Source organism: Procambarus clarkii, chromosome 43 (assembly GCF_040958095.1).
Source record: "Procambarus clarkii isolate CNS0578487 chromosome 43, FALCON_Pclarkii_2.0, whole genome shotgun sequence".
Classification (NCBI taxonomy): Eukaryota; Metazoa; Arthropoda; class Malacostraca; order Decapoda; family Cambaridae; genus Procambarus; species Procambarus clarkii.
The window spans coordinates 37465296-37537384 of NC_091192.1; the positions used below are offsets into that span (position 1 = coordinate 37465296).

General features: G+C 42.3%; 3 protein-coding genes across 5 annotated transcripts in view; 2 read left to right on the forward strand and 1 right to left on the reverse strand.

Moving 5' to 3' along the window:
* LOC138350034 (serine-rich adhesin for platelets-like) overlaps positions 1-9716 on the forward strand; it is an 81520-nt gene extending 71804 nt beyond the window's left edge. For all 3 annotated transcript variants that reach the window (XM_069300298.1, XM_069300299.1, XM_069300300.1), the window contains 4 exons: positions 421-621; positions 1204-2707; positions 3506-3748; positions 5071-9716. In XM_069300298.1, the coding sequence (XP_069156399.1) occupies positions 421-621; positions 1204-2707; positions 3506-3748; positions 5071-5997 (2875 nt within the window). In that variant the 3' untranslated portion in view covers positions 5998-9716. The remainder of the gene's footprint in view (positions 1-420; positions 622-1203; positions 2708-3505; positions 3749-5070) is intronic.
* A 17187-nt stretch (positions 9717-26903) lies between these two features.
* On the reverse strand, positions 26904-50277 carry LOC138349744 (mannose-1-phosphate guanylyltransferase catalytic subunit beta-like). Its single transcript, XM_069300301.1, has 6 exons — positions 50051-50277; positions 48878-49069; positions 35847-36002; positions 34772-34955; positions 31118-31323; positions 26904-27099 (listed from the first exon to the last, which is right to left on the reverse strand). Exons 1-6 carry the CDS (start codon positions 50258-50260, stop codon positions 26968-26970), a joined length of 1080 nt encoding a protein of 359 aa, XP_069156402.1. The 5' UTR covers positions 50261-50277; the 3' UTR covers positions 26904-26967.
* A 5667-nt stretch (positions 50278-55944) lies between these two features.
* LOC138349960 (uncharacterized) lies at positions 55945-57456 on the forward strand. The gene has a single exon (XM_069299964.1). The coding sequence runs from the start codon at positions 55945-55947 to the stop codon at positions 57454-57456; it is 1512 nt and encodes a 503-aa protein (XP_069156065.1).
* The last annotated feature ends 14633 nt before the right edge of the window (positions 57457-72089 follow it).

Here is a 72089-nt window from a genome sequence, read left to right on the forward strand (position 1 = left end):
CCAAAACAAACCCCTATTCTGGATAAAATTGCTACCAAAAGCCGAACTAGTGGATAGAACTCCCCAACAGAAAACAAGCAAATTATAATGACGTCACACGTCACCGCGGTCTGCACAGCTCCCCCCCCCCCCAGATTAGGGGTTTGTTTTGGGATGCTTACCTTTCTGGATGCTTGACCCGGTCGATGGCAAACATAGAATGCTTCCAAGCACCCGGGGGTTTCTATAGGCCATTGCTCCCCTTGCCTCTCTGAGGGGGCCAGGTTCTGGCCGTGGTCCCCGGTAGGCCCTAAGAACTCCATACACATGACTGATGCCAAAGTCGGACATTAGCATATCAGCCTGGTATAGCTCCGGGAAGCCTCCGGGTCTCACCCAGAAAATGGCATTTCATTACATTCAACGCTGGTTTTTTTGTAGGACGTCACCAAGCAAGGAGGCCGCTGGGGGAGTGTGGCGAGGAGGTTCGGCCAGTCCATCCCGAGGCAGCCAGGGTCGTGGGACGTCCCTCAGCTCCTTGGCTGGCCTTGGTTCTAGTAAGAGTCAAGGACTACGGTTCCTGCAGCCTTCGAGGGATCCAATGAACCAACCTGTACCCACAGCATCTTTCCGCAGTTATAGGTAAGAGACATGTCACTTTTGGTATTCGGTGATACCAAATTATTATGGTATCTGCATTATGATTGTTTTGCCTCGGTTCTTGATGATCTCCAACTCAAAAGATTTAACATTGCCTTTAGAATCTGTTGATTCCTGTAGCTTTGATTCAGATAACTGCACAATTAGTCATTTTTAATAGTAGGAATATTCCTCATACTTTGAATTTTGTTTATATTTGTCATTGTCTGCCTTTTATTCATATAGATGATATTAATTTTCAATATATTTAATGTTTATTGTGGAATGACCTTGCAAATGCAATTTAAACTTAACAAATTCATCACTATTATTGCTGTTGGTGACAAAGAAATTTCAAGTTTTTCTTATGTAACACATTAATCTTCATTAATGCCCGAAAGCGTTCCTGCCCGAAACGCTTTGCGTAATAGTGGCTTTAGGCATTGTATGTACTAGCTCTATCTATAAAGCCAACAAACTTTGTAAAATCTCTTTATGTATGTACCTTACCTAAATAAAAATTATTATTATTATTATTATTATTAATTATTATTATTATTAAAACTGTACTTAATACATTTTCAGGCGTGTGAGTGAGAGCAGCAGTCGTAGCACATCCACGGGTGATTTGCGAGGGGTCAATAAAACTGAAGACAGTGGTGGCCAGGCAGATATAACTAGTACTGAAGGGAGTTCTGGCCGACGAGTTACGAGGAAGAACAGCCTTCGTGATCGCTTGCGGCAGCTGCCAGCTCCTTTCACCTTGGAGCGGCGACGACAGGCAACGAGCAGAGGCACACCAAATGGCCAGGATCAGCAAAAGCAATATAAGAAGCAGCAGCATGAAGAGCAACTTGAACTGCAGCAGGATGCTGAACTGAAGAGAGTAGATGTGAAAGTATCACAGGAAGGTAGCACAGGGCCTCTTCCAGAGAGCACTGATTACTGCATACCCAACTTAGAGCAACGTTCTGCAGATGATGGGCGTAGTAGTTTACAGGAATTTTCTACTGTGGGTAATCGCCAGCGTCCACATTACATGCTTCCGACCCGTGCTAGTAGTCAACACTCTCCAGTGAGACCTTCTTCTGTTGACCTGGACACCCGAAGTAGCCCAAGTAAAGTTGGTAATGGTAGGTGGAATGGTACTCCCCCACCCAGCGGTCGTTGTAGTCCTTCAAAATTTGAAGTTAGTGGGAGGCGTGGGAGTATTGGCGGAGAGTCTCCAGTGAGGTCAAGATCGCCAAGAAGAGGTTCGCTTGACTGCTTGGCTTGGTCGCATCCAAGAGCTCTTTCTCCTCCTATATCGCCTCTTCACACACCAACTCGTAGTTCACATGGCTCAACCAGTAGTTTGCTTGCTTCAGAGGAATACCGTGAGGGTTCTCCAGAAAAGCTGTGGATCAACTCCCTTCGCAACGATAATTCCAGACCACGTGCAAATTTACGTTCGTCTCCGGAGAAAAGGGATGGAAGATCACGAACTGGTTCTGGAGAGGTTCTCATACCAGATCGTTTGAAACGTGCTGCTCTCTATCACCCTCCTCAGCTTCGTAATAGAAATGATTCTATGAGAGCTGCATTTGAATTAGCTTTGGATCCCAGCAGTGGACAAGTAATTCTAGACAACAGCAGAGAAGATAGCAAGCCAGCAGCAGCAGCAGGTCCAGAGATATCGTCGGTCTCTTCACGCTACTTCACGGAGCAGTGGGTGCAGGGAGCAGCAACTCCCACCAAAAAGCCACAACAAATAAGTAACAGTGGGATGCTCGGTACACCTCGACCAGAAGTGCCTCCAAGAACAAAATTCCTGTCGCCAAGTGAACGTACTCTTCCCACCTCTTCTCCCTCTGCTAGCAGTTCCACACTCGTGGCAAGTTCCTCATCTCCCTCCTCTTGTTGTACCCGGTCTACCTCCAGTCTCTCTCAGTACTCGTCCTCTTCCCAGTCACGTGTGTCCATCTCCTCTCTGCCTTACACATCGCCTAACTCCCCGGCACAAGCCCATAACACGAGTACAAAGCTTGTTCCAAGTTTAACCATCAGGACACATGCTGAAGAGTCGGAAACTATTCGGACACCTTTGAAGGTAAGGTTATTACTGTGGCCAAATCATATAAAAGGCCTAGTGTTAAAAATGCCCATGTTTATGTTTACATACATGTATATATTCATGCAATTTGACTGATGAATCACAAATCCTGTTGCCATTCCTATCATATAATGGACAACTACTAGAAGAACTTGAATAAAATGATTTCACTTATTGCCAGTACTTTTCAGGATCCAGTCCCTTTAGTCTCTTTCAAGATATGACCAAGACCACATAAATAGTGTAAATGAACCCGGCCCATCGACTTTCTCATGTCACAAATGCTTTAACTCAAGATTTTCTACTAAATATCTTGGGAACTCATTCCAATAAATAATTTGGTCTGAGCCTACCCTACCTCCCTATATCTGTGGGAGATATGGTTTCATAACCAATTTCATAACTTTTTGAAAAATGAGCTGCAAGAGATTACTTAAACCTAATAATGCAAATTTCACAGGGGCCCCTCTCCAGTATCTGCACATTTTTCTGACGTTCGAAATTCAGAGGAAGGTCAAATGGCTGATTTTGGTTCATTGTTTAGGGAGATCCGTTATAGGGAGGTTTGGATTTCAGGTTCTACTATACTCTAAGTACATCTTACACACCTAACTGATTCACTGATTACTTCCTTTCATTTTGAATTCCATTCACCCAGCTTAGGCTAGAAGTGTTATTCACCATGCAATGATGCTAATCCATACTCTATTCAAAATTGTATTCAGAAGAATTATTCTTTCATAACCTATTGTAAAGTGTTGCTTTACTGGCATTACGTGTGTTGTTTCTTTGCAGCCTGCTATGGGAGTGTCCATGATTGGAAAACAGAGAAGAACACCGAGTGTCTTGTCTCCTCGCGACATATTTTTTTCAACGCCTCCTTCGTCGCCTACGCCCACGAACCAACCTGCTGCTGTGTTGTCTCCCGGGTCAAGCAGCGTGTCTAGCATATCAACTACAGTTACTTACCCAATAGCAAATTTCCCACATAGCTTGGTGGGGAAGACTTCAACTCCCACCAAGCTGCGCAACCAAAAAGTAGGTGTTGCATTGTAAATTGGGTATTTTGGGTGTACATCTAAAACAACTCCAATGATGATTTACATATGTTTGTGCATTTGTCTGTGTAATGGTAATTACTGTACCTAAGTGTAGTTACAGGATGAGAGCTACGGTCGTGGTGTCCCGTCTTCCCAGTATTCTTCATCATATGATGCTTTGAAACTACTGACAGTTTTGGTCTCCACCACCACCTCACTTAACTTGTTACTACCGTCTGCCACTCTTTTTGCAAAAGAAAACTTTCCATTATTTTTTGCACCTTTATTTCCTTAGCTTGAATCTATGACTTCCTCTACACAAGGAAGAGAGTAAAGCATTGGCAAAGAATTATAGAACGGTTGCACTAACATCCCACATAATAAAAGTATTTAAGAGAGTGATCAGGAGTTGGGTCACCAGTTTCATGGAAACCAATGACCTTCACAACCCAGGCCAACATGGATTTAGAGCGGAAAGATCATGCCACTCGCAACGTTTATGTAGACAATGAACATTACTGGTGCAAGAGGTGAATTCTGTGGTACTCCGCTAGTAACACTCCTCCAGTCAGATACATTGTTTCTGATTACTGCCTTCATCTGTCTGTTAGTTAAACAAATTCTCATCCATGTCAGAAATCTCCATCACCTCTCCAGCATGTTCCAGTTTCCAGAACAGCCTCTTGTGTGAGACTGTCTAAAGCTTTTTAGGTCCAGATAAACACGGTCCACTCGACCATCTCTGTGGCTCTATCATAAAAGCTAAGTAAATTTGTTACTCAGGATCTTCGATTTTATCCTTTTGTCTCTTGAAAGCATCCACTTTTGTTCCGGCTATATTTCTCATATTTGGCACGAGATACTTGAACAGGCATGACTTCTGATGTTCATGCAGTGTTCTCCAATTGTGCCAACACATACTGGTCTGTTCTACATTTCTTTCCCTATCTTTGGACCTGATCTTTGACTATATTTTATGTCTATATTAGGGGCTCTGTAGCACAGTGGTTTACGTCCTCAGTTAACAACCGATGGACTCGGTTTCACTCCCCAGGCCAGACAGAAACGATTGGACACGTTTCCTTTCACATGATTACTTCTATTTACCCAGCAATAAAATAGGTACCCTGGAGTTAGGTAAATGTTGTAGGTTGCAACCTGGGAAAAGTCAGTAGTTGTCCTAGGAGTACCTGAATAAGCATAAGTTTAGGCTTCCTGTTCCTGGCAAGTGTAGAGGCCTGTGATACCAAAGTTAATGTACCAAGGAACTACTGAGGCTGCCTAGAAAAGCATGCTTTATTTTGTTGTTTTTATTTTCAGATCCTTCCTCATTACCCTGGCATGGAGTACCCACCGGTGTTTGAGCCTGGTTCATACTCTCTGTGTGGCAGTCCTCCAGAACAGTCGGTGTATCAAATGCCAAATCTTCCCTCTCCCCACCAGACTGATCAGCAGACAGCCCCACACCACAACTTTAGTGACATGGCCACCTCCTGTGCTAGCATTGAAACCCATGTCATGTTTACGGTTGGTCAGGCTGCTGCCTCGCCTGGAGTTACACAAGCAAATAACAAGTCCACTTCTCCAGCTGTTTCATTGCAGGAATTACCGGGAAAGAGCAGTGAAGGTGGAAGCCAGCAAAATCAGTGTGTGTCCAGTCACGAATATAAGACCCAAAGAAATATTCATGTTGGCAGCTCCATTGGGACTGCTGCACACCACAGTGTGCATGTAATAATGCCAGTTCAGCCCAACTCTCACCAAAACCTGTATGTAACCTCTCCATCTGGATCCACTTCTTTCCAGAATTTATATGTGAGTGGCCCAGGCTCTGGCACTCACCAAAATATATACGTAACATCTCCAGTGTCTACATCTCATCAAAATTTGTATGTCAGTACTCATCAGAATGTGTATGTCACCACTCCAGTACGACCTAACACTCAACACAACATATACGTGTCTTCACCATCTAGGTCTGGCCCCAGACAAAATATAAATATGAGTAGCACTCCCGGCCGACCTGTATCTGAGCCTGCGGATGAAAGCAGCGAACGAGTAAAGTCTGTGTGCAACTTCAGCCCAAGTGCTGAAGGTCAAAACAATGGCTCAAGTGGTTCCTGTAGGCCTCTGTCAAAGTCATTAGTCCCACCAAGACTACGGCTTCCAGGGCCTCCTGATTCTCCACCAAGTGACGATGATTCTGAAGTGAAAAGTTCTTCGACCCAGACAGAGTCTTCGGCATAAACGTGCAACAGCAGCTCGGGAACTACAGAGCCAGGTTGGCAATAATTAACCTGTGTGTTGGAGCTGCCAGGGCAGTAGGGCACCAGGTATGTGTATGTGGCATTGGAATGAATGGTGCTCTGTCTAAAATGTGATCGCTCAACATTATCACTTCAGGTAAATCTTTCACAATCAAAAGTGAGAGTGCTGAGTTTTATTGCTTTAAGAGTGCTTTCATAGACTTATGTTTATATAAAATTTCTTGTTGTTGGAGTATAAGAGAGAGGAAAGTTTGCAGCTGTACCTCGTATTATATTAGCTGCACCACATTAATGAGTCGTGTAAGGAGGGAGTACTGGTTACCTTGAAGGTGATATATTGAATGAATCTTTCTAGTTAACCTTAAAGGTAATGTGTGATGATTGACCCCTTGTTACTTTGAAGGTGATACAATGAATGCTCATACTGTATTGTGTGTAAAAGTTGTATATATTTCTACATTAGATGATCATGTGATAATAGTTGGCATTATGCATTGTTGAATTTAAAAGTTATCTTGTCACAAATTACTGTATAGGTATGAAGTGTGAAGTATAAGTTTTTAATAGTAAATTCCTATTTGTAAAAGTAATTATTTAAGAGCTTAACATTTTTATTTTGTTGTGTTTCTTTCTTAGTTGTTGAAATGTTTTATATCAATTCTGGGATATTCCCCAGGAAGCAGTCCACAGGTGAACAGCCTCAGTGTCTTAAGAAGGTGTCTGTGTTGAGAATCTCCCTAGTTAAAGGTTATCTGTGCTGATGAGCCACTGATATGGGCTTGAAAGATAAAATGTATCCTGACAAGTGTGTTACTGCAGTCAGTATCATGAAAGATGACATTGCTTTAAATCAGAATATAAAATGATTTATTATGCGCTGCCCTCATGCAAGTCGAGTTATTCTCCACTACATATATGTATATATTCCACAATATTATCGCATCATTTTGCACTGCTACAAGACTTGCATGTGCTGCTCAACAGTACCTGGTCAGTACATGAAGCCTATTTAGCTGTAGGAATGAATGTCACAAGACACACGAAAATGTATGGTTTACCAAATTACCTAAATTAGATTTGGCACAAAATATTTCCCAGTGGGGAAAAAGTCGAGTAGTTTAATCAATGTTTTTCAACTTCAGTTCATTGTTACGTCATCATTTGGCCAGATAGTCCCGAGGGGGACTAAGAACTTGGTGCTGAACTAGGCTCTACTCCCTCGAGGTTCAACCCTGGGTCACGTATCTCTATGATAGAGTTGACTAGCACTGTGTACTCACCTAGTTGTGCTTGCAGAGATTGAGCTCTGCTCTTTGGTCCCGCCTCTCAACTGTCAATCAACTGGTGTGCAGATTCCTGAGCCTACTGGGCTTTATCATATCTACATTTGAAACTGTGTATGGAGTCAGCCTCCACCACATCACTGTCTAATGCATTCCATCTGTTAACTACTGACACTGAAAAAGTTCTTTCTAATGTCCCTGTGGCTCATTTGGGTACTCAGTTTCAACCTGTACCCCTTGTTTGTATACCATCTGTGTTAAACAGTTTATCCTTATCTACCTTGTCTATTCCTCTGAGAATTTTGTAGGTAGTGATCATGTCTCCCCTTACTCTTCTGTCTTATAAAGTCGTGAGGTGCATTTCTCACAGCCTTTCCTCGTAACTTGTGCCTCTTAGTTCTGGGACCAGCCTAGTGGCATACCTCTGAACTTTTTCCAGCTTCGTCTTGGGCTTGACAAGGTACAGTCTCCATACGGGGGGCCGCATACTCCAGAATTCGTCTTACATATGTGGTATACAAGGTTCTGAATGATTCCTTACACAGGTTTTTGAAGGCAGTTCTCATGTTAGCCAGCCTCGCATATGCTGCAGATGTTATTCTTCTTATGTGGGCTTCAGAAGACAGGTTTGGTGTGATATCAACTCCTAGATCTTTCTGTTTCATAAAATACTTCATCTCCCATTCTGTATCCTGTGTCTGGCTTCCTGTTTCTACCGCCTAGCTTCATTACCTTACATTTACTCGGGTTGAACTTTAGTAGCCATTTGTTGGACCATTGATTCAGTTTGTCTAGGTCCTCTTGTAGCCTCATACTATCTTCCTGTTTTAATCCTCCTCATAATTTTTGCATCATTAGCAAACAATGAGAGGAATGATTCTATACCCTCAGGGAGATCATTTACATATATTAGAAACAGAATAGGTCCTAGGACTGAACCCTGTGGGACTCCACTGGTGACGCCTCACCGATCCGAGACCTCACGTGACTGTCTTCTGTTGCTTAGGTACTCCCTTATCCAATGGGCTATCTTCCCTTTCACTCCTGCCTGCATCTCCAGCTTTTGCAGTAGCCTCTTGTGTGGTACTGTGTCAAAGGCTTTCTGGCAATCCAAAAATATGCAGTCTTGCCTATCCGTTTGTGTGCACGACTGCACACGTCCACAAACCTCTCACATGAATAAGGGTCTTAGGAAAACCTCAACATTTTTGTGGGCATCCTTCTAAGTGTGTTAATGAACTGCTACTTAAGTCATCCCCAGAGTTAAAATAAAGTATGTCTATACATGCAACTGCTGTGAATGCAATAATTATTTTTTGCATGGTTTCAGTGTGGAACTACGTAATTATTTATGTACCCATAAATTGCAGGGTCATCTTTCAGTTGTTAAAATCTTATATTACCTTTAATAATTTTGTAATACTTAGTAGTTATAGTTGGGCAGTTCTTTTTTGTCCAACAATTTAAAAAAAAAATCTAGGACTGCTGTTTTAGCTTTGCTCTCAAAGTTAAGCTTAGCTTGTAAAATATATAAAAATATAAAAATGTGGCCTGTAATGAAACATGAATAACATCCAGTGATGTAGGCATGTTATTTCTTACTCGCTTTTATTAATTTTACTTTTTAAGTTGTTTCTGTGCAATATCTTGAACACACCTTTATATTGACAAAATATTTGCAACACTTACATATAATGGTAAAAAGAAACTTCTTGTTGAAATTTGTCTGTATTTCCCTAGTGGCTATTTTCCAATCTAATGTAATCTTGTTGAAGAGGATGAAACTGAACAATGCCAGGAAATGTTCCTAATAGGTTGTAAATAGCAGCCAAGAAAACTATTTTTAAATATTGGTTGAAAGAACCAACTTCAAGTATGGCATGTGGATACCTTAAAGTGCACAATGTTTCATCATTGTTAATTGTTAAAGCACTTTATATTTTCAGAAGTGGCATTCAAATATTGTAAATTATATGTTATAGGGGTTGTAATTCTGCTTGTGGTGTGTTACAGCAGGTCTAGGGTAGTCTTGGCTTGTAATGTGACTGGGATCCGGCGTGCGAGGTGGCGATATTGTTCAGTATATGTAGGTGTAGATATATGAAGTTGGAATTTACTGTATTTTTCAGTGTGTGCTGCAATCTCCTTAAACCCGTGTGTGTGCCTGCCTTAGTTATTTTACTGCTTGACGATGGTTTATGAATAAATCATTATAGTGATCGACCAATAATTGGGTATCAACTAGACACCCAACCCATGCACATTACTTTCTTTCTTGGACCATTATCAAGCCATATAAAGAAAGACTGATAGAGAAACTCGATATAATATGTAGAAAGTGAGGTGAAAGATGACAAGGTTGAAGTATACTATAGGAGTTAATAGGAACAAAGAAAATTAAAGGCTTAATGGCAAAGAGAGATGAAAGACAAAATAGATAGTAATGTAAGAGAAAGACCCTAAAGGGGCTAAAGGTGTTAGTTGACATTAGTTAAGAAGGCTAGAACATTTAACTACTGTATCTACTGAGAAAGGCAAGCATCAACAGCAACAAAGCCAGGACAGGTTCATGCTGGACATGCTGTCTATCGAGAGTTGATTTGACAAGACAGCATCTGTGAGGAGTACTGTATTAGACAGGAAAGATTATTTTAGGAAAGCATTCTGCAAGATGATTAATCCTTAACATGAAACAAGAGAGCATTGTTTGTGTCTGCAGACTTTATATTTCTTTTGTTATTTTAATCTGGTGAAATTGGCCATACTCTTAATGATAAAGTATTGTTGAGGACAAGAGGAACAGGAAATTAAGTTAACACCAGCAGCATTGGAAGCCGAGTCTGTGTTGGCCTGTCGCAAGGCAACTTTGATATAAAAAGGACAAAAGGTATTGGTGAGATTTTTTTCTTCAGATATGAAGGTCGTCATATCTTAGTGTCATAGTGTCATATCATTGTCACTTACTGTTGGAAGCAGATTTTGGATAAAAGTTTTTAGCTTGAGAAATAGCACAGTTAATAAAATTTAATGGCTAACCAGGGTTAGAGAGAGAGAAACTTTTAGTGAAGAGAAATGTCAGAATCCAGAAAGCGAGGGTGTCTGATGCATGGGGCTCAACGGGGGGGGGGGAGGGATAAGAATTTTGTCTTGACAGGTGGGTGGTGAGAGAAAAAGTAATATACATACTATTGCAGATAGGCTTGCAGTAGACAGCGAGAGCTGTGCACATGTACATCTAGGAAAAGGAAAAAGTAAATTAATGCACATTCAACATTGACCTCACATTCTTACCTTGTATATTGATTTATCTACCAGTCTTTCCTTACACAGCTGAATAATGGCCTAGCATGGACTGAAACAGTTACACGTTATCTTCAGATGTGTGGGTTGGGAGTCATATTCAGCCCCGTTATTACTGTCTGCAGATAGCAACTAATCTACACTGCGGGATAATTCAGACCAAATCAATGCAATACTTGCTTAGATTATTGTGCAGCACATGAAAAGCCTGTGGCTCACAAAAATATTTTTTTAATAATTAAAATATTACAAGTTTAATACAAAAAAATACACTATGAAGTCGAATATTAAAATGTGACTTTTAATGTATTTATATATGGGATATGGAGGCATGTTAAGGTGGCTGGTTGGTCATGGCAGGTGACCAGTGTGTAGTCAAGTTACAAGTGGGTTAAGCCTTGGCTGAAGTTAGGAACACGATTCTTTTTCAAATTGGCTCAATTCATCTACGCTTATTCAAATTGGCTCAATTCATCTACGCTTATTACCCCAAATTTTTTCCAATAATTCAAGATGACAGAGTATGGGTCTGGAAATGTTTTGTTAAAGATTTGTATATTGAAATGGTATTCTTTGCATGCAGTTTTGGTATTGGTATTTAACTGTACAAACATTCACTCATTTATGGAAAAAAAAAAGAAAGGGGGGGGGGGGGAGTGGTGGGTAACCCCACAAGGGTCCAGCAGATAATTTGGCTTATTGGTCAGTTGGTCTTCTGTAAATTTGTCAGTCTTTTGTGCTCCTCGTGGTGGTTTTTATAAATATTTTATATTTTTATAGATTTTAAATATAGTTTGTAGTTTAAGACTATTTCATATTATTTGTACTGTAGTGAGAGATTTGCTGGCAAACAGTTAAATATCTTCTGATTACCCCTCATGTAATATGATTTTTTCCAATTTGATATGCCTGTACCTTGTTACAATTTTTCAAAGTACTGTAAAGCAAAAATGAAATTTACACATTTGTTTAAACTGTTGTATAAACAGGTGCTGTCTACTTTATTCAGCTGTGGTGTCACCCCCCACGTTCTGAGAACAAGTTTCGTTTAATGTATATTGACAAAACTGCTAAAGTTTGCATGTTCACTTTTAAGAAAAAGTTTTAACTTTTAAGAGTTTACATCAGAATAATGATTCTTACCATGTTCTGCCAGGCAAAGATTTGTACGTATTAAATATACTGTCGTGATAAAAATATTTTTAATATATGTTTATATATGTATATGTATAAAATATATATATATGTGATATATACTGTATAAAATCTTATGTTAGCTCTTTCTTTTCCAAATAAATGAAGACCATAATAAGAAATGTTAAATGGGCAAATAACCAGCACAAACGTCCAATAAGTTGCAAGTGCCACTGCTAACGTGGCCATTCATACCTCTCAGCTTTCTCTCTCTCTCTCCCCCACCCCCCCCCCCAAAAAATCTTTATTTGCATTTCAATCCAGTCATTCATACTGAAGTGTGTAACCGTTCCTCATTTCAGTCGATGGTGCCTTAGAGCGGTGAGGGGGCTCTTGTACGCTACCCATGGGTAGGAGGGGGGGGGGGGGGAGTAGCTCCTGCTTCACTTTCTTGCCTGCTGTGACGGTGCACAAGCTACATACCATTTCATATGTTGGTTGTGTGTAGAGACATGTGCATGCCCTTATCTTCCTCGTCTGAGAGTTGAGCCTACCCAGCAGTTGTAACCCCTGGGGGGGGGGGGAGCAACATGCTGCCTTGGTGATGAGATGGAATATAATGAGGATCAGTGCAGCCCATCTGAACCAATCAGCTAATCTGGTTAAGTAAATATCAAAAGAGGGCACCAAATCGGGAAGGCTATGTAGCACCATTAAATGTGCGGAATAATCATAGGGCACTAAATATCACCAAGGATGCCAATACGAGAACAAACACGTAAGGCGAATGATATCAAATGTATCCGATTCACCAAGAAGTCTATCGAGGGACATGTGACCGCGAGGGACGGTCGGAAAATAAGACACGCTCGTCCTGGAAGTCAGGACATTCAACAAGGATATGCATGACTGTAAGAGGGATAATGCAATTTAGACAATAAGGAGCCGGGTGGCGCTCCATTAAGTGACCATGAGCTAAGCGAGTATGGCCAAGACGCAACCTTGCTGGAGCCGTTTCCCACCGCCGGTTACGGTGGCAGGAGGAAGGCCATGGGGGGACAAAACGCGTAAGAGAGTGCAGTTTGTTACCAACAACCCTGCCAATGGGCAAGGATAGAGGAATGAATAACTGGGTAAAAGTTGGAATAAGGAATATGTTTAGTGGAGATGGGACAAGAGCAGATATCTTCCCTAGCGGCAGCATCCGCACACTCATTTAAAGAAACGCCAATATGGCTGGGAACCCAGCAAAACTCTACAGATTTAAATTTACTAGATATAACAGCCAATGTTGAATCTCGACGACCACCGGATGGATAGGATTAAAGGACCTGAAAGCCATGAGGGCACTACGAGAGTCAACTACAGTCACAAAGGAGGATTGACAACAAGAAAGCAGGAGATGGAGAGCATAGAGAATAGCATAAAGTTCCACTCTGAAGAGAGGTGACACACACAAGTGGCTAATCTGGTTAGCCCTGCCTAGTTAGACATCAGGATCAAGTAGGTATTGTAAGGTTGGTACCCCTATTGGTCCCCCAAGATGCTATTCGGCCCTGTAGTGGTGACTCACGTATACTGCTGTTCCAATTTCCCCCGAGGTTGCTTGCCCTTGTGCCTTCCATGTGGGGTTTTGTGGTGGATGGGGGTTGCTGGGCAGCAGCAGTCTTAAATGAGTTTACTTTTATGCATACTGTACAGTACTTCAGACCCTCTTCCCCTTTTCAAGCTCATAGGGTGGGCAACCAGACCCTCCACCCCTCACCCAACTCCGACCGTGTTGCAAGATTGGGCTCCGTGGCTTCAGCTGTGGTGGGCGCAGACCAGGTTTTGTTTGACTATCCTGATTGCCAAAGAAATGAGAGATGAAGAGTCAGAGTTGAGGTTCAAGCCCCCGGTGGTGACTACCTCATCACCTGATGTGGTACAGTCTTCCATTGTGATAACCAAATCATTTGCCTCCCTGTAAGTTCCTAGCACTGACACTGTGCTTGCACATTTACTTCTTCCTGGAGCCTACCACTGTTAGGCTCTAGGATTTGTTTGTCCCAACTATGTGACTTAAATATTTTGATCTTTGTCATGACAAATGTACTCGCCCTGATGATATGCACATCCATAAGTACTTTGTCAACTCTGTATTCCCAAGTTACTTTTAACCGCTCCTAGACTGGCACTCGTGTTGTTGTGGCCCCTTCTCAGGAGGCAGATGCCTACTTAACTACTTTGTCCTGTATTGGCGAGACTCCGGTTTGAATGTACGAAAATAGTCTGTTGACTGCCAGCATCGGCACAGTTATTCTTCTGCACTACGTTACAACTGGAGATAGACAAAGACTGCCATGAGGATATTAAATATATCCTTCAGGCCCAGGGCTTTTCTATCCTCCAGACTGATGCATTAACTTGTTTCCCCTCGTGGTAATCACCACCACCACCACCCCCAGCGAGTTGAGATCACTTTTGATGGTAGGACCCTTCTGTCTTCCATCATTCTTGCTGGTGCTAGATGCTCCATTCAGGAGTATATTCCCTCTCCACGCCGTTGCAATAGGTGTTGGAAATTTGAGTCATGATTCTTCCAGGTGCAGCAGTAAGATGTCCCTTTGCCCCTCGTGTGGTGATTTTGGACATTCTCGTACCAATTGCTCTTCTTTCCAGGCTCACTGTATAAACTGTGGTGAGGCCCACTCTGCCTTTCACTGTGCGTGTGTGCATTTCAAGTTCGAGCAGGCTATCCTCACCTTCACCAAACACGATCATACATTTATTTCTGAGGCTCTGCACTAGGTCCGATGTCTCGACTCTCTCGAGCATAAGTTGTAACTTATGCTCGTGTGTTACTCTTCCCCAGAGTTCTTCCACAATTGTTTCCAAACTTTGAACCCTAACACCTCCACTAGCTCCCTTTCTCGAGTCTGTGGCCTTGAGTGTTCCTCATGGTTCTGTCCATTTCCAACCTTCCTTCCCACTCTACTTCTACCCGTCAGCCAGAAGTGGCACCTTTAATGCCACTTCTCTGCTTCATCCTTCTCTTTCCTCTGTACTCTCCTTCACTTTTCAGCACCATCCTTCTTCTCAGTCTTTCCCTCTGTCTTTTGGTCCTCCCCTGCACCTGTCCATCTCGACTAATGTCCATCCTTCTTCCAGTCATGTTAGTATTGGCCACTCATTCTTCCTCTCCAGCAGAAACCACAGTACATCGCTACTGGTGTGCCTGTGTCGCAGTCGGAAACAGAATCCTATTTCCTCTCCCTCCCCAGTGGGTAAGAAGGCTTCTGTTCTTCCCTCAATTTCCTCTGGTAATCTTTGTTCCTGTCTCTCCTCCCATCTCAGTAGTTGGCATCAGCTGATCTGGCTATGGACGTTTCCGTAGCCCTTGATTCTGCTTCCGATACAGTACCTGATGAAGTACTTACTGCCATTTCTGTCGTTCACCCACCATCCTTTGATTGCCCCTCCCTGACACCACCCCCTCCTCCCCATCTCCATACCCCATCAGTTCGCCTCTGCTCCTTCCTACAACTCTACGCCCTGCCATCCTTGCTGGATTTTCTTCTGCCCTCCCCAACCTTGACTTTACTGCACCTACTCCTGATCATAGTAAAGAACAGAAGCAAAGGACACCATGTCTATACTATACTGTACTGTACAGGGTACTTTAATGGAATATTTGTGGTTTTTGCAGTTTCCTGTACTCCAATTTCTGTTCTCAATTTTCAACATTGTTCTTGTCTCCAAGAGCCAATACTTGGCACTCGTCCAATGCTTGGTAACTTCTGTGGTTGTACCTTTCCTTCCTCTCCTCTCCAGCTTTCACTGGGACTCCTAACTCTACCGCTCTCTTGATCCAGAATGATGTTCCCTTTGTTTCCTCTCCTTTTTCCAGTCGAATGTTCATACCCCTGCTGCTTTTATCTTTATAGGTAAATTGTTAGACTGTTCCATTTATCTCCCCCTGCATGTTCCTTTTAGGTGATTTTAACTGTCGCCATGCCCTCGGCTCTGACAAATACCTGAGGCTGTCTCCTGGAACTTTTCCACTTTTTCCATTGTCTCTTTTGAATTCTGGGAAGCCAACTCGTGTTGACTCATGCACTCGCATCCTTTCCCATATTGATCTTTCCTTTTGCTCATCCTCTATTTATGAAGACCCATTTTCGAAGGTCCTTGGTGACACTAGGTAACAAAGCCCACATGACACATTGCATAATGAGAGAATCAGAATGCATAGTTTTTCAATGATACATTATCACGAAAACATGTATCAAGTCCTGTACTTATCCAGTACATTCATTATTATGACTTGAGGGACAGTCCAGTCACAGCACCCCCGCTACATTTTAAAGAATGTATAGCCTGACAATTGTCAATTTCATAATAAAAATGTATTAACTTCTGCAAGAATTTGAATGAATACACCAGTCAAACCTCTGATGTACCTACATCAGTCACATTTACTCATGCTCAACACCACCACCTCCATTGCTAATAGAAAAATTCTTGTTCCTGTTGGATGGCAAGCTTAAATTTTCAAAACAGAAAATGGCTCTGTTTTTCAGTTTTTAATCCTAACCAAACAAATCAACTCTGGAAATTACACATTAGGGAGGAAATCAATTTCAGAAGTTGGCACAAGTGATGTATTGTGTTGTACAGTAATACAAACATATAGTAAGTAATTATCAAAAGAAGGCACCAAGCTGGAAAGATTATGTAGCACCATCAAATGTGCGGGATATTCATAGGGTGCTAAATACCACTAAGGATGCTAATACGAGAAAAGCGAATAAGGCGAACGATATCGAAGGTATCCAAATCATTAAGAATTTTATTGACGGACAAGTGACTGCGAGGGAAGGTCAAGAAGCAAATGACATGTCCTGGATGTCCGGACATTCAACAAGGATATGCACGACCGTAAGAGGGACAATAAAGAGCAGGGCAACGCTCCATTAAATGCCCGTGAGTTAAACGTGTATGACCAATACATAATCTCAGGAGAGCCGTTTCCCACCGCCAGTTACGGTGGAAGGAGGAAGGCCAGGATGGACACACTACCCCTTAAGAGCACGCAATTTGTTACTAGTAACAGAAGACCAATGGGCAAGGATTGAGGAATGAATAACTGGGTAGAAGTCAGAATAAGGGATACCTTTACAGGAGATGGGACAAGTGAGGATAGCCTCCTTAGCGGCAGTGTCTGTCTGCACACTCATTTAAGGACACCAATATGGTTGGGAACCCAGCAAAACTCAACTGTTTTAAATCTACTGGAGATAATACAAACAAATAATAATGTAATTTAATGCATATGTACTGATACCTCAGAACCTTCACCATATCTTCGTCTATAAAAAATGTTACAAACAAAACCACTTATCAGCTGCCAGTATGCTCAGTATTATGAGTGTAAAGTATGCTCAGATCATTTAACAAGACAAATAACATTACACCTCTTAATAATATTTCTTTGAAAGTTTACTGCTTCTCAATATTGAGTAATCCAGATATGTTCACCACCAATTAGAGAATGGGCAACTTTGCTTGCCCAAGTCAAAAGTTTACAATGTACAGTACATGTTTTTTTGTTGGTTACATGAGCAACACCACATAGTGGGCTGGATTACATTCTCAAAATTCTGTAGCTTCCTAAAATAAAAAGCTACTTCTGTATTGCCAAAATGCCTTACTTTCTCCCAAGGTTATCACCACATGAGAAAGTAAGGTAGAATTGTGTAATTTTCTCCAGGAGGCTCTCTAACCCCCTTTCCCACCTTTTCTTTCATACATAATTCTGCTCTTCCCTACCAAAAGGCTAGCCATCTGCTCCCACCAAATAATCTTTTCATTTCACCTTGTAAACCAACCCAATTTATCAGACCTGTCTCCTTGCCCAGCTTCCTACCGTAAGTGAAATTGGGTTATTGCTCTAGTACACCTTATCATAGTACAGTAATGAGATTTCTCAGTGCCTATGTAAGCAATGAGTTGTTTCACTTCACCTCTTGACTTTCAGTTGTCATAGCAAAACCAACATAGATGTATACTTCATCTGGCAATTCAAAGGATGCTGGAGATGGCTTGTAAATATACTGTACCTTTGATGCTGTTTATGTGCATTGTTCTATTAAAATAATGCTGCTACATGTGATGAAAAAGAAAAATTGTAGACATCCTAAGAGTATGAAATCTGGGATAAATTAAGTATTTGTATAAATATGCTTTACTTGATACATTTGGTTTTTAACAAAATAGGTATCTTACAGGACTGTCTGTTGCCCTTCAAAAGCTCTTTAAACATAATAATTGTTAAATTTTATCACTATGGAGTCAGAGGTCACTCCCTACGAAACACGTGAGCTTTCCTCGGTGATAGTTACCAGCATGTTTGTGCGACAATGCTCCTTCCCTCCACAAGGCCAACTAATATCAACGTTCCACAGGGTGGTATACAACATCCATTTCTCTTTTTTCACATACATCAATTACCTACCAAATAACAGACAACACCTTTAGCCAATACTATTTAATGATGAGGGAATTTTTTTTCTTTTTCAAGTTATTAAAAAAACTGATATTAAAAAACCATTACATAATATTTGGAAACAAATCGAACTAAGAATAAATGATACCCAAATTGAGAGCAGAGCTGAAGGGAAATTTCTTATTCACACTGACAAGAAACTGAATTTCAATTGTACAAAATATATTAAAATTAAAATGTAAGGATGCTCTAAAATCCATTATTATTACCTGATTACACTGTTATTCACTTACCTACTTGTCTCGCCTTCAGTATCTGCAGCAGCAGATTTAAACTCAAAATTACCTTAAACAATTAATGGTACTTAACAAATCAGCAAATTAGAACAAAAACAAACTCCAAACCCAGACAGCATGCGGCACCTTGTTAAATCCTTGAACATGTTAAATATATACTACACACACACACACACACACACACACACTCAAGTAAACTATATAAAACTAAAGTGTAATAGTAACCGTGACCTGAAACACTTCTTGGAGGGCTGTTACAGAACCCATAGATGCCACACAAGAAAAATTGTCTTTTTCCGAGAGTTCAACTCGACCAAAGCAGAAATGCTTGGCAAATAAGGGGGGTCTTAAATTGTGGAATAACCTCCCAAATGCAATAATATGCTGTACTTCTATTAAACAACTTAAAAAAAAGTAATACCAATATACCTAATTAATATGTAGAGGTTTATAGTTCCTCAATAAATAGCATAAATAATTAGTTTATTCATTGTGTTAAGGGACAGGCAGCCAATGTATATATATATATATATACAGTACATGTTAGGCTTATATTGCGGTCCTCCACAGGATACAACCCCCCACAACAAAGTTACTTATTCCTAGGTGCCCACTTACTTCTAGGTGATTAGGAGCATCAGGTGATGAGAAATGCGCCCAACCATTTCTGTCCAGCCCGGGATTCGAACACAGAATTCACGACAAAGTCGAGAACGAACCGAACTGTACTGGGACCATAAAGTTCCTACACAGTATTTCTTCATTCTAACTAAGGCAATTTGTGTTTCCTGTTATTATGAATATAAAATACTATAACTAGTTACTATAGTTACCACTAAAGTAACAAAATCTATTACTAAAGTAACAAAATCTACCATAAAGGAGTCTATACTTTTTATCTTTAATTATCACTTTATAAATCTTCCATATAATTTGCTAAATTTCTTAAAAATAAAAAAATAAAAACAATCATATACTGTAAGTAATTACCCAAGTGTAGTTACAAGATGGAAGCAACACTCGTGGTGTCCCATCTTCCCACCACTGTCATATGCATCTCTATTTTGGTATCAATTTTGTTGTGCCTTCTTCATATATTTCACAGAATTTGGCATATATCTTATTTACTTCCTTACCTAGTAAGTAAGTCATTATCAAAAGAAGGCACCAAACCAGGAAGGCTATGTAGCACCATCAAATGTGCGGAATAATCAGAGGGAGCTAAATACTGTATCACCAAGGATGCCAATATGAGAACAAAAACGCATAAGGCGAACGACATCAAAAGTATCCGAGTCACCAAGAATTCTATTGACAGGTGACCGTGAGGGGCAGTCAGAAAGCAAGACACCCTTACCTAGTAACAAGTCTTTTCAATTCAATGTACAGTATTAAAGAATTTGCTAATTTTCTCTTTTGAAATCAAGTTTCTCCACTATTTCAATTTCCCCACTCTTCTAGATTATATTGCATAACATTTAATTTCCAACAGGACATGGTCACACTTTTCCATGGGAGGAAGTTACTGAATGTAAAATCTCTTCTTTACTGGTGAATATTAAATCCAGTATTGACAGAACATCCCCTTCTCTCATTCTTGTGGTCTGCTTAACCCTTAGACCGTGCATATTACCGCTAATTTAGGGGGCATAACATCGAAAAATATTCTAATTATGTAAAAATAACTTAAAATGTTAAACAAATCTCCAACTTATTGGCTTCGGTGTCATGAAACTCTTCACTAATTAGAATCATTGTACAATCTTGTAAAATCAATTTACAAGATTTTAGTTATTCTTTTCTCCTTTGTTTATTATCTGATTTTGTTTTAACCTTTACATCCTGGAGAATACATGTTTTCATAACTGTGAAGATAGAATGAAATTGGTCAACAAATAAGTCAGTAACATCTAGCAAAACTTGGGACTTAATTTTTTTGGCTGATTTTTTCTCCCAATTCAAACGATTTTCTTTCTTTAGGTTGTTTTGAAGATAAGGGACCATATTAAGACTTTTTCACTTATATAAAGGATACCCTAAATATATCCCCTAAATCATAATTTTTTTATAATTATCTCTATATTTTGTGTTTTTTGGGGGTTATTTTTTCTTGATTTCATTTCAACACGTTGACCTACAACTTTCATATATTCGAGTACGAATGCCAAACAAAATTTATTAAAACATACAATTAACAAATTAAAACTACCTTTATTTATTGTTGATAACTTCAACTTCAATTATCTCAAACCAGTTTCAACTTTGAGTGGCTTCTAAAATTCCAGCTATTAACCGATTCACACTATTTTGACATATTGTGTGCTCTGCTGTCTCTTCTACACTCCCATCTGAATAGATTTTTCATAAACTTTATACATTTGGAGTTATTTTTTGGGGGGGTCTAAATTTGCCGCACATTTAAAATGTCCTATTGACGATTTTTTTTTACAGTAAACTATACTAAAAACTTATATTCTAATTGAATGAAAATGAAGATCATATGCTATTCTGAGAGAATAATAACATTAAATGAACAATTAATGATAGTTCATATTTTTTATTCTGAATTGAAAATCTGAAGTTTCCAATATTCAATTTTAAAATTAATTTTGATTCTCTGGTTTCTCAAGTTATGCTGTAATCATTTACATAAAGTTAGAGCATTTGCCTAGTTGATTATGTGAAAAAAAATTATAAAGTGTTTGTGCAAGTTTTAGAAACTTATCTTAAATGATTTTTTGTCAAATTATATATGTATGTACTGCGCAGTCTAAGGGTTAATGTGTTGATACACGAATGCCTCCAGAATGAAGTTTACAAATCTGCCTGTCCAAATGTCCTCCGTTCCTGCTTCATAGGCCTACCAGTCTATTGCTTTCAAGTTGAAGTCCTCCAGTACCAAGAATCGTGATTTATCTTTGTCTGACATTACTATAATCTCTCTCATGATCACTATGAGACCCTCTCGTTTGTCACCCAGTTTTTCCTTTGTCCATGTACTCACCTAGTTGTGCTTGCAGGGGTTAAACTTTGGCTCTTTGTTCCCACCTCTCAAGTGTCATTACATCATACAAGAGATCATACTCTTCACCATATCTTTCACACAACACACTGCACCATCAAGAATCATTGTACATCAACAAGAATCATCACATATCAACAAAAACCATCAATATCAATACCCCACATCATCTTAAGAATATATACACAGCCATGAATTATGTGCATAGTTTGATAATTATTCTATATGTAATATGGAAAGGTGACAAATATACACGATCAAGTATACAATATTTTGCCAACATGTCCACATTCTATTAGCTACAGTTATGTGTACCATTGTTATCATTTATGGAAAGAAAAAGAAAAAAAAAATTATTCTTCAGTTGCATGAGCATAGCCCTCCACAATACAGCTCATCTCATACACACATATCTTTATACACTGATTCTTGCTACAACCAAAATCTGTGCACTGAAAAGGCAGATGCTACAGAAGGAATCCATTCCTGTAGTACAATAAATATATTTGGATGTACAGTAACTGAAAATAGGTCTTGCATTTTAGTAAGCTCTGCAATACATGTACCGTAATTTGGTGCAGAAAAAAACAAACCAAATATTACTAACAAAAATTGCATTGAAAAACCTGATTAACATCAGATTGGAGGTTTACTGTGTTCGCTGTATTGTCTACTCTCGTGAAAATCTTAGCTTAGATCATTCTGACCCAACTTGGTCAGCTTCAATTTCTATTTCATATGAAATACAAGAACATAGGTGAATAAGCTCTATTGTTTAAATTGCCCAAAATTATTCAGAGGTATAGATCTAGTTTAGACACAGCTTTGTGTGAAGGTATAACCTTAAACCAGGCTGAGGGGTAGAATACTTGATATATCCCTGATCTTAGTACCCCTGCAGTAGTTGGCAACACTGTCCTTACTTTTTAACACTTTCACACTTTGATGATGAATGAGTTGTCAATATTCCGACAGTAAACGTTCCCACATCATCATCTGATACACATTGCATCATCTGATTACTACTGTATTCATAAACATTTATATATTCATTGCTGTTACTCATAATTTATTATAAATACGTTTTGTTTGTGCATCTGTTCTATAGAGAATTTGTTTGTGAACATTTTCACACCAAATTTACAGTTACAACCCAACAAATAACCGAGAAAAAAGTAAAATCACATTACATTCGAGAACGTACAAAGGACCAAAATCTATTATAAATGCACTTTATTTTTACATATATTCTGTAGATAATTCATTTACAAACTTTTTGTCATTTGCAAATTTTGACACCAAATTTGTTCTAACCCAACAAATAACTTGGAAAGCTTACAATGATTGAAAATATTTTTCACATTGTTGAACGGCACGTGAGCCACCTGGGAAGTTCAGAACACTTACAGTCGGGAACACGCATAGAGACTGGACCCCCAAAGTGTTAAAAGTAATAACAATGCTGTTCACCTGTCTAAACCTGTTAAAATGATATGATGTGATATCGAGTTAAAAATAACTCCCGTTGGCCACCGTATAAATTATACTAAAATAACCATATAGAGGAGCCCAGGTTAATCCAGATGTAAACTGCTCTACAAAAGAAAATCTTTGCTTAAATTACAGGGGGTCATGTTTCACTTAACAGACAGTTCCAACTCTTTAGTCAGGAAATTGTAGATCCATCTGCCCATTTTTCCGGTAATTCCTTTGAATGCATTTATGTGCAATAACACTATGGTCACATTTGTCAAAAGCATTTGAAAAATCTGTGTAAATTACATCAGCGTTTTGTCTGTCTTTCATGGCATCTAATGCCATGTCATAGTGGTCCAGCAACTGTGATAGGCAAGAGCGTCCTGTTCTGAAACTATGTTGTCCGGGGTTATGGAGATGCTATGATTCCATGTGTTTTGTGATCTTACTTCTTAGCACTCAAATTTTGTTGTGTGTGATGTAAGTGCTATCAGTCTGTAATTTTTTTCCTCTGCCTTATTTCTTCCTTTATGGAGTGGTGCTATCTCTGCTGTTTTTAGTATGTCAGGGATAACGCCAGAATCTAGGCTTTGTCTCTAAAGAATGTGCAGGACCTGTGATTGTTTTTTTTTTTTTTTACAGTTTTTGATGAACAGAGTTCCAGGAATAAGGGCCTGGTGCAGAGTGCATAGGCATACTGTCTATGACTTCTTCAAAATCCAGTGGGGATCAGGTGACATCTGATGTTGGTATCATATCCATGAAAAATTCATTTACAATTATCAATCTTCAGTGTGCTTAGCGGCTTGCTGAAAACAGAGTCGTACTGATTCCTCAGTATTTCGCTCATTTCTTTGTTGTCATCAGTGAACGTTCCATCTCCCTTTCGCAGGGGCCCGATACTAGATGTTTTTCAGCTTGATTTTGCATAGGATAAAAAATATTTCAGATTCCTCTCTATTTCACTGATGGCCTTTTTTTTTTTTGTCTCTCCTGGGTTTTGTATGATTTACGCTGGATTTGATATTTACCAGGAAAGAGGAAGAGATATTTGACATTCAGTACCTTCCTCTCTTGGGTAAAAGTGACCATGTCTTTTGGGAATAAAGTATGCAATGCATTATAATCTGGAAGAAAATAAGGAGGTTGAAACAGTTGAAAAACCTGATTTCAAGAGAGGACATTATGGCGACCTTAGACATTTCTTTAAGGAATTTGACTGGAAAGACTTGCTGTTAGGACATGAAGTAAATGAGATGTATGTCAAGTTTTGTGAAATATATGATAAAGGGACAACAAAATTTATACCAAAGCAGAGAAGCAGAACTAGGAAACAGGAATAGTTCAACAAAAGTTGAGAGGGCCAGAGACCAAGACACAAAAATGGAATGAATATAGGAAAAGGACAAACCCCCAAACTCACCAGCGATACAAAGATGCGAGAAACAATTACACGGAAGTGAGGAGAGAGGCAGAAAAAAATTTGAAAAAGGGATAGCGGACAAATGTAAAACAGAACCAGGTCTATTCTATAAATTCATAAACAACAATTGTAGGGAAAGGATAAGAGAGGTTGAAAATGGGAAACAGATTCAAATAAAATGAAATGTGTGAAACATTAAGCAAAAAGTTCCAAAGTGTTTGTACAAAATGAAATCTTCAGGGAATCAGACAATAAGAATTTTAGAGAACAACAGAGGACATAGAGGTGTCTAGAGACGAAGTGGAAAAAATGCTCAAGGAGCTAAGTAAGAACAAAGCAGTTGGTCCAGATGGAGTTTCACCATGGGTTCTGAGAGAATGTGCACCTGAGCTCAGCATTCCACTTCAACTGATCTTTCAGGCATCCCTGTGTACAGGAATCGTAGCTGATGTGTGGAAAAAGACGAACATAGTTCCAATGTACAAAAGTTGCATCAGGGAAGACCCCCCTCAATTATAGACCTGAATCATTGACAAGTGTAATAGTCAAAATATTGGAAAAAATAATTAAAAATAAATGGGTAGAACACCTGGAGAAAAACTATTTAATATCAGACAGACAGTATGATTTTCTTCCTGGAAGATCTTGTGTAACAAATTTACTCATTTTCTATGATCGAGCCACAGAGATTTTACAGGAAAGAGATGGTTGGGTTGACAGCATCTATCTGGACCTACAAAAGGCTTTTGACAGTTCCACATAAAAGGTTGTTCTGGAAACTGGAACATATTGGAGAGGTGACAGGTAAGCTTCTAACATGAATGAAAAATTTTCTGATAGAAAAATAAAGGCAGTAATCAGAGGCAATGTATCGGACTGGAGAAATGTCACAAGTAGAGTACCACAGGGTTCAGTTCTTGCAATGATAATGTTCATTGTCTACATATACAATCTACCAGACAGAATACAGAATCAGATGAACATGTTTGCTGATGATGCTAAGATAATAGAGAAGATAAGAAACTTGGATGATTGTCATGCCCTTCAAGAAGACCTGGATAAAATAAGTATATGAAGCACCACTTGGCAAATGGAATTTAATGTGAATAAATGCCATGTTATGGAATGTGGAATAGGAGAACAGAGACCCCACACAACCTATAAATTATGTGAGAAATCTCTAAAGAATTCTGACAATGAAAGGGATCTAGGAATGGTTCTAGATAGAAAACTGTCACCTGAGAACCACATTAAGAACACTGTGCGAGGAGTCCATGCTTCACTCTCTAACTTCAGGATTGGTTTTAAATACATGGATGGAGAAATACTAAAGTAATTGTTCACGACTTTTGTTAAGACCAGAGCTGGAATATGCAGCAGTTGTATGGTGCCCATATCTTTAGAAGCACATCAAACTGGAAAAGGTGCAAAGACATGCCACTAAGTGGCTCCCAGAACAGAAGGGCAAGAGCTACGAGGAGAGGTTATGCATTAAATATGCAAAAACTAGAAGATTGAAGAAAAAAAAGAGGCGATATGATCACTACGTACAAAATAGTAACAGGAATCTATAAAATTGATAGGGAAGAATTCCTGAGACCGGGAACTTCAAGAACGAGAGATCATAGATACTAAAGAAACAAAGCTGCCGGAGAAATATGAGAAAATTCACTTTTGTAAACAGAGTGTGGACGGTTGGAACAAGTTAAGTGAGAAGGTGGTGGAGGCCAAAACTGTCAATAATTTCACAGTGTTATATGACAAAGAGTGCTGAGAAGACGGGACACCACGAGTGTAGCTCTCATCCTGTAACTACACTTAAGTAATTACATTCTACAAAACTAAGAGATATTGCACTTTACTCATGAAGGCAATACTGAACAAGGCAATGATGCCAGTCCTTGAAGGAAATGTATTTGGTATTTGTGGCACAACATGAGCCATAATGTACTTTAGTGTGCAGTGTTAAGAGTTATTCTTTATGACAGCCTTCGTAGTTTATCCTCTTACACTACACGAACAACATTTACTTGGCACGGCAGTTTAAGCAGTCTTCTACACGCCTCAAAAGTTTAAATACTGTACACATTTTGAGAAGCAATATCTCTTTGATATCTTAATGAGATTATCCCTCACATAACTCCAGTATTCATTAACTGCACTTCGTACCATAACATCCTTCAATTATTAGATTTTACAATAATTATCCAAATTGTTGATGAAGCTACATATTGTACTTCATTACTGTATATAAAAGTCCCTGAGAATATGTGAGGATTACAGTAACAATTTAAGTGAAGCATATTATATGCCATTACAGGTGTTCGTATTTTAATTTCACCACAGCCGAAGAAGAATACTGTACGGTGTATTTGATCATAAAACTCGTCACAAATATCATACAGTATTCTAACCAAATATCATTAGTTTGCTTGAAATAGGCAACCAATTAAGAAAAACGTGGATACAGTATAAAAATATATTAAACAACACCCATTCATAATGTCTCGAGTGAAAGCACACCATATTTCACATGATTATTTTGGGCTCCAAGACAGAGGCTCCTATACTCTTGTGGGGCAGCACCATCCCGCCATTGACGTACAGCTCGTCCTTGACGATCACATCCTCTCCCAATACCGATACATTTTCCATTCGTACCTGACCAGATAAAAAATACAATTCTTCTTTGTTATGTAGTTAAGGCTACTGGCATCAGCGTGATTATGCAGGCAGAAATAAACAGCCCTAACTCAACAAGGGTCACAAGAGAAAATACTGTATATCAAGCATTACAAACAACGAGCACTGAATGTAATGAAACGCCATTTTCTGGACGAGTCCCGGAGGCTCCCTGGAGATATCGGACTAATATACGCAATATTAATCTGGGGCATCAGTCAACTGGAGTTCAACCTACCAGGGACCACGAGCCAGAATCTGGCATCCGCCTCAGAGAGGCACAGGGAACAATGGCCTATGGAAACCCCCAAGTGTTTGGGAGCATTATGTCTGCCATCAACTGGGGTTAGGCACCCAGAAACATAGGCATAACGAAACAGACCCTATTTGGTAAGAAAATTGCAACCGAAGACCAAACAGAGAAGCACAACTCCCCCAAACCTAAAAAAGGGGCTGAAAGGGCCACCATAAATTAAGGAGAAGAGAGAAGAGAGCACCCAGTCCAAGGACCAGGATGGCTCAGGCGGCGCATGAGCAGGCTGGAGGTAAAACAAAGCACAAGAAAGTTTGCAAAATGGGACCAAAGTGACATGCACCTCAGACACAAGCTGAAACAGTTCTGCCAGCGCCGCACGATAAGGTGACAGTATTGGTCTTCAAATGATGGTGCTGAAAAAGGGAAAAAAGAAAGAAAGGACAATACAACCTGATCGGAAATAGACGACAACCTATGAAGAGAGAGAAAATGGCAAAAAGAACGCCAGGAAACTTCATATCGTCGCCGAGATGAAGCTCGCAGGTGGGACACCATCAAATAATCAACCTGACCACCAAACAAGTAGTGATAAACCCTCGTCAAAAATACCAGACAATTAAAGTGGAGGAGTAGACCAAACAAGCCAGGTACCGAACCGGTCTGATCTGCTGAAAGAGGTGGAGCCGTGGAAAATGCACCTGGTTCCTGGTTCGGACACCGAGCAAGCTGTGCCTGAAGCCAAGGTGCTCCGTCTTGGTTCCGTTTCGGCCACCAAGGGGCCAGAAGGACAACTCTCCTGCGGGAAGATTCCAAACGAGCCAGAACCCGAAGCAACAACTGGACCTGCAACAGCCGGGGAAGAGGTACAGGTAACCACATCTTGACCAGTCCTGCTGAAAGGCATCGACCACAATGGCTCTGCAGTCAGGGAAGCGTGCCACATATATCGGGAGACGCAGAAACCACGCCGATGCGAAGTGGTCCACCTAAGGGTGCTTAGGGAAGGCAGCCCTAAGCACATGCAGCCCCAGTACTCTAATTTCATCTGGTCACCATACCACTAAGGCACAAATACTGCCAAGAAATCAAGGCCAGAGTCGACGACCGCTTCAGAGTGCATCAGCCTATGAGCTGAAGGTGCGGGGAAGTGCTTGGCTCCCCCCAACCCCTCCCTCTCCCGAGAATGGATGTGGAGACAAGTGGCGCGGCGGCGGTGTATGACGTTTGCTTGTTTTTTTGGGGTTTGGGGGGAGTTCTGGCTCTCTGCTCTGTCTTCGGTTGCAATTTTCTTACCAAGTGGGGCCTGTTTTGTCATGCCAACCTTTCTGGGTGCTTAACCCTGGTTGTTGGCAGACGGGGAATGCTCCCAAACACAAGGGGGAAGGTTTCCATAGGTCACTGCTCCCTGTGCCTCTCTGAGGGGGACAGATTCTGGCTCGGGGTCCCAGGTAGGCTGAACTCCAATTGACTGATGCCCCCAGACTAATATAGCATATATCAGTCCGATAGCTCCAGGGAACCGGAGGAGCTCCCCACAGAAAAACCTAAAGGCGCTGGTGGCTGAGTGGACAGCACGCTGGATACATAGTCCTGTGGACCGGGGTTTGATTCCCGGCACCGGCAGAAACAGAGGGGCAGAGTTTCTTTCACTCTGATGCCCCTGTTACCTAGCAGTAAATAGGTACCTGGGAGTTAGACAGCTGTTATGGGCTACTTCCTGGGGAAGGGTGTGGATGTGTGGGCAAAAAAAAAAAAAAAGTTAGTAGTTAGTAATAGTTGATTGACAGTTGAGAGGCAGGCTGAAAGAGAAGACCTCAACCCCCCGCAAGCACAACTAGGTGAATACAGAAAAACTTACTACATGAAAATAAAGAGGCTGTGTGTATCTGGATAATTTTGGAAGCAATGATTTACTGTACTTTTAGAGAATGGAAGCTACAGAAACAATTAAAAAATATATATAATATTTTATACCAAACAGAAGGATAGCCATCACAAATGTGTACATGGTCAACTTGACAGACATGCTGTCACCCTGACCACCTTGACTGACCCTCGGTCACCTCAACCAACAGGCCAACCTGCACATGCAGTCACCTCACCAAACAGAATGACATGCACATGTGGTCATCTCAACCAACAACAGGCTGACATGCACACTGTCGCTTTAACCAAGAGGCCGACACACGCTGTCACCTTGATCGACATGTACACACATGCTCACCTCAACAAATAGGCCGACACACACACATATACAATCATCTCATCTGACAGGCTGACACATGTATGGTCACCTCAACCAAATGGCCAACATGCACATGGTCACCTCGACCAACAGGCCAGCTTATACATGCGGTCACCTCAACCAACAGGGTGACTCGCACATGCAGTCACCTCAAGCAATAAGGATCACATGCACATGCAGTCAGCTCCAGTGACAGGCCCACATGCACATGCAGTCAGCTCTATTGACAGGTCCACATGCACATGCAGTCAGCTCCAGTGACAGGCCCACATGCACATGCAGTCAGCTCTATTGACAGGTCCACATGCACATGCAGTCAGTTATATTGACAGGCCCACATGCACATGCAGTCGGCTTGACTGATAGTCAACACAGGTGTTATGGCTGCCATTAAGTACAAATAACTTTATATCAAATAACAGATACTACTACACCTTCCTCACTTTACCCTGGCTTCTCAGAAAAAAATTAAAGACAAATTTAAGAAAAACTAAATTAATGAGGTTTCTCAGGAGCTGAAGTAAGAGAGTTGTGTTAAATTATGTTCACACACCATGGGGCCTAAATTCAACTTTAGTGTAATGACTATAACACTTTCATGTTCTAATGACAAAATGCATCAACCAGTTGCTATTCATTAACATTTGCATTATCACTACTGCCATCTATAATCTACAACATAAACTTTTGGTTTTGCACCCATTCTCTAGATAATTCATTTATGGACATTTTGACAACAAAGTTGACACCTATAATGCAACAAATAACTTAGGAAACAAAACGATTTTAAGCATTCTTCACATCGCTAAGTGGCCTGGGAAGCCCTAAAGTCAGAAACGAACACAGGCTGGACTGCCAAAGTGTTAACACTTTGGCAGTCTGGCCTTTGCTCGTGCATAGTTAAGCATATACCTATGACTTTGGTGATGTTATTCCTGGCCATGGTGGGATGATGGACCGCTTTGACTGCCAGTATTTGATGGCCACATTTGTGAATGTATACATTATGACCTTCATCTCTGAGACATCTCCTCAGAAACTTCTCCAAAAGGTTCACACGCTGAAGCCAGAGCAACAGCTACAGCTTTACAATATGCTCCAAGACTCTCTTATTGTACGTGGAATATTACAACCTTGAGTTATCTAATAAAGATGTTGGTGTTAAATTTTGTGAATGAAGACCTATGCTGATATACAGTATATGAATAATTTCAACTAGCAAACTACTGTACATTCACTTCAACATCAGGTTCACCTTAACCCTTAAATGGCTCCAATCGCTACTCCATTACCTAGTGCTTGAATCGTCAATTGTAAATTTTTTTAAATTACTTTTGCAAACTTATTTTGTCATGTGAGCTACGATGTAGGACTCTTAAGTGGCAAGGTCATTTTAGGGCTAAGGATATCCACTAGCATAAGACATTCACAACTTTTACCCTGTTCCTTTCAAACACCACAAGAAGCCAAACAATAAAACACACAAGACAACATACCCACTGGCCAACGATGCACTTCCAGCCTATGATACAGTTCTCCAGCCAGGTGTGAGATTTGATGGTTGCTCCTCGGAGAATGGTGCACCGCTTGATGCACACCCCGTCTTCTATTTCCACATTGGGTCCAATGGTGACATTAGGCCCAATTCGGCAGTTCTTTCCAATTTTGGCTGACGAGTCTACCAAGACGTTGCCTACAACGCCTTTTACAAAAAAAAGGTAAAGTGAAAATTTTTATATAGTGCCCCTCCCAGACAGACAAAATACTTAAAAATATATATATACAGTGTGTATATGTATGTATGTATGTATGTATGTATGTAATTACCTAAGTGTAGTTACAGGATGAGAGCTACGCTCGTGGTGTCCCGTCTTCCCAGCACTCTTTGTCATATAACGCTTTGAAACTACTGACGGTCTTGGCCTCCACCACCTTCTCACCTAACTTGTTCCAACCGTCTACCACTCTGTTTGCGAAAGTGAATTTTCTTATATTTCTACGGCATCTGTGTTTAGCTAGTTTAAATATATGACCTTTGTTCTTAAAGTTCCAGGTCTCAGGAAATCTTCCCTATCGATTTTATCAATTCCTGTTACTATTTTGTATGTAGTGATCATATCACCTTTTTCTTCTGTCTTCTAGTTTTGGCATATTTAATGCCTCTAACCTCTCCTCGTAGCTCTTGCCCTTCAGTTCTGGGAGCCCCTTAGTAGCATGTCTTTGCACCTTTTCCAGTTTGTTGATGTGCTTCTTTAGATATGGGCATCAAACAACCGCTGCATATTCTAGCTTTGGCCTAACAAAAGTCGTGAACAATTTCTTTAGTATATCGCCATCCATGTATTTAAAAGCAATTCTGAAGTTAGAAAGCGTGGCATAGGTTCCTCGCACAACGTTCTTTATGTGGTCCTCAGGTGATAGTTTTCTATCTAGAACCACCCCTAGATCTCTTTCTTTATCATAATTCTTTAAAGATTTCTCACATAATATATAGGTTGTGTGGGGTCTATGGTCTCCAATTCCACATTCCATAACATGGCATTTATTAACATTAAATTCCATTTGCCAAGTGGTGCTCCATATACTTACTTTGTCCAGGTCATCTTGAAGGGCATGACAATCATCTAAGTTTCTTATCCTTCCTATTATCTTAGCATCATCAGCAAACATGTTCATATAATTTTGTATACCAACTGGTAGATCATTTATGTAGACAAACATCACTGGTGCAAGAACTGAACCCTGTGGTACCCAACTTGTGACATTTCTCCAGTTCGATACATTGCCTCTGATTACTGCCCTCATTTTTCTATCAGTCAGGAAATTTTTCATCCATGTTAGAAGCTTATCTGTCACCCTCCAATATTTTCCAGTTTCCAGAACAACCTCTTATGTGGAACTCTGTCGAAAGCCTTTTTTAGATCCAGACAGATGCAGTCAATCAAACCATCTCTTTCCTGTAAAATCTCTGTGGCTCAATCATAGAAACTGAGTAAATGCGATACACAGGATCTTCCAGATCGAAAACCATACTGTCTGTCTGATTGATATAATATCATTTCTCTCCAGGTGTTCTACCCATTTAGTTTTGATTAGTTTTTCCAATACTTTCATTATTGCACTAGTCAATGATACAGGTCTATAATTAAGGGGGTCTTCCCTGCTTCCATTTTTGTAGATTGGAACTATGCTAGCCTGTTTCCACACATCTGCTACGACTCCTGTACAAAGGGATGCCTGAAAGATCAGGTGAAGTGGAATGCTGAGCTCAGATGCACATTCTCTCAGAACCCATGGTGAAACTCCATCTGGGTCAACTGCTTTGTTCTTACTGAGCTCCTTTAGCATATTTTCCACTTCATCTCTAGACACCTCTATCCGCTCTATGTTGTTCTCTGGAATTCTTATCGTATCTGGTTCTCTGAAGATTTCATTTTATACAAAAACACTTTGGAACTTTTTGTATAATGTTTCACACATTTGCTTCTCATTTTCCGTGAATCTGTTTCCCATTTTCAACCTTGGATATTATCCTTTACCTGCAATTTGTTGTTTATGAATTTATAGAATAAGCCCGGTTCTGTTTTACATTTATCCGCTATACCTTTTTCAAAATTTCTTTCTGCCTCTCTCCTTACTGCCATATAGATGTTTCTTGCATCTTGGTATGTTTGGGGGTTTGGCCTCTTCATATACTGATTCCATTTTTGTGTCTTTTTTTTCTCTGGCCTTCTCGCAATTTCTGTTGAACCAATCTTGTTTTCTGGCCCTGCATCTATTTTGATATGAATGTTTGTGTGCCTTCATCATATATTTTGCAAAATTTGGCATACATTTCATTTACTTCCCTTCCTAGCAACAAGTTTGTCCAATTACACTCGTTAAAAAAATTTCGAAGTTCCCCATAGTGACCTCTCCTTAAATTGAGTTTATCATCTGTTTCAATGTCCCCATTTTCTTTGTGTAATTACCTAAATGTAGTTACAGGATGAGAGCTACATTTGTGGTATCCTGCCTACCCAGCACTCTTTGTCCTATAACACTTTGAAGCTACTGACGGTTTTGGCCTCCACCACCTTCTCACTTAACTTGTTCCAACTGTCTACCACTCTGTTTGCAAAAGTGAATTTTCTTATATTTCTTCAGCATCTTTGTTTAGTTAGTTTATATCCATGACCTCTTGTTCTTGTACCCGGCATGTAACCAATTTTGTAACCCTTTTTGTGCAATGAAATTTTAAAGAGTTATATATATATATACACACACTTACTAAAAGAATAGGGGTGGTAGGAGAAGACAATATCAAAGTGTTCAGTGAGGATCCACCTAATCACCATACAGATGGTGATAGACTTCATTCAAAAAGACCAAACACAAAGCCTCGAGGAGAAAATCAAACCAGTCTGGTAACAGACCAGACCGATCTGCTGAAAAAGGCGGAGCTGCGGGAAAACCTCCATTTGGACACCAAGCAACAACCTCTGAAACCAATCCTGGGCCGGCCACCATGGGGCCATGAGGACTACTTGTCCCTGGAAAGTCTCCAAGCAAGCAAGGGCCTGGAGCAATAGCTGGAGGAAAAGGTACAGGAACCCCCACCTCGACTAGTCCAGCCAAACGGCATCGACCCCTTGGTTGGTTGCTTGGTATGCTTGACCATATCAAGCAACCATAGGTAAAAACAGTCTTGTCTACTTTTCTGCTTGGTTTCCCTGTGAGGGTAATTTTAACAATTACCCACTTGCTGTATCTGTGCTGGGGGAACCAGGTTCAGGCTCTAGGTCCCTGGTAGGCCAACAGGATGCCAAAGACTCATGTGACTGTGTATGGGGAAAGCTATCTCCAAATAACCTCAGGGAGCCACTAAGGAGGCTCCACCCCCAGAAATCCAAAGGATTATTTTAAATTTATGAGGCATTAAAATACTGTACTATATAGTTAGACCATATTTCTTGGGTTTTAGAGCTAACAGTGGAGCAAATAGAAGAGTTTTACACGATCATTATTTGATCATTTGTCTTTAAATATACCTTTAAAAGCCTGAAGAACAGCATTACAAACAATATATTTTAGGGATACACAGAAGCTGTGATTATGTACATAGTTAACTCAAAACTAAAGAAAAGCATTATACAGTAACAAAATATTACCTGGTCCTTTATAAAGCTTGGCGCTATTAGTAATCCTACAGGAGTTAAGGAAGAGACACATTCCTGTCAAGAAATCCTTGGGCTGTCCTATGTCCATCCAAAACCCATGGAGTTCTTGAGCATACAACTGTCCATCCCCGGCCATATACGGGAACACTTCCTTCTCGATGCTCATGGGACGACACTGAAAACGACAACTTCATCGGTATTGTACTTCTTGAACAATAGTATTGACAAAAATACTACAGTACACATATCCTAATTCTATAACATTTTGGTTTTCAATTTGACTCATAGTTTACCCACCGAACCTGGTGAGTAAACTACTACTGCTGTATATATACACTATATTGATTTATTTGATACTTTTAATTTAATTATTACTTTTATTGAAATTCTTCTCATGGCACACAGACTAATGTATATCATTCAGCAGGGTATAATCGCCCGTCCCAAGCTTTACATTGGCCTATACCTAGGGGGTCATATTCTTCTATCATTACAGTACTTTGCAACATTTCTAAACTAATTCATTCATTACATCCCCAACCCCACCCACCCACACCCCCATCCAACTTGCCCCTACACACAACCACCACCACCACCACCTTAACACCATTAGTAACTTAATATCATCTTAATTTAACCACCTTAACTTAATGACCTTTCGTGTAGCAAAGTTTTATGTCTTGAGGGTTTAGTGAAAGACTTGTGCAAGGACAAGAATCAATTGGAAACAAAGTGGGTTTCCATAGGTCACTGCTCCCTGTGCCTCTCTGAGGGGGACAGATTCTGGCTCATGGTCCCAGGTAGGCTCAACTCCATTGACTGATGCCCCCAGACTAATATAACATATATCAGTCCGATAGCTCCAGGGAGCCAGAGGGGCTCCCCACAGAAAATACATGGAAATTCTGTTCTGCATACAGAGCAATACATGGGTGAAATAAATTAAATGAGGGTGGCATGTGCCAGCTTCAAAAATATTTAGTGATGACCAAAAAAACCTACAAGACAGTCTTAGCTCTCATCCTATAATGACACTTAGGAATCTAGAACTCCATATATACTGTACCTCTATCCTTTTCAGAACTGATGGGTTGAAGATGTACATTCCTGCATTGATTTTGTTTGATACAAATTCCTGAGGTTTCTCCACAAAGCGATCAATTTTGCCGGCTTCATCATAGATGACCACACCATACTTGGAGGGCTCCTCTACCTTTGTCACCTGTTATCAAACACAAGTTAAATTATTTAAGGACAAATTTTTCTACACTTAAAAAAAAGAAGTGTTGAATGTAATGAAATGCCATTTTCTGGGTGAGCCCCAGAGGCTCCCTGGAGCTAGTGGGCTAATATGCAATTCATTAGACCAGGGCATTAGTCAAAGGAGTTCAGCCTACCAAGGACCACGAACCAGAACCTGGGCCCCATCAAAAAGGTACAGGGAGCAATGGCCTATGGAAACCCACCTTGTACTTGGGGGTATTCCATGTCTGCCATCGACCAGGGTTAGGCACCCAGAAAGGTAGGCATAACAAAACAGATCCCATACGTTAAGAAAATTGCAACCGAAAGTCGAACATAGAGGCAGAACTCCCTCAAATCCCAAGGAAACAAGCAAACCAGCAAACTTAACACTACGGCGCCGCAGCGCTCTTCCGCACATCCTCTCCCCCGCCCCCAACCTACTGCATCAGCTACCCAACCTCAATTCGAAGGGAGTGTCCAGGGAGTTCCCTGGCTCCTGTGCCAGGGAGCCTCCAGGGCTCACCCAAAAAGTAACGTTTCATTACAGTCAATGCTAGTTTTCTGTGGGGAGCCCCTCCAGCTCCAGGGAGCTACATAACCAAAGGAAAAGAATGACATACCCAGAAGGTGGCTACCATGTGTCTGTCAACTCAAAGTCGAGACAACTGGCTACAACCAGTAACCCAAAGTCACACATGGATGCCTAGGACCAAGCATGTTGACCAAATAATGGACAGCCAGGACCCTGTTCAACCTCCAAAATCCCAGTGCCCCAATATCAGCCCAAGACATGTTTCCAAAGAAGGCAGCCAAAGCAGCAAACTTCCAAACATCATAGGCCCAGGATAGACTACAGGCAGGCTAGACTTAATAATCCTGCGGACGACTTGAGAGACCCGAGCCCTGGAAAAGGGAACGAGGGAAACCGGATCAACCCACAGTGCATCCCCGGCCACAGAAGTCAAGGAGCACAGATAATGGCGATGAGCTGCAACCGGACAACACATGATGCACCCCCGGCCTAATTAACTACGCATCAATGACCCAAGGACCCCTCTGGAAAGCAGCCATCTTGTTCTTCGCCAGAAAAGAAGGAGAAGGCTGCAACCGTACAAACTGATGATGATGCCAACAGAAAGAGAGCCTTGGAAAAACAATCTTGAACTGAAGGGGTCACCATGAATTAAGGAAGATAGAGATAGAGCACCCTGTCCAAGGACCAGGATGGCTCAGTTGGAGCATGAGCAGGCCGGAGTTGAAACAAAGAACAAGAAAGTTTATGCAATGGGGCAGAAGTGACATCTACATCAAATGCAAGTTGGAGTGACTCCGCCAGTGCCGCACGAAACAATGTGACAGTATTCGGCATCAAATGATGGTCCTGAAAGTCAGGAAAGAAAGAACCAGACAACCTGATCAGAAATAGAAGACAACCTACAAAGAGAGAGAAAATGGTGGAAAGAATGCTAAGAAACTTCATACTGTTGCCGAGACAAAGTTCTCAGGCGGGACACCAACAATGAAGCCACCTGATCACAATAGAGATGGCAATAAACCCACATAAAAAAGACCAGACGTGAAGAGCATAGGAGAAGACCGAACCAGCCATGTACCGAACTGGTTCAATCTGCTGGAAGAGGCGAGCCGCGGAAAATGCCCCGGGGTTCAGACACCGAGCAAGCAGTGTCAGAGGAGGAGGAGCCCTCCCCCCCTCCCCAATCTCACCACAGACCGGAGGACACGACCCAAACTGCCCATGAATCATCCAGAAGAGTCAAGTTCGGGGTGCACAGGAGGTAACCACCAAGGAACCAACCCCTGAACCTCCAAAGGGGAACCCAAGAGGAAGAAAAACCTCCGGAACGAAACCGAAGAGCCCAAAGAAACCCAGAAAAGAACCTGGGAGGTGACCAAACTACCACATTTGCCGGCGGAAATGCACCACAGAAAGAAGGGTCAAACAAGACCCAGATAGAACCCCTGGCCAAAACAGCCAGAAACGGACCAAAAACCGAGGATCAAAAGCTGTAGGAGCAGGTAGAGCAAACATGCACAGACACTGGGCCCAAAACCCAGGGGCCAGAACCCAAACGCAGACAGAAAAACACAAAATCAAGCGAAAAAACAACACCCAAATGTTCCCAGTGAAACAAAGGGAAAAATGCCCCAAAGTAAATAACAAAACAGAGACACAGCTCTAATAAATGGAATGCACTAGGAAGTGATGTGGTGGAGGCTGACACCATACACAGTTTCAAATGTAGATATGATAGAGCCCAGTAGGCTCAGGAATCTGTACACCAGTTGATTGACAGTTGAGAGGCGGGACCAAAGAGCCAGAGCTCAACCCCTGCAAGCACAATTAGGCAAGTACAGCAACGGGAGGCGAAAAAACACCCCCAAAACGCAAGCGCACACTCCCAGGCACTTGTAAACAAACAAACCGCAGTGCCGTCTTGGCAGCCAGGCAGGGAAGCACTTGCACGACAGAAAAAATGAAAAGGAGAAGCTTCTGACGCTAGATAGCCGAAATCATGCTGGCAAATGTGTGAAACAAAGCAGAAGGGACAAACCCCTCCCTCCCCACCCAGAAGGCACAAAACCCAAGAAGGGGCAAACAGCCCCAGAAAACCCAAGAAGGGGCAAACAGCCCCAGAAAACCCAAGAAGGGGCAAACAGCCCCAGAACTGCTAATGGGTTCCCACCTCCCCCCCCCCCCACAGTCCCGGGAACTCCCCAACAGAGGCCCCGGGGCAAAGCCATCCTCCATGCCCCTTACCCCTGAAGAAAAGGCAGCAAAGAAGTGGGGTCTGCTGGTAGGGCACAAAAGCCTCATCAGGAGCAGCAGGCTTGAATGCTTCCGTCCCCAGCCCAAATGGGGCGGCCCCTGAAGCCACCCGAGTCTCGTCACCAATTAAAATCCCCGCCATGACCCCAAAACCTGCAGACATTTCGGAGCAGGAAACAAGAAGGTGGGGGGGGGGGGGGGGGGGGGGGAACAGGACGAACAATGCCTAACCAAAACGGGGCAGCCTCGGGGCATCCAAGTGGGCAACCAACATAGCGCTTTGCAGAAACCTAAACCTAGCATGCAACATGGATGCTGCCTGTACCCGAATATCAAAGTCATAAGAATGAGTAAGTGGAGAACAAGCAGAGAACACAACTTTCAAGCCTTCAGGTCAAAGGTGTCATTGACCCAACAGACAGCATGATGGAGGCAAAAGCAGTGACTGTCACCCTGAGACAAGGGCACATAGCAACCTTCAAACTTGCGTGAGGCGAAGTGGAACTCTGAAGATGCATCCATCGGTCCAGTGAGCCCCAAATGAGGATTTCCAGGGGGCCCGCAGGCAAACTGATATGGGAAGCCCAGGCAAGGTACAGTACTGCAAAACCAGCTAGGCCCAAACTAACAAGGGAAACTGGTAAAGCTGAACCCCTGCGACGTATACAATCATGGGGGCTTAGAGGAGGGCCACCAAAACAACAGAAGTGTATCAAGAACCAAACAAGGCAAACCCCCCTCCAGGCAAGTAAACAAAAAGCAAAAAAAAAAAAAGGACAACATCCCTAGAAGGAACAAAAGCCGGCCGATGCATAGGTAGGCAAGCTGTGCAGCACCTTGAGCCCCAAGTAGCAAATGATACCATGTCCTACCCAAGGCCAAACAAGGGCCACAAAACCCCTGCTGGCCTTAAGGGTGAGGTAAATGCCAAGCAGCAAAAACCCCTATGGAAATGGCGTCCCAAACAAACCAGGGAAGATAAGCCTAACACACAAGGGTAGTACTCACAGGGCACTTAGGGAGGGCTGCCATAAGTACATGCAGCCCCAGTACACTTCAGTTACATCTGGCCACCACACCACGAACAGCAGCAGACACCACAAAGGTAAAACACTGCCAGGAAACTGAGGCCAGAGTTGATGACTGCTCTGGATTGCAATAACCAATGAACTGAGGTTGGGTACCTGGCACAGTGGGATTGGGGGGAAGGGGGGGGGGCTTCACGGAAGAGCAGTGCAGTGGCATGGTGTGAAGTTTGCTTGTTTGCTTGGAAATTAAGGGGGGTTCTGCCTCTGTTCGGTTTTTGGTTGCAATTTTCTAACCATGTGAGGTCTGTTTTGTTTTGCCTACCATTCTGGGCGCTAACCCTGGTCAATGGCAGATATAGAATGACCCCCCCCCCTTGCCCAAGTACAAGGGGGTTTCCATAGGTCATTGCTCCCTTTGCCTCTCTGAGGGAGGCCAGGTTCTGGCTCGTGGTCCCCAGTAGGCAGAACTTCTTTGACTAATGTCCTGGTCTAATGAACTGCATATTAGCCTGATAGCTCTAGGGGGGCTCACCACAGAAAATATAACTACAAATCACAATAAATATTGAAATTAGCAGAAACTGGACAAGAAATTGTCACAAGACCATTTATTAGGGCCAAATCCCCTAAAAACCTCCTCATAAGATTAATGGTTGGTATTGTATGCATTTTGACAATGATTTAACATTATATAAAATATGATACCCAATTTTATAAGAAAGCACATATTTAGCAAGAAATGCATATACAGTACTGTAATATAAATGCTAGCTAATACATACTGGGCTATGCCAACCCACCCAAGCAAAAAGTGGAAGCAGCCCGTCACAGAACTCGAATGAATGTACAGAACAGTGTACTGTACATTCATCACCTGGACCAAAGAGCCAGAGCTCAACTCCCACAAGCACAACTAGGCGAGTACCAACTAGTCCTGCAACACAGACCACTTATTATCACCAGTATTAATTAATTATTAATTGCCGAGCGAAAGTGTTAACACTTTCGTTCGGCAACAACTCGGCATCGAGTCCCCCATTTACTAGAGGAATGTCCGGCGAGGACTCGGCATTGAGTCCTCAGTGCGGCAAAAGTAGCAGCGTTTTCGGGAAGGTTTTGCCATGGTTTTGGACATTATATGCATATACCCCTGTAGGGAATTTCGTGGTGAATACAATAATACTAAAATGAAAGACCTAGGACCAGAATTGAGGTAACAAAGTTGAAAACAGTATACCCATTTTATTGCTCTTTATTAGCGCTCACAGGGGTAATGCTCCATCACTTTCTCTGTTTGCTGTGGGTAACGCTGGGCTTTTGGACTTTATATTTGCATATACTCCTGTAGGGAATTCTATTGCACACACAATGATACCAAAATGAAAAACCTAGGACGAGAATTGAGATGTCCAAAGTGTACACATTTTATTGCTCCTGTGCGCTCCCGTGCAACACGCTCTCATTTTCTCACTTTCACGCCGGGCTTTTGGGCTTTATATGCATTTAGTCCTGTAGAGAATTTCCTTATCTTACCTTATCTCACTATGGGTATTGAAAGAGTGCGCAGGAGTACTTTGTTTGCCACTCTCCATAGTATATAGTAGGTCACTGGAAACGGGAGACCTACCAGAAATATGGAAGATGGCTAATGTAGTCCCAATATACAAAAAGGGTGACAGACAAGAGGCACTGAACTACAGGCCAGTGTCCTTAACTTGTATACCATGAAGGTGATGGAGAAGATTGTGAGAAAAAACCTAATAACACATCTGGAGAGAAAAGACTTCGTGACAACCCATCAACATGGGTTCAGGGAGGGTAAATCTTGCCTTACAGGCTTAATAGAACTCTATGATCAGGTGACAAAAATTAAGCAAGAAAGAGAAAGATGGGCGGACTGCATTTTTTTGGACTGTCGGAAAGCCTTTGACACAGTACCCCATAAAAGGCTGATGTACAAGCTGGAGAAACAGGCAGGAGTAACTGGTAGGGCGCTCCAGTGGATAAGCGAGTACCTAAGTAATAGGAAGCAGAGAGTTACAGTGAGGGGTGAGACCTCAGATTGGCGTGAAGTCACCAGTGGAGTCCCACAGGGCTCTGTACTCGGACCTATCCTGTTTCTGATACAGTATTCGTAAATGATCTCCAGAGGGTATAGACTCATTCCTCTCAATGTTTGCTGACGACGCCAAAATTATGAGAAGGATTAAGACAGGAGGAGGACAGCTTGAGGCTTCAAGAAGACTTGGACAAGCTGCAGGAATGGTCGAACAAATGGTTGTTAGAGTTTAACCCAAGCAAATGTAATGTAATGAAGATAGGGGTAGGAAGCAAACCAGATACAAGGTATCATTTGGGAGACGAAATACTTCAGAAGTCAGAGAGAAAGACCTGGGGGTTGGTATCACGCCAGACTTGTCCCCTGAAGCTCATATCAAGAGGATAACATCAGCGGCATATGCCAGGTTGGCTAACATAAGAACGGGCTTTAGAAACTTGTGTAAGGAATCTTTCAGAACATTATATACCACATATGTCAGACCAATCATGGAGTATGCGGCTCCAGCATGGAGTCCATATCTAGTCAAACATAAGACTAAACTGGAAAAGGTTCAAAGGTTTGCCACCAGACTAGTACCCGAGCTGAGAGGTATGAGCTACGAGGAGAGACTACGGGAATTAAACCTCACTTCGTTGGAAGACAGAAGAGTTAGGGGGGACATGATCACCACATTCAAGATTCTCAAGGGAATCGACAGGGTTGATAAAGACAGGCTATTTAACACAAGGGGCACACGCACTAGGGGACACAGGTGGAAACTGAGTGCCCAAATGAGTCACAGAGATATTAGAAAGAACTTTTTTAGTGTCAGAGTGGTTGACAAATGGAATGCATTAGGAAGTGATGTGGTGGAGGCTGACTCCATACACAGTTTCAAGTGTAGATATGATAGAGCCCAGTAGGCTCAGGAACCTGTACACCTTTTTAATTTTAATTTTAAATGAGGTCATATTCCCAAGGGGCTACTCAATTTGGAGACGGGACAGAAAAATTAGGAAAGGCGGTGGCGTTGCTGTGCTGGTAAAAGAACACCTAAAGGTGAAGGAAATAATGACTGCCAATCCACAAGAAGTTGACATAATAGCACTAGAGATCTGCTATGAGGATGATAAACTAATGATGATAAATGCATATAGTCCACCGCCAAGCAGCACATGGTCAAAGGAGGAGCTAGATAGTAAACGTGAAGGTCTTATAACAATAATGAGAGAGATTATAGCGAGAGCGGATAACGATAGATCACGACTGTTGATAGTCGGTGACTTCAACTTGAAATCCATAGACTGGGAAGCATATGAAGCTAAAACAGAAGATTTTTGGACCTGTAAATTTGTAGACCTCATCCTGGAAACATTCTTGTATCAACATGTTAAACAAGCTACGAGGATGAGGGAAGGGGACGTTCCCTCCATGCTAGATTTGATATTTACCAGGAAGGAGGAAGAGATATTTGACATTCAGTACCTTCCTCCCTTGGGTAAAAGTGACCATGTCTTTTTGGGAATAAAGTATGCAATGCGTTATAAGCTGGAAGAAAATAAGGAGGTTGAAGCAGTTGAAAAACCAGACTTCAGGAGAGGACATTATGGTGACCTTAGAAATTTTTTTAGTGAGTATAATTGGACAGACTTGATGCTAGGCAAGGAAGTGAATGAGATGTATGGCAAGTTTTGTGAAATATATGATAAAGGCACAAAAAAATTTATACCAAAACAGAGATGCAGAACTAGGAAACAGGATTGGTTCAATAGAAATTGCGAGAGGGCTAGAGACCGAAAGACACAAAAATGGAATCAATACAGGAAGAGGCCGAACCCCCAAACATACCAGCGATACAAAGATGCGAGAAACAACTACACGGCAGTGAGGAGAGAGGCAGAAAGAAATTTTGAAAAAGGGATTGCGGACAAATGTAAAACAGAACCAGGTCTATTCTATAAATTCATAAACAACAAATTGCAGGTAAAGGATAATATTCAGAGGTTGAAAATGGGAAATAGATTCACGGAAGATGAAAAGGAAATGTGTGAAACACTAAACGAAAAGTTCCAAAGTGTGTTTGTACAAAATGAAATCTTTAGGGAACCAGATACAATAAGAATTCCAGAGAACAACATAGAACACATAGAGGTGTCTAGAGACGAAGTGGAAAAAATGCTCAAGGAGCTCGGTAAGAACAAAGCAGCTGGCCCAGATGGCGTTTCACCATGGGTTCTGAGAGAATGTGCATCTGAGCTCAGCATTCCACTTCACCTGATCTTTCAGGCATCCCTGTGTACAGGAATCGTAGCAGACGGGTGGAAACAGGCTAACATAGTTCCAATCTACAAAAGTGGCAGCAGGGAAGACCCCCTCAATTATAGACCTGTATCATTGACAAGTGTAATAGTGAAAGTATTGGAAAAACTAATCAAAACTAAATGGGTAGAACACCTAGAGAGAAATGATATAATATCAGACAGACAGTATGGTTTTCGATCTGGAAGATCCTGTGTATCGAATTTACTCAGTTTCTATGATCGAGCCACAGAGATATTACAGGAAAGAGATGGTTGGGTTGACTGCATCTATCTGGACCTAAAAAAGGCTTTCGACAGAGTTCCACATAAGAGGTTGTTCTGGAAACTGGAAAATATTGGAGGGGTGACAGGTAAGCTTCTATCATGGATGAAAAATTTTCTGACTGATAGAAAAATGAGGGCAGTAATCAGAGGCAATGTATCAGAATGGAGAAATGTCACAAGTGGAGTACCACAGGGTTCAGTTCTTGCACCAGTGATGTTTATTGTGTACATAAATGATCTACCAGTTGGTATACAGAATTATATGAACATGTTTGCTGATGATGCTAAGATAATAGGAAGGATAAGAAATTTAGATGACTGTCATGCCCTTCAAGAAGACCTGGACAAAATAAGTATATGGAGCACCACTTGGCAAATGGAATTTAATGTTAATAAATGTCATGTTATGGAATGTGGAATAGGAGAACATAGACCCCACACAACCTATATATTATGTGAGAAATCTTTAAAGAATTCTGATAAAGAAAGAGATCTAGGAGTGGTTCTAGATAGAAAACTATCACCTGAGGACCACATAAAGAATATTGTGCAAGGAGCCTATGCTATGCTTTCTAACTTCAGAATTGCATTTAAATACATGGATGGCGATATACTAAAGAAATTGTTCATGACTTTTGTTAGGCCAAAGCTAGAATATGCAGCTGTTGTGTGGTGCCCATATCTTAAGAAGCACATCAACAAACTGGAAAAGGTGCAAAGACATGCTACTAAGTGGCTCCCAGAACTGAAGGGCAAGAGCTACGAGGAGAGGTTAGAAGCATTAAATATGCCAAAACTAGAAGACAGAAGAAAAAGAGGTGATATGATCACTACATACAAAATAGTTACAGGAATTGATAAAATCGACAGGGAAGACTTCCTGAGACCTGGAATTTCAAGAACAAGAGGTCATAGATTTAAACTAGCTAAACACAGATGCCGAAGAAATATAAGAAAATTCACCTTCGCAAATAGAGTGGTAGACGGTTGGAACAAGTTAAGTGAGAAGGTGGTGGAGGCCAAGACCGTCAGTAGTTTCAAAGCATTATATGACAAAGAGTGCTGGGAAGACGGGACACCACGAGCGTAGCTCTCATCCTGTAACTACACTTAGGTAATTACACTTAGGTAATTACCTGTTGATTGACGGTTGAGAGGCGGGACCAAAGAGCCAGAGCTCAACCCCCGCAAGCACAACTAGGTGAGTACAACTAGGCAAGTACAGTATATATTTTTATTTTTTTATAAAAACGATCGGTGATTGCTTCCCATTGTGAGTGCTGTTAGGTCGTTGGTCAAATAGCCTCGGCTGTCATTGACTTGACAGTCTGCAATGGTCAAGTTGTTACTGTACTGGATATGCTATTGTGTTTGGAGCAATAGGCTTTCACAGGTTTGAATCCTCCACGGGTAAGAGTTCTTTCGTTACATATAACTTGTGTGTTTATGCAAGTGTGTTGTACATTTGAGGCTTATGTTTTCCTCAGTAGTGACTGATTTGATGAAAATGATTGGTGATCTCCTCCCATTGCGAGTGCTGTTGGGTTGTTGGTCAAATAGCCTCGGCTATTTGACCAACGGCTTAACAGTCTGCAATGGTCAAGTGGTTCCCGTACTGGATGTAGAAAATTCCACCAAATAATATTATCTGAGGAATTAAATATTTACAGATTATATCTTTAATTTACATCAGAATCATATCTCTTTTGATGATTTAAGAATCATCAGTATCCACATCAGTATCCTTCACGACCATTTGGTCAAGTATACCATTGGGTTCAATGCATGTCCATGTAATATCAAGAATCTAGAAGCTTCCAGAAGGAGCTAATAATAAAAAAAATATTGTTGGAACAAAATAATAGCTTCCAGTGACATTTTCAAAATCCATAATAAAGGACAAATTGTACTATTAAGTACTGTCAATAATCTTTAAGTCCCCTAAGTGTTTAGCTTGTAAATAAACTTAGTCAAGACTGATTATTGTGATAATGAACATAAACAATCCATAATCAGTCAGGCACCCTGACTGCTAGGAAGGGAGCCACCCTGCCTGTGGCAGGAGCCCCCAGGACCGGAGGGAAGTGTGTTGATATCGAAACGGTGTGCACGTGTGTGGGGTTGATAACATTTTCAATAGACATTACCACACAAACTACTTATCTAATCACCAGTGATAATTCCCTAGATACTCAGGAAGTCTCTGATCTGTAACTCGACCACAAGAACTTATCAAGAGGAGTGAGGTCGAGCTCAGGTACCAGGAGTCTCGCCACGTTTCCTCTATTGTGACCTCATCCTAGCAACTGCTTCAAGAACACTTCCCCACAGCAGAAGCTACGAGGGACATAACCAACATCAAGGCTGCCATATCTCCGTCAACATATAGAGCCTCGTTTCAACAGGAGAAACATCATCTGACAACTTGCCAGATTAGGCTCCAGTTCTCAATTTCAGGATAAGTTATTAATTGTTTTAGAGCGTAGATTGGCCAATAGCATGCTTTGTGACATTAACACAGATGTGGTGGAGGCTGAAGAGATGTGGTGGAGGCAGACTCCGTACACAGTTTCAAATGTAGATATGATAAAGCCCAGTAGGCTCAGGAATCTGAACACCAGTTAATTGACAGTTGAGAGGCGGGACCAAAGAGCCAGAGATCAACGCCCACAAACACAACTAGGTGAGAACATCTATATATAATTTGAGTTATTATGCAGGGAGGCAATGCTTCACCAATCAGTGAGTTGATTTACCTTCTCAGTGACTGAACCTCTTTTATTGTTGAATATTCATATAAATATGAATTTTTATCTTGTGTATTTTCTTTAGTATAACTCATCATACATTTAATTGCCATATCCATTAATCTTAATTTATCAAATTATTTTTATTTTATTGTATATAATAATTTCTTTGCATATTGCCCATACATCATACTTGTATTATACAACTATTTTGTTGAGAGTATCAGAACAATTTACAATTGGCTGTTACAATATTTCTAGAGCCAGGTTAAACTATGTACAGTACCTAGTTGAGATCTTTGATAATGACCCATACCAGTGTTTACAGTTATAGAACTGTGTTAATAATCATATCCTTGAATAACACACACACTAAATGTGTTAAGATACCAGCAGGTACTGTATGTATTGTGGTGTCAATGACCCAGCTCAGCCTTGAGGACCCTACTGCTACACCCCATTACCAGTATCAAGGACACACACAATCTGCACTTACAACACAAACATACAACCCTTGCCCTTACATGAGAATTTGCAAGTTTCTTTTTTGCATTTTAATTAATTATATTCAGTAGTTAATTTTCAAGTCCTATGTAAATCTCTTCATCAACATAATCCCAGAATTTTTCCCACACTAGTTACACTATTATGTTTGGAGCACAAGGCTACCGAATCTCCCTTTCCCCCTCCTGTGGGGAGGGGTGGGGGGAGGGAGGGAGGGAGGGAGGGGGGAGGGAGGAAGGGGGGGGGGGACAGCTGGGTACATTGTCTTGTACTGTATATTTAAAATTTGCTTAAAACTAAAGCTGGCATTTACTAAGGTCTTTACTGAATCATAATCTACCATTGTTTCATAATCTACTTTGTGGCAATATATTTAACACCTTAATATCCTTATACCCTTTTATGCATGTGCATACTTCAATCATGTTACTCTTTACCCTTCCATATTCCATAAAATGTAAATTATGCTTTCTTAATCATTTTTTCATATGAAAGGTTTCTAGTTCCAAGGATTAACTTTCTCATCTTTCTCTGTACCTGCACAAGTAAATTACTGTGCATTCTATAGTACAATAATCAAAGCTGAATTTCACAACCTAAATGGGGCAAATTCACAAGGGCCGTGATGAGGGTTCGAACTTACACCCGGGATGATCCCAGATGCTGCCTTAGTCGACTAGGCCACGACATGGTAAAAGAAATGGGGCCCCTGCAGTAATGAGATATATTAATCATTCAATGCCTATGTTATTTTTATACTTTTGGGGTTGTCTGCTGTCTTAATGAGAGTAATTTCACTGTGCTAAGTAAACTTTTCACGCTGTTTAAAGTTTGCCTTTACTTTTCATTACCCACGCTAGTATGGAATTTATATTCAGTGACATTTCAGTGTTGCAAAATATACAACATACATTTGGTAAAGTATGCTTAAACCCTTTATTGTTCTCCAATGGGAGCTGGTTGACCCATGGAAATATTATACAGGTACACTGTATTAGTATTTAAACTGGCATCTTACCCAGGATTCACTGAAAGATAAAACAGCATTATGGATAATTTAAAGTGGTGCATTCGTGTGTCAATACAGCAGACCATGAGCTGTGGTGTAGGGTACAAAGACCTCCACAATATAAGGCCCACGTTAAATAATACAACATACCACAATGGTGCCCTCACGGCCATGTTGTTTGTGGAACTTGACCATCTGAGTAAAAGGAAAGTCACAGATGACATCGGAGTTCAGGACAAAGAAAGGTTCATCATTGGAGGCCAAAATGCTCTGAGCCAGCTTGATAGGTCCTGCTGTGCCAAGGGGCTCTTCCTCCAGGGAGAATGTAATCTGAATCCCCAACTGAAAGAGTAGATATGTATACAGTATATTGCTACGAGTATAAAATATACAACAAATAAGAGGAGAGATTTTAAGTCCAAAACTTATTTATCTTGTCACCACAAATTAGATATTTTTACATTAGGCAAAATAGGTAAAGTTAATATTAATTTCATTAAAGTCTTGAGTATTACTGCAGTATATACAGACTAATCTTTAACTTAAGACACTGACAGATTACAGTACACAAATACTTGACTAATATACCAAAAACCTTTATAAAAAGCATAATTTGATGTACACTATAGCAGAATATGGGCTGGTTTTACCTTTGTGTGAAGTGAGAGAAGAGGTAGAATAGGTCAATAGAAACACTTAGGGTGCCTGCATGAGAAAACTAATAAGACTTAAGAATGTGGAGAATTACACTAGATACATTTCATTATAACTTACGTTGTATAAAATATTTCATGTTTATATGGGGCTGATTAGAGGTCTATCTGTCATGACCACTCCCATGGTAAGGAGACCTCTGAAGGATAAACGTATCGTTGCAACCCGTTCTCGCAAATTTAATAAGTCAATATTGACTTATTAACTACGTGCATAGGTGATATACTAAACATAATAGATACCCTTAAAAAGATTCATAGAAAACACCGACCTTACCTAACCTTGTTAGTATCTTAAGATAAGCATCTAATTGCTTCGTAATTACAATTATTACTTAACCTATACCTATTATAGGTTAGGTAATAATTGTAATTACGAAGCAATAAGATGCTTATCTTAAGATACTAACAAGGTTAGGTAAGGTCGGTGTTTTCTATGAATCTTTTTAAGGGTATCTATTATGTTTAGTATATCACCTATGCACGTAGTTAATAAGTCAATATTGACTTTACGAATTTGCGAGAACGGGTTGCAACGTGATCCAGACATACAGAAATATACTGCACATAAACGGGGATGGGGGGGTGGAGGTATTCTCTTACTTCTTACCTTCTGAGCTTCCTGTGCCAGCTCTTGCTCCATCTGTTCAGCATGATAAGAGACAGCCAGGACCACCTGTGTGACGCCAGCTGCCACCAGTGCCTCTATCTGGTGTAGCACAATAGGCTTGTTGGCAAATTCAACGAGAGGCTTGGGTCTGCTGAGGGTGAGAGGCCTCAGCCTGGTGCCGTACCCGCCCACCAGGATCAGCGCCTTCATGTTCCCAAGGGTCAAGTCTGTGAACATCATAATTATTAACCACTCATAAAGAATTTACAAAAAACAAGAACAAGTATCTACTGAACCACTGTATATGAATCTGCCCCTTAGCAGAAAATCACTGGTAAATCAAAACATTAACCTAATCTATAAAGGCAAAATTTAGTTGTACCATAAACAAACCATGTTTATATATAAGTGTTTCCTGACAACAACAACACTCTAGCCTGTAACACACATGCTTTTACTATTCCATCTTGCTGTATCACTTTCCTTTCGAGACAACAGGTTTGACCACTAAATAATTAAGCCAGCATCATCTCCTAACCTAACAATACTTGTTGCTTTATAGTTATGTTCATGAATCACTTTTTTTTATATATTCAAGCAGCATATTAAATTAAGGAAACTACAGAAGGCCTGTTGGACCATAAAAAGCAGCTCCTATTTATATCCTACCAAGCTCATTTACATATCTAACTTGTGCTTGAGTTTACCCGAGAGCCACTAACACTACTGGCCTCGACGAGGACAAGAAGCCGGCGGCTTGTCAAAGGCCCCCCCCCCCCCATTTGCTTCTATGATCTTTTCCAGCTGAACTTTAAAAGTTGACAGTTTTGGCCCTTGCAAGTAGGAAGTTCCTTGGGTTTATAACGCTGTGAGTGAAAAAGCATCTCCTGTTCTCAGTCCTACATTGTGGCTTGTTGAGCTTGAAACAGTTACTCCTTGTTTGTGTTACACCTGACCTTTTGAAGAAATTGTACGAGTCAACGTCCTCCAATTTGTTCAGATTTTAAGTTTCGATGAGATTCGCCCTGTCATGCCTGGTTTGCAGTGTTGTTAGCCCTGAGGCCCTCAACCGTTCCTGGTATGAGAGTGGACTTGGTTATGTTGCCCAGTTTTGAACTTTTCTCCAAAACAGCTGTATACGTCTTTCTGAAGATGAGGTCTCCATGCTGAGATACAATAATCAAAGTAAGGGGCGCACCATAGATTTACAGTTTAATAACTACCTTTTATATATAATTACCATATATAACTACCTTTTACTATATAACTACTGTATATATAAATATATTGGTAGAATTAACTACCTACTTGGCCTACCTTTGGGGGCCTGATGGCTTAATGAACAGTGCTAGGGTTTCGTAGTCCTAAGGGTCCGGGTTCGATCCCTGGCGGAGGTGGAAACAAATGGGCAGAGTTTCTTTCATCCTGATGCCCTGTTCACCTAGCAATAAATAGGTACCTGGGAGGTAAACTGCTGCTGCGGGTTGTTTCCTGGGGATGTGTGTGTGTGAAAATTAGGATTAAGGACTTGCCCAAAACTCTATGCCTGTTAGTGGCTGTACAAGAATGTAAGAACTCTTCTGTATTTAAAAAAAAAAAAAAAAAAAAAAAAAAAAAAAAAACACTTTTCCTTTAAGTCAAAGGTACACTTGAATATTCCTAGGGTTTTATCGACTTTTTTTTTTTTTACTGCTGCTCCCACTTATGCACCTTTTGCTCAATTATAGATTCTGACTCCAAGGTCATTTTCTTCATCAATCTGCTGCTAGGAAATGTTGTTAATTTGGTACATGTGGCGTGGGTTGTTAAGCCCCAAATGTAAGGTATTGCATTTGTCGATATTAAAAGGTATTTGCCAGTCTTCTGACCATTTGTAGAGTTCATGTAGATCTCTTTGTAAGGCCTCAATATCATTTTCACTTCCCACTTTATCATAAATCTCAAGTATCATCTGCAAATCTGATGATGTGGTTTGTAATATTCTCATCTATATCACTAATGTATATGACAAAAAGGGTTGGCCCCAAAATGGACCCTTGTGGCACCCCACTCGCCACATACAGTATCTCCAGAGTCACTCCCGTTTAGCACAACCCTTTGTTTTCTTTGTTTTAACCAGTGCTAGGGGACCATTGTTTTACCCATTCTAATATTCTACCATTTATTCCATGTGCCTGTAATGTCCTTGCTAGCCTCTCATGGGGCACATATGAAAGTGCCACATGAGAATCATAGCACTTCATTCAATGCTATGATTCACAGGGAAATCATTACCATAGGACTAGACCAGCGTCCGCCAATCTCAACTTGGTCAACCACATACATCTTTTGGCAAAAACTAGTTGACAGCTTAAAATATTGATACATTACAAAACAACAAACCACGACAACATATTCCCCAGTAGACAAAATAGAGAGGCAGGGTCTGAAAGTTGAATCCCACCCAGGCAATCCCAGCTAGGAGAGTACACACAACCATGCATAGTGTTGGTCAACTGCATTTAAAATTCTTCCAATCAAGGTGGAATGAGGCAATACAGCCGGATGGAAGCTGTCACATACTAAGACTAACATTTGGTGATGAAGCCTCAGGCCAACAATTTTTGTAGTGAGGAGAACGGGGTGGACGAGAGGAAGATGAGGAGACAAGACAGGGGAGCCAAGGTAAGTGGAGGAGCGGGTGAATGGGGAGAGGAGAGAAGGACAGGAGGGGGAGAGGAGAGAGAGAGAAGGACAGGAGGGGGGAGAGGAGAGAGAAGGACAGGAGGGGGGAGAGGAGAGAGAGAGAAGGACAGGAGGGGGGAGAGGAGAGAGAAGGACAGGAGGGGGGAGAGGAGAGAGAGAGAAGGACAGGAGGGGGGAGAGGAGAGAGAGAGAAGGACAGGAGGGGGGAGAGGAGAGAGAGAGAAGGACAGGAGGGGGGAGAGGAGAGAGAGAGAAGGACAGGAGGGGGGAGAGGAGAGAGAGAGAAGGACAGGAGGGGGGAGAGGAGAGAGAGAGAAGGACAGGAGGGGGGAGAGGAGAGAGAGAGAAGGACAGGAGGGGGGAGAGGAGAGAGAAGGACAGGAGGGGGGAGAGGAGAGAGAGAGAAGGACAGGAGGGGGGAGAGGAGAGAGAAGGACAGGAGGGGGGAGAGGAGAGAGAGAGAAGGACAGGAGGGGGGAGAGGAGAGAGAAGGACAGGAGGGGGGAGAGGAGAGAGAAGGACAGGAGGGGGGAGAGGAGAGAGAGAGAAGGACAGGAGGGGGGAGAGGAGAGAGAGAGAAGGACAGGAGGGGGGAGAGGAGAGAGAAGGACAGGAGGGGGGAGAGGAGAGAGAGAGAAGGACAGGAGGGGGGAGAGGAGAGAGAGAGAAGGACAGGAGGGGGGAGAGGAGAGAGAGAGAAGGACAGGAGGGGGGAGAGGAGAGAGAGAGGAGGACAGGAGGGGGGAGAGGAGAGAGAGAGAAGGACAGGAGGGGGGAGAGGAGAGAGAGAGAAGGACAGGAGGGGGGAGAGGAGAGAGAGAGAAGGACAGGAGGGGGGAGAGGAGAGAGAGAGAAGGACAGGAGGGGGGAGAGGAGAGAGAGAGAAGGACAGGAGGGGGGAGAGGAGAGAGAAGGACAGGAGGGGGGAGAGGAGAGAGAGAGAAGGACAGGAGGGGGGAGAGGAGAGAGAGAGAAGGACAGGAGGGGGGAGAGGAGAGAGAGAGAAGGACAGGAGGGGGGAGAGGAGAGAGAGAGAAGGACAGGAGGGGGGAGAGGAGAGAGAGAGAAGGACAGGAGGGGGGAGAGGAGAGAGAGAGAAGGACAGGAGGGGGGAGAGGAGAGAGAGAGAAGGACAGGAGGGGGGAGAGGAGAGAGAAGGACAGGAGGGGGGAGAGGAGAGAGAGAGAAGGACAGGAGGGGGGAGAGGAGAGAGAGAGAAGGACAGGAGGGGGGAGAGGAGAGAGAGAGAAGGACAGGAGGGGGGAGAGGAGAGAGAGAGAAGGACAGGAGGGGGGAGAGGAGAGAGAGAGAAGGACAGGAGGGGGGAGAGGAGAGAGAGAGGAGGACAGGAGGGGGGAGAGGAGAGAGAGAGAAGGACAGGAGGGGGGGAGAGGAGAGAGAGAGAAGGACAGGAGGGGGGAGAGGAGAGAGAGAGAAGGACAGGAGGGGGGAGAGGAGAGAGAGAGGAGGACAGGAGGGGGGAGAGGAGAGAGAGAGAAGGACAGGAGGGGGGAGAGGAGAGAGAGAGAAGGACAGGAGGGGGGAGAGGAGAGAGAGAGGAGGACAGGAGGGGGGAGAGGAGAGAGAGAGAAGGACAGGAGGGGGGAGAGGAGAGAGAGAGAAGGACAGGAGGGGGGAGAGGAGAGAGAAGGACAGGAGGGGGGGAGAGGAGAGAAGGACAGGAGGGGGGAGAGGAGAGAGAAGGACAGGAGGGGGGGAGAGGAGAGAGAAGGAGAGAGAAGGACAGGAGGGGGGAGAGGAGAGAGAAGGACAGGAGGGGGGAGAGGAGAGAAGGACAGGAGGGGGGAGAGGAGAGAGAAGGACAGGAGGGGGGAGAGGAGAGAGAAGGACAGGAGGGGGGAGAGGAGAGAGAAGGACAGGAGGGGGAGAGGATAGAGAGAGAAGGACAGGAGGGGGGAGAGGAGAGAGGACAGGAGGGGGGAGAGGAGAGAAGAGGACAGGAGGGGGGAGAGGAGAGAGAGAGAAGGACAGGAGGGGGGAGAGGAGAGAGGACAGGAGGGGGGAGAGGAGAGAAGAGGACAGGAGGGGGGGGGGGGAGAGGAGAGAAGGACAGGAGGGGGGGGGGAGAGGAGAGAAGGACAGGAGGGGGGGGGGAGGACATTTTGCGAGCTTTGAGACGGTCCCGATAATTTGGGTGCGTTATCCTGTCTATTTTTTTTATTAATACATTAGTTACATCATTCGTGCAGCTGCCCTAGACTATATACAAGGGAGTACAGTGTCAAAAAGCTAACTTCATGATGCTAAAGAATCCCCATCACACAGGATGGTTAGTCATACAGAGACACGTGATCAGTAGTCTGCACTGGCAGACTCCGGGTGCATTATGAGGATATCATCATCACAAGGGTGAATAAGGTAGCAGTGGTACCGTGTCCCCATATCGCAGGATGGTTAGTCATACAGGGCCATCAGTAGCCTCCAATCCATCCTAGCCCCTTCATGTCCTGCCTACTAGCCTCGTACCTGTTCCGTTATAATTTAATTATGCTGACAATTGAATTCTTTGTCGAATCTGGTCTTAAGTTGTGGATTGAGGTGGCGTCCACATCTTTCACTGTATTACACTTGTTGACAGTATTTATGTTATTAAATATTCCATCCAGTATTTATGTTATTAAATATTCCATCCAGTATTTATGTTATTAAATATTCCATCCAGTATTTATGTTATTAAATATTCCATCCAGTATTTATGTTATTAAATATTCCATCCAGTATTTATGTTATTAAATATTCCATCCAGTATTTATGTTATTAAATATTCCATCCAGTATTTATGTTATTAAATATTCCATCCAGTATTTATGTTATTAAATATTCCATCCAGTATTTGTGTTATTAAATACTCCATCCAGTATTTGTTAAGTAAAGAAATAGTTGCCTTAATGACACTTCTAAACGCTACCACAACTCACAACCCCGATATAATAACCACCATCCTCCCTATATGATACTACTTACCACAACTATTTACTCCAAAGTACCAATGGTCAGTGATGGGTCACCAAAAACTTCACTTCCGTACCTTTTAATTTTATAGTCCAGAAAAAATAAAGTTAAATATGAAACAAAGATTGCTAGGCCTAATATAGGGGTGTAACAGTCCTCAAGATTTATCTTCCGTGTTATCACCTCCTCCTCCTCCTCCTCCTCCTCTATCCTTGTCCTCTCACATGACCAACAAGATGGTGTCACACAAGATGGTGTCACACGAGATGGTGTCACACAAGATGGTGTCACACAAGATGGTGTCACACGAGATGGTGTCACACGAGATGGTGTCACACGAGATGGTGTCACACGAGATGGTGTCACGCAAGGTGGTGTCACGCAAGGTGGTGTCACGCAAGGTGGTGTCACACAACGTGGTGTCACACGAGATGGTGTCACACAAGATGGTGTCACACAAGATGGTGTCACACAAGATGGTGTCACGCAAGGTGGTGTCACGCAAGGTGGTGTCACGCAAGGTGGTGTCACGCAAGGTGGTGTCACGCAACGTGGTGTCACGCAACGTGGTGTCACACAAGATGGTGTCACACGAGATGGTGTCACACGAGATGGTGTCACACAAGATGGTGTCACGCAAGGTGGTGTCACGCAAGGTGGTGTCACGCAAGGTGGTGTCACGCAAGGTGGTGTCACGCAAGGTGGTGTCACGCAAGGTGGTGTCACGCAAGGTGGTGTCACGCAAGGTGGTGTCACGCAAGGTGGTGTCACACAAGGTGTCACACAAGGTGGTGTCACGCAAGGTGGTGTCACGCAAGGTGGTGTCACACAAGATGGTGTCACACAAGGTGGTGTCACACAAGGTGGTGTCACACAAGGTGGTGTCACACAAGATGGTATCACACAAGATGGTGTCACACAAGGTGGTGTCACGCAAAGTGGTGTCACACAACGTGGTGTCACACAAGGTGGTGTCACACAAGGTGGTGTCACACAAGGTGGTGTCACGCAAGGTGGTGTCACGCAAGGTGGTGTCACGCAAGGTGGTGTCATGCAAGGTGGTGTCACACAAGGTGGTGTCACACAAGGTGGTGTCACACAAGGTGGTGTCACACAAGGTGGTGTCACACAAGGTGGTGTCACACAAGATGGTGTCACACAAGGTGGTGTCACGCAAGGTGGTGTCACGCAAGGTGGTGCCACGCAAGGTGGTGCCACACGAGATGGTGTCACACGAGATGGTGTCACACGAGATGGTGTCACACGAGATGGTGTCACACGAGATGGTGTCACACGAGATGGTGTCACACGAGATGGTGCCACACGAGATGGTGCCACACAAGATGGTGTCACACAAGATGGTGTCACACGAGATGGTGCCACACGAGATGGTGCCACACGAGATGGTGCCACACGAGATGGTGCCACACGAGATGGTGTCACACGAGATGGTGCCACACGAGATGGTGCCACACGAGATGGTGCCACACGATGGTGTCACACGAGATGGTGCCACACGAGATGGTGGTGTCACACAAGATGGTGGTGCCACACAAGATGGTGGTGCCACACAAGATGGTGGTGTCACACAAGATGGTGCCACACAAGATGGTGCCACACAAGATGGTGTCACACAAGATGGTGTCACACAAGATGGTGTCACACAAGATGGTGTCACACAAGATGGTGCCACACAAGATGGTGCCACACAAGATGGTGTCACACAGCTGTGTTTGACAAAGCATTAGACTCGGGTCAACTGGTCTTGCACATGCTGCATCACATTCAAGTAACTTTATAGAGATAATAAAAGACGTCTCAAAATGAAGGAGTAGCTTTCTTCCCTTAAGGTCCCTCAGCGGCTCACAAATCCATACAACACAAATATTAATCATATTTTACATTTCACATGCCAATAACAATAGCGTGATATACTGAGAGATATAATCATGCTTGCAAAAGCGGTAATGTTTCTATACTCACCTAGTTGTGTTTGCGGGGGTTGAGCTTTGTCTCTTTAATCCCGCCTCTCAACTGTCAATCAACAGGTGTACAGGTTCCTGAGCCTACTGGGCTCTATCATATCTACATTTGAAACTGTGTATGGAGTCAGCCTCCACCACATCACTTCCTAATGCATTCCATATATTAACTACTCTGACACTGAAAAATTTCTTTCTAACGTCCCTGTGGCTCATCTGGGTACTAAGTTTCCACCTGTGTCCCCTTGTTCGCGTCCCACCCGTGCTGAAGAGTTTGTCTTTGTCCACCCTGTCAATTCCCCTGAGAATTTTGTAGGTGGTTATCATGTCTCCCCTTACTCTTCTGTTTTCCAGGGACGTGAGGTTCAGCTCCTTTAGCCTTTCCTCGTAGCTCATTCCTCTCGGTTCCGGGACGAGCCTGTATGAAGGAAACACGTGACTCTGAATGCGCAGGCTGCGCTCGCACATCCCACGAGTACTTAAGAGTACAGCCACGGGTCGCGACCTTACGGGCTCACTATAGCCCGTGCTCCTGGGATTTTTTTTTTTCAAAGTAGCTGAACCTAACACCACAACGGGTCGCGACCAGGCTGTGGTGGAATAGAACCAGTGAAGAGCAGAGGTGCCATAGGCACAATCAGAGAACACTGTATAAACATCAGAGGTCCGCGGTTGTTAAAAGTCCTCCCAGCGAGTACGAGAAATATTGCCGGCACAACCGTGGACATCTTCAAGATAAAACTAGATAGTTTTCTTCAAGGAGTGCTGGACCAACTGGGCTATGGTGGGTATGTGGGCCTGCGGGCCGCTCCAAGCAACAGCCTGGTGGACCAAACTCTCACAAGTCAAGCCTGGCCTCGGGCCGAGCTTGGGGAGTAGAAGAACTCCCAGACCCCCATCAAGCACGTATATCAAGCAAGCGACCTCTCAACCCAAACATCCGCCAACCACGTCAAACGCGCCGTCCACTCGTCCCCATCCCCCCCCCCCCCCCCGATTTCGCCGTAATGCCCCGGGCTCTCTCCCTCGTAGCGTATGGGACTCTAGTAATTCTCAGCACATGATGATGATGAAGATTAAGCCACCTAAAAGGTGGCACGGGCACGAATAGCCCGTAAGTGGAGGCCCTTCTGAGCCACTACCAGTATCAATAGATGATACTGGAGATCTGTGGAGGTACGACTGCACCCTGCGTGAAGGGAGATGTCTCCCGTCTCTCAGCACATTAGGAGAGGCAGTGATGTATTAGTTCAGGGGTTCCTGCGTAGCTCCCAGCGGCCCCAGGTGCCACTTGTCATATATAAGCTTCATACAATGAACAAATCCACAAGGGCCGTGACGAGGATTCGAACCTGCGCCCGGGAGCATCCCAGACACTGCCTTAATCGACTGAGCTACGACAGGGGTAAAAAGAGTTGAAACCGAAGTTCTACTGAACTTATTGGATCCTGCAGCCTCTCCGAGACACAAACCAGCCTTTTACACAACTCCCCCCTGCACTCGAGCTATGTCAATAGGCCGTTCACCCTCTTCGCCCTTACATCATCTTCATACAGCTGTATTGGGCACCCCCTAGCTTGGTGCTAACAGTATGTATCGGGTAACTGTCCACGTTATCCTTCTATACCCCTAGTTACTGTTAGTCATCTTGGCCTTGGCCTCTAGTTTACTAATAGCATTTGGTTACATGCTTTTCGACTGATCAGTCAACTCATATACATATTCCATTATGTCACGGATAAATGCACTTCTGATTATAGCTCGGGTTAACTGGAACTGTTAATTTCTGTAACTAATTTACTGTTCATAAGTTAACTAAGTTATAATCTGGTTTATCCCTAGCTTATTATAGTTATAATTATAGCTACTTACATCCTACCGTGTTAAATATCTAACGGGTTGTGTAAATGAATTATACTCAAATCAATTGAGTAACTGAATTATAGTAACAACTCATGAATTATAGAACTGTAACTAGTTTATTGACTACTACTGTGACTAAAGCTTAGTTAACTTCCGTGCTATAATTATCTATTAGGTTAACTAAGTTATAATATTATCTATTAGGTTAGCTTAGTTATAATATTAACTAATAATTTATATATACTCATATAGTTATAATAATAATTATGATATACTGTACTAAAATTAATTTAAATAAAAAGTCCCATACACATGAGTTTCCTTCAAGATACATAAACTCTTATTGATAATGCTGGACCTGTCATTTATTGATAATGCTGGACCTGTCATTTATTGATAATGCTGGACCTGTCATTTATTGATAATGCTGGACCTGTCATTTATTGATAATGCTGGACCTGTCATTTATTGATAATGCTGGACCTGTCATTTATTGATAATGCTGGACCTGTCATTTATTGATAATGCTGGACCTGTCATTTATTGATAATGCTGGACCTGTCATTTATTGATAATGCTGGACCTGTCATTTATTGATAATGCTGGACCTGTCATTTATTGATAATGCTGGACCTGTCATTTATTGATAATGCTGGACCTGTCATTTATTGATAATGCTGGACCTGTCATTTATTGATAATGCTGGACCTGTCATTTATTGATAATGCTGGACCTGTCATTTATTGATAATGCTGGACCTGTCATTTATTGATAATGCTGGACCTGTCATTTATTGATAATGCTGGACCTGTCATTTATTGATAATGCTGGACCTGTCATTTATTGATAATGCTGGACCTGTCATTTATTGTTTATTGATAATGCTGGACCTGTCATTTATTGTTTTTGTAAAGGTGCATACATTAATCCATTAAACAAGTCAGATAAGGTACAAAAAGAAGCTATGAGAATAATCTTATGGTGCCAAAGATATGCTATCATTGAGATAATGGAATCCTGAAATCTTTTCCGAAATCTGACACTAACAAAATTTTCTCCAACAAATCTATTCCATTCCATACTAAATCTGATTTCTTTGTTATCACTGTTCCTTAGCTCACTCCCTATTTCGACGTCATTAATTTGTGTCTCCCTGTTAGTTAACACTAAAGTTTAAAATATTATTTTCCCGTGTTGGTTCCTGAATGTGTTGCTTAAGGAAGCAAATCGTCAATTCATTCTAGAAAATCTTCTGCTTTATTATTCCCTATAAGTTTATTCCACTAAAATTAAAGTCATCTATGACACAAATACTGTTAGACTTAGATCCTTTAGATATTTCGTCCCATAGACGATTTGCTTCCATTCTGTCAAGTTTGGTGGCCTAATCCTATTATAAGATTTTCAGTTTTTTTCGTTTAGTTCTAACCAAATAGTTTCTACGTGTGGCTCAGTTTTGATTCCCTCTTTGAGACTACAATCCAAATTGTCCCTAACATATATGGCTACTCCCCCTCCTCGTCTAATATATCTGAGAAATAGTCTAAACGTGTTTATTTGATATTCAGCTAATAGTTCTGTTTTCTACATTCATCCATGTTTCGGTAAGTGCAATAATATCTATTGTTTCTGTGCGGACAAGAGCTTTTAAATTGTTAATGTTGTTTCTTAGACTCCTACTGACCGTGTAATATACCTTAAGTGTATTATCATTTTCTGGTCATTCTCTTTACTGTTCCTTTTCCCAATCCCCCTCCCCCCCCCCCCAACTGTTTTATTGACTCCCCTCTCCATATCTATTGCCTCCCCTCTCCATATCTATTGCCTCCCCTCTCCATATCTATTGCCTCCCCTCTCCATATCTATTGCCTCCCCTCTCCATATCTATTGCCTCCCCTCTCCATATCTATTGCCTCTCCTCTCCATATCTATTGCCTCTCCTCTCCATATCTATTGCCTCTCCTCTCCATATCTATTGCCTCTCCTCTCCATATCTATTGCCTCTCCTCTCCATATCTATTGCCTCTCCTCTCCATATCTATTGACTCCCCTCTCCATATCTATTGCCTCTCCTCTCCATATCTATTGCTATACCACTACTAACAGTTTAAACCCAAACAAACCCCCCCCTCCCACCACAGGTTCAAATCACCTGGCAACAGCAACAACTCCCACACCTCGATAAATGCACCCCATTTCCAGTATACATTTTACGGGCTATTCATGCCCGTGCCACCTCTTGGGTGGCTTAATCTTTATCAATCAATCATCAGCATGCATGTCATTCCTTCCATAGAAGTGTCCCCAGTTATCAATGAATGATATTGCATTTGATTTGCAATTTTTGTCCAGTCTGCAATTGACACTAAGTGCCCTCCTTACCATACCTTGAGGTGCTTCCGGGGCTTAGCGTCCCCGCGGCCCGGTCGTCGACCAGGCCTCACAACCATTCATTTCCAACTCCCTTTCTTGGGGACAATGCCACATATGATCGGGACGTCTCCCTTCCTCCTTAAGGCCAGGTGCATCACCTGGCCTCAAAACCTTACATTCAGTCTATATATATAGACCGTTTCAGTCAACCTGATCGATTTCATGCACTGAATCGCCTTGTGTGAATCACATATATATTGATTTGGTATTAAATACTAGTTCAGGAAATCTCGCCGTAGAGCTGACGAAGCTTTACCATATTTGATACCACTGACATGTTGATAGATTACCTTTTTTGTTCTTAGGAACTGTGTTATAATCCCATCCTTCTCGTGGGTCATGGTAAGTGGCGGTGGATGGTCTCGTGTCACAGAGATGCGACCAATAAATTACTCTCCGTATAAAGGTGTACTCACCTAATTGTACTCACCTAATTGTGCTTGCGGGGGTTGAGCTTTGGCTCTTTGGTCCCGCCTCTCAACTGTCAATCAACTGGTGTACAGATTCCTGAGCCTACTGGGCTCTATCATATCTACATTTGAAACTGTGTATGGAGTCAGCCTCCACCACATCACTTCCTAGTGCATTCCATTTATTAACTACTCTGACACTGAAAAAATTCTTTCTAACGTCTCTGTGGGTGTGTGGTGGGTAGAGTGACCCTCTCGCTTGATGCTCATCGTCTCTCATAATTATTACGCCCACAACACACAGTATGAGCACTCTTTACTTTATGCTCGCACTTAGACGGCTCTTAACAAAATCGACAGAGGGTAAAATACACATTCTGATTGTTTGGGTTATCTTAAAAGTGATTCAGATTGACAACTGTGGTATTTTGGGTTTTGGTAATGTCAATTTGGAGACTGTCAAGGAGGCTAGAGATCTGGGTGTTTACTTCGTCTCTCCATTGGTGTTTCATGGACATAAACCAGATTGTTAAAGGTGAATTGTTCACATGTGTAATCTGAGTTTTTTTTAAATTTCTTGATATGGAGAACATCTTAGTTTTTGTGCATGTGTTTCTTTAAATTATTTTTTGTAACTGTTCGTGTTGTAACTGCAAAACAACTTGATAAGCAGGAACAAATCCGACAGCAGCCTTGATGAGGGTTCGAACCTATGCCCTGGGTGTTCCCAGGCGCGCTCTAGTCCACTGCGCCACCACATGATAGAAGAATTACAACGTTCGAACCCTCATCAAGGCTCCTGTTGGATGTTCATTGACATATCACGTTAATGTGATATATCTGTGTACTGATAAGCAGGCTTTAGTCTGTATTGAATCAAACAGGTGCATTGTAATTTTCACTTCCATTCGGAGTCTCCTTAAGTCCCTATTGGTATGAGCGGCACACTGGCTCCGTGTCAGGCACGAATGTCCTAACAACTTGTGCAAATGTTAACAGTCTGGCTGGATTAACAGAAGAAAAAAGTGCATTTTAGACAAATTTAGTAACATAGCTAACAAGTTGGGTGGCGATTTATAGATTGACTGGGTGGTTTTATAAGAAAAAAATATATATTTGCTATTTATACAGCCAAAATAGATTTTTTACTGGTAAATGTGATAGATGACTTGACTTCTTTCAACAGGCTTTAAGCTTTCCCTTCGAACAACTCATACCTTGAGTTTCCACTACAACACGACCCACTTATCTGTTTAAACCCAAGTCCCCAATTACTGCTGGATGAACAGGGGTGGACAATCACGGATTGGTTCTCAGTCGACCCTTCCTGGCCTGGGCTCGAACCCGGCCGAAATAGTCGTTCCTGCCACTACTACTACTATTATTATGACTTCCAGAAAGTCTTGCACTCTGATTATAATGTTGAGACACGCTGGAATGTGAGAGGTGTCCAGAGTACCTCACCTCAGCCCGCCAACATCAGCAACTGTGTTTAAGTATTTCACTGGCAGCGGGAATAGTCAAGTCACTACCAAGGGCGCTGCTACCTCCAGTACAATTGCACCATGAGACTGGTGCGTGTCCTTATGATCACGTCTCCTGCACACCTCTCAGAAAAGTGAGAGATTACCAACCACCAGCCGAGAGATACGGGATGAAGGTGACTGGTGAGAGAAAGAGTGAGAGAAGGGGAAGCAGCGGAGAGAGAACATGCGAGTGATAGTGAAGGGAGCTGTGGTGGCAAGAAAAGTAAACAGACAGGTGAGAGCGGGATGACAATGCTGATGCAACTTGCAGTCAGCAGTGTGACACATTACGAGTCTACGACACACACGCCAAGGACAGAGGAAAGACGGCAGGGGAGAGCAACAGACGGGGGGAGAAGATAAGAATATATGATTACGGAACAATGAATAAGGCCTATTGACTCATACAAACACTTCGACTCTCACCCCTATTGTTACCGCCAGTCCTCCCTGTTCCAGGACTAACACCATAGGCTACCCCAAAACATGTACTATTTACCCAAGACTTTCTTAACTAACCTTATCCAATATGTATTTGTTGTTGTGTGTTTATATAGTGTTTATACAGCTTAAATATTTACAACCTTATAATATCCCCTTTGTTGTCACCTTTCATCTATGTGTATACCTTAGTCATGTTCCCCTCACTTTCTACACATCTTGACAATGTCAATTTAGCTTTATTCTGCTGAACAAGGAAGGTGTCTAATTCCAGAGACTTACTTTTTTTTTGCTACCCTGGACATTTGGAAGATAATTTGTATCCATTCTATAGTACAGTACGACCATTCTATAGTATGGTGAGCAAACCTCAACTGAAGATAAAGCTGAACAATAAAATGGTCTGGGTTACCATAATACTGGTCAGCAGGGAGTTGAAAGACAGTAGAATGGGGAATTTAGACAAATAGAATAAGGTTAAGGTCTTAAGGTAAACAATTGGACAAATAGTATAGTGGCCCAACCACTTTGGATGAGTAAATTAATTTTGATCCATATGATTGATGGTAATACATTTTGGTTGAGAGGACCCCCCCCCCCCACCAGACCATGAGGCTTTTTGGTGAGCCGATGTGGATTCCCTCTCACTGAACTGCAGGAACATAATAAAAGTTGATGCCTTTGGTAAACTTGCAGTAAATAAATACAATGTTGAACGTAATCTTTCTTGAACTATCAAGTAGATCCGTTAAAATTCTCCTTAGATGAGAGCTCTTAGATGAATTTGAAGCAGAAAATAAACAAGAACTAGCAGAATCATTTATCACAATGATTCTTATCAAACAAAACAGGTGTATGGAGGCAAGTAACAAAATTATAATATTCTAACAGACGTTGTCTCAACTGTAATGCGTCTTGGCTACAAGGCAGTTCCGGCTTGTGTTGTGATCTAGAGAAATGCCAAGTGTAGTGTGGACAAAGACAAGGACACACACTCGGGGTATTACATCTTACACTGAAGGAATTGAGCCATTTTAGAGATAAATCTAAATTACGTTCCATGAAATGGCAAACCATTTTATTAGAAATTATACAATATATGAAATCCTTCCACTGTATCCACGTTTCGCTTCCAGTAAAATGACATTGGAGACTTGAATAAGCTGTGTAGTGTGAAGACTAATAATAAGCAGCATCTCTATGATTCTGTAATATCCCTATATGTATTAGCAAAAGACCTACCATCACTGAATAATAATTTATATAAATACGTATAAATTGTCATTAATTTTTTGTTAACTAGCTGATATTTTAAGGCGTGCAGTTTGATAAAATTATTAATATAAAAACCTCCGGTGAGGTCTGATTAATAAGACCTTTGGTGACATGTAATCCTTTTGCGCTACCGCTCACAGGACGAGGGAGGTGCACAATCAACTAGCGGACTCCGGCGGCGGCGACAATCACAATTGGTGGGCGGGAAATGTCTATGTCGTATTGCAAGGTTGGTGTTGTCATGGTCGGCGGCGTACCTGCTGGAGCATGCTATGAGACCTGCCCTGGGAGCCCCTATCAAGACCACGCTTCAAACTCACAATGGAAACCGGGTTGTCCTCTCTCTTCAAGAAAGAATATCTCAAAGAACAGCCACGATTATCAGTATGATAATTGTTTTCCCTGATCCAGTCCCAGTACGACAGGCCTTGGTGGCTGAACTCCGCCAAATATTGGAATCCCATTAAATGAGAGCCGATGGAACTACTAAATTGGCAACTCGTCATCCAGTGATCCACAAAGTAATTCAACCCAGCCTAGAGTACATACAGAACACTGTATGTACTCTTTTTTGGTGGTACATACACCACCAAAAAACACTCAGCACACCTGTAAGTGGCATTAACATTGGCACTTCGGGTCAAAAAAGGTGTCCAGCAGCTGGACACCCTCATAAATACTGTCAAGCAGTATCCTCCCCAGCGATAGCAGCATGACAATTTAAATGTGACCTTATACATTCTTATTCACACACACACACACACACACACACACACACACACACACACACACACACACATATTCATCCCGTGCCACCTTTGAGTGGCATAATCTTCATCAATCCATCAATCTGCTGAGGTGAGTTGTGAAGTTACTTCTCTTCTGCAGTAACGCGGAGACCTGCTCCTTTATTTATACCTTGATTAAACACTTGGTTCTGGTCTCTAGTTAATCGTGGGTGGTTTATAAATATTGAATCTTGGAGAACTAAGTATAAATTAGAGCTGGTGGTTCCCACTCTTGATCACTCGGTAGACTACTTAGTATGACTTGTCTTTGATTGTTTTGTTTATGGATACATCTTCAAACTTGTTATTGCAGACATTTTCCTGGTCCTGTTAAGTTACTCTTGGATTCCATAAAAAATGGGGATTTGTTAGCATCACGTAGCTAGCTTTTGACGCACTGTACTCCTCTTCATATAGTCCAGGGTAGCTGCACGAATGCAGATGTACCTAATGTATTAATAAAAAAAAACAGGTTAAACAACTGGCTGACGTCCACACAAGCAGAACTAGCAGCACTACAACTAGCTACCAGTACATTAAAATACATTGGAGGAGGAATAATATTTTGTGATTCAAAGTCTGCTCTTCAAGCAATCGAAAACTTCTCCTGGAAGATCGACAGCAAGAACCTCATACTACCAATTATAAATGACCTAATCGCTGCAAAGAGTAAAGGGTTTTGAATTTCCTTTGTATGGATAGTATCACACAAATATAACCCATCATAATGAGACAGACATTGCAGCCAAATTAGCGTGTAACAAAGATGAAGTTGAATTAGACCCAGGTATCCCCATCTCTGCTGTCAAAACTATATTGTTCCAAACACTCAGGTCTGATAAGAAAGAAATTACCGACTCTCATCGACCTGAAAGCACTAGTATAAAAAGCTATTATTTGTTCAGATCTGAAACCTATATCTATGGGCAGCACAAAACGTCCACCAGACTGTGCGACACAGTGGTTGCAAGGATCAGGTTGGGTTACCGTTACCTGTGGCAGGTGGCTACAGGTGACGGGTCTCCCAATCCTGAGCACTCCAGGTGCAAACTCTGTGAGCAGGAACTGCGGCATGATCTCCCACACTACATCACCGAATGACCAGTTATTAGAGCATTCAGACCCGTTGGCATGAGGTGCCTGGAGCTTTGTAATTACTTTATTCACTCTCGTGTTCTTGAAGATATCCTCAAAGTGTACTCAAAATTTGCCAGTGCAGACTACTGATCACATGCCTCTGTATGACTAACCATCCTGTGTGATGGGAATTTTTAGCACCACGTAGCTAGCTTCTGATATACTGTACTTCCCTTCCTATAGTCTAGGGCAGCTGCACAAATGTATCTAAATGTGTTAATTAAAAAAAAAGTATGCCATTTTTTTTTAGTTTCCTAACGACTGTCAGTTTGTACGTCGCCCAATTGGCTCTATGTTACACAAATATACTTATCGCATGTTGGGTTGATCTATGGCAGGACCAGACTACCCCCCCCCTATGGACTAAGGGGGCCACTAGTGAACTTTTACCATACAATACGACAAGTATCAAATAATACTTTTAGTAATAACTACTACTTTATAACACTTCCAGATTATATTTTTAGTGTAATTCCTTTACTATAGACGTTGTCGGGCGGGTTTTAGTGTAAAACCTTTACTATACACGCTGTCGTGCGGGTTTTAGTGTAATTCCTGTACTATACACGCTGTCGTGCGGGTTTTAGTGTAATTCCTGTACTATACACGCTGTCGTGCGGGTTTTAGTGTAATTCCTGTACTATACACGCTGTCGTGCGGGTTTTAGTGTAATTCCTGTACTATACACGCTGTCGTGCAGGTTTTAGTGTAATTCCTGTACTATACACGCTGTCGTGCGGGTTTTAGTGTAATTCCTGTACTATACACGCTGTCGTGCAGGTTTTAGTGTAATTCCTGTACTATACACGCTGTCGTGCGGGTTTTAGTGTAATTCCTGTACTATACACGCTGTCGTGCGGGTTTTAGTGTAATTCCTGTACTATACACGCTGTCGGGCGGGTTTTAGTGTAATTCCTGTACTATACACGCTGTCGTGCGGGTTTTAGTGTAATTCCTGTACTATACACGCTGTCGTGCGGGTTTTCGTAGTTTCACACAAGTGAGAAGCAGCAGCAGCAGAAGCAGCAGAACCAGCAGCAGCAGCAGCAGCAGGGTGCAGAATATTACTTCCCTTTATTTACTCGTTATTCATTAGGTATAATGTACACAAGTGTGTCTTCTGTCAGTTGTCGAGAATTTATAGCTTCAAGGGCAACCGGAAAACTATTTTTTACCTGTGTTGCTTTGACAAACTAAACTAACTTAATCTAACTTTCCTAGGCCTATTATAGTGTAATGACCGCTTCCCTCTGTCGTAATAACCGCGGCCTCTATTGTAATAACCCGATGTTCCCCAGTATTAATCCTGTTATCTTGTTATCTCTCGTGATCGTAATATACGCTCTCTGTTGTACATCTCTGCCTCGGTAAATATCCATTGTGCCTCTAGGGGAATAGAATAGGTGATGTGTTCAAATTGTCTTAATTTACATGTTTAAGCCTGTCTCCTCTAAGATAGGAGTAGGGACATTTGACTCTGCCTGGTATGGGGAAGGCCGCTGCTGAGAGGGACAGAGAGGGATGAGAGGGGGTGGAGAGGGAAATATCTGAGTGGGGAAGTTGAGTGGGAGAAGCCAAGGTATCCACGACCACCCTACCCTCAGGTCAACCTCTTGACCCTGACAAATGGGCGACAGGGGGGGGGGGAAGAGGAGAGGAGACGAATGACGGCCAAGGGGAGGGGAGAAGGAAGGAGGGGAGAGGGAGAAGGAAAGGAGGGGAGAAGGAGAGGGAAAAGAGGGGAGAAGGGAGAACCAATGATCTGAGCCCCAGATCATTACAATAGTGTGCTATAGTAGGCCTAGGAATATTTAATTGTTTTTTATGCTTCATTTATTTTAAAACCCCCTAGTCAGAATACTATTAAAAGCTCAGTTCGTACGAATTGATATGGAGAATACAAATATGCTAGCTATTATATAAATATTACTTGAAAACATAGCAAGTCTTACAATCTGGGCAAATTCATGTCTGTGTCTTGGGGTAATTGCAGATTACAATGTCATCCAAAAACTATTTGAGTGGGTCTCAAAACCCTTAAATAACAAGGTAAAAGGCAAGCACCGCTGGCATCGGTTTCAAAGCCTTCAGAATTCCTTCAAAGACAATCACATGCTGTCGGTGATGGGGTTTAGCCAGGCCGGGGACCAGCCAAACTGGCTCACATCTGCCTCAAAACAACAGTCTCACCACATTATATTTTATTAAACGCTATAAATTCCTGGATCTTCCGGAAAAAGGAAATAAAACTTATACAAGTAAAGGAAAATGCCCTCAATGTATTCCTCTGCAAAACTACGCATAATATAAGTGACAATCATTACGTTATATATTATGATACCAGCTGCTTAGAAGCATGTCTTCAGCCTGTGAATAGTCCAGGACCCAAGAACAGTTAGACCCGTGCCCCTGCACTAGAGAATGTTGGTCACGTCACAACACCTGTTGCCAAGTTGCTGCCTCAACCTCTCCCTCCTGATCATCCACTTGTCAGCACCACAGCACCCCTGACAGCAGCACCGCAACTCTGCAGCCCGTCGGGATCTCCGTCAGCACCCCCCGTCAGCCCCACTGCCAGTCTGCACCCCCTGTCAGCCCCACAGAACACAAGACAGCGAGTGACTGAGGGGGGGGGGGGGAGGTATTGAGTGGCGAGACATCACCAGTGGAGTTCCGCAGGGGTCAGTCCTTGGACCTATACTGTTTCTGATATATGTAAACAATCTCCCAGAGGGAATAGACTCGTTCCTATCAATATTTGCTGATAATGCGAAAATTATGAGGATTAAGACCGAGGAAGACAGGAAGAGGCTACAAGATGACCTGGACAGATTGAAGGAATGATCAACAAATGGCTACTAGAGCTTAACTAAAGTAAATGTAAAGTAATAAAGCTAGGTAGAGGGCGCAGAAGACCAGATAAAGGTGCCAAATGGGAGACGAAGTCGTCCAAGAAACGGACAGAGAAGGATCTAGGCGTTGATGTCACACTGCCTCCTGAAGCCCACATAAAAAGAATATCAGCTTCGCACGAGAGACTGCCTTACATCAGAACTACTTTTAGAAATTTGTGCAAGGAATAATTTAGAACCTTGTATGACAGACCAATCCTGGAGTATGCGGCTCTACCGTAGAATTCAAGAATACGACGAAATTGGCAGTTCAAAGATATGCCACTAAACTAGTTCCTGAACTACGAGATATGAGTTATGAGGAAAGGATGCGTGAGGTGCACCTCAAGTAGCTGGAAGACAGAAAATTTAGGGAAGACATGATTACCACACGCAAATTTATCGGGGAAATTGACAGGAAAGACAAAGAAGGATCATTTAACACGGGTGGTACACGCACAAGGAGACACTTTTTCAGAAAGAACTTCCTCAGTGTCAGAATAGTTAACAGATGGAATGCATTAAGCAGTGATGTGGTGGAGGCTGACTCCATACACAGTTTTAAATGATAAGACACTCAATAGGCTCATGAACCTTTACAGCAGTTTATTGACAGTTGAGGGGAGCCCGCAAAGCACAACTACGTGAGTACAATTAGGCGAATACACAGCCCGTCAGTCCGACGGCGGCACCTACCCCGTCCTGGCTAGGATGTTAGCGGTAAGGTCAGCATCCTGGCCAGGCACCGGTAAGGTCACACCACCACCAGCCAGACACCAGTAAGGTCACACCACCACCACTAGCCAGACACCAGTAAGGTCACACCACCACCAGCCAGACACCGGTAAGGTCACACCACCACCAGCCAGACACCGGTAAGGTCACACCACCACCAGCCAGACACCGGTAAGGTCACACCACCACCAGCCAGACACCGGTAAGGTCACACCACCACCAGCCAGACACCAGTAAGGTCACACCACCACCACTAGCCAGACACCAGTAAGGTCACACCACCAGCCAGACACCAGTAAGGTCACACCACCACCAGCCAGACACCAGTAAGGTCACACCACCACCACCAGCCAGACACCAGTAAGGTCACACCACCACCACCAGCCAGACACCAGTAAGGTTACACCACCACCACCAGCCAGACACCAGTAAGGTCACACCACCACCAGCCAGACACCGGTAAGGTCACACCACCACCAGCCAGACACCGGTAAGGTCACACCACCACCAGCCAGACACCAGTAAGGTCACACCGCCACCACTAGCCAGACACCAGTAAGGTCACACCACCACCACTGGCCAGACACCAGTAAGGTCACACCACCAGCCAGACACCAGTAAGGTCACACCACCACCACTAGCCAGACACCAGTAAGGTCACACCACCACTAGCCAGACACCGGTAAGGTCACACCACCACCAGCCAGACACCGGTAAGGTCACACCACCACCAGCCAGACACCGGTAAGGTCACACCACCACCAGCCAGACACCAGTAAGGTCACACCGCCACCACTAGCCAGACACCAGTAAGGTCACACCACCACCACTGGCCAGACACCAGTAAGGTCACACCACCACCAGCCAGACACCAGTAAGGTCACACCACCACCAGCCAGA

Coding starts and splice junctions, on each gene's coding strand:
- LOC138349960 (XM_069299964.1), top strand. CDS start 55,945: ATGGTGTCACACAAGATGGTGTCACACGAGATGGTGTCACACAAGATG.
- LOC138349744 (XM_069300301.1), bottom strand. CDS start 50,260: ATGAAGGCGCTGATCCTGGTGGGCGGGTACGGCACCAGGCTGAGGCCT. Junction 34,956..35,846: donor CAGTTCTGAAAAGGATAGAG/GTACAGTATATA, acceptor TGTCGTTTTCAG/TGTCGTCCCATGAGCATCGA. Junction 27,100..31,117: donor AGTGCATCGTTGGCCAGTGG/GTATGTTGTCTT, acceptor TTATCTGGTCAG/GTACGAATGGAAAATGTATC.